This window comes from Pantherophis guttatus, chromosome 3, assembly GCF_059756535.1.
Source record: "Pantherophis guttatus breed Tessera chromosome 3, ASM5975653v1, whole genome shotgun sequence".
Classification (NCBI taxonomy): Eukaryota; Metazoa; Chordata; class Lepidosauria; order Squamata; family Colubridae; genus Pantherophis; species Pantherophis guttatus.
Genome location: NC_142065.1, coordinates 97,461,271 through 97,533,359, shown reverse-complemented (window position 1 = coordinate 97,533,359; position 72,089 = coordinate 97,461,271).

Below are 72,089 nucleotides of genomic sequence, written 5' to 3'. Positions count from 1 at the left end.
TGTGTCCTTTCTCTGGTGCTCCGTTCGGAAGACGTCTTCATCCGACTCGGACTCCGAGCTGGATCCGGCGTCTTCTCTGTGCACCGGGGCAGACTTGGGGTTGTCTTTCCTGGTCAGCGGACGCTGCAGCGTTTCTGCGGCTTTTGTGGAGGCTTCATGAGCCCTGGCCTCGTCTAGGGCTGCAGCAAGCGTTAAATCAGGCTTGGCGAGCAGGCGCCATTGCAGCCTAATGTCCCGGACACCACAGATGAGTTGCTCAAGCAACGCATCGTCCAAGTCTCTATAGTCGCAATCGGTTGCGGCTTTCCTCAGGCTGGCCATGTATGTGCTGACCGGTTCTCCCTCTCGTTGTACGCGCTGTCTGAGTTGGTATCGTTGCACGAACTTGGAGGGCACGGGAGCATAATGAGCCCGGAGTGTGGCCATCAGGGTGTCCCAGGAAACGGTCTGGACCGGCGTTGGCTCGCACAGTGACTCTGCCATCTCGAACACGTCCGGTCCGCAGTGGCTTAGGAAGAGGGCCCTCTTCCGATTAGCGGAGAGCCCTTGCATGTCGCTGGCTTCGAGCGAGCATTCGAACCTCGTCAGGTACGAGACCCATTTTTCGCGGGTCGGATCAAAAGGCTTGGGCGGAACGTAGGCAGACATGTTCGGTATGCCTCCTGTGGTTCGCCTCGTCGCCTAGCTGAAGCTCGTGGTCTCACTGGTTCGCTTTGTTGTGACCTCAATCCCACCTTCGTCGCCAATGAAGTGGTTCGGGAATAACGAGAGGCACAACCAAGCAAGTGACAACAGCTCTTTAATTTACAGTGAGACTTCAGCAAAAACTCAGAGGCTGCAGCCCTCCTTATATACAATCCTGGAGGGACTGTCAGCCAATCAGAAACGTAGACAGGTTTGAAACTCCCGCTCAAAAGTATCAATACATAACATATAGTAGTTAAAAAAAGAATGACAGTTAGGATTATATAAATGTATCAGAAATTAATATAGACCTACTTGAATACAATTTACATTAGAGAATCTTAAGTAGAATTGTAACTGTTAATTTTTATAATAATATACTTATTTTTTTCTTTTTTCTGTTGTAATTTTTTAACTTTTTAAAGTATTTTATGCAGTTTTTCCCTTTGAAAAGGTATGTATTGTATTATAATCATTATAATGTATATAATGTTATAATATATATTATATTATTTAATATTACATTATAATATAGCAATATATTATATATTATAATATATAATATAATGTATATAATGTAATACTATAATCAGAAAATATTTTGTTTCTTTTCTTATTGTTTTGAAAGCAGTTAAAATAAATTTTAAAAAAGCCACGAACAAAGTTTACTAGGTAACTTCAAGGCAATCAGTAACCAGAAGTAAAAATGGATGAAGAAACATTTAACCAAACTGCAATATATTGGGTCAAAAACATCAGATATATTTAGAATGTGAGTTACTAAACTAGCTAAAAGCCAAATGTTTTCCACCAAGCAAGTGTATTGTTAATTCATTTTTTCCCCTGGTTGACAGAGACAGAGAGAGAGGTCATAATGTGGTTCGCCTTTATTGACTTAAAGAATATACAGCTACCCTGTTATAGAATAGAAAGCTATCACTGACAAAGCAACAAAGGTATTTTGAAAGACTGTGCCATGCATTTGCATTTGCTTTTTGTCTCCCTCCTCCTCTGGTTTTCAGTCGAAATTTGTAAAAAGCTGTAGCAAGAAAGCTGCTTAGTCAGGAAATTGAAAGAAAAATTATCTTCAAACTTGTCAGCCATAGGAGAGCTCAATTAAAGTGAATTGATGTGTCTTTGAAATATATACCATTCCCTAGTTATTGCTTCTCTGAGGTTCCTGCTAGGTCAATACAGCAAGTATGAAAAAAACCATGCTGTTTTGCTCCAAACTCCCCAGCCTGAGTCCCAAAACACAAATCCCCTGTATGCTAAATGCATTGATTTATTTTAAATGAAAACAGGGATATAGCATTGCCATCCTCAGATACTCAACTTCATCTCATCCCTGATTAACACGGGTATTGATTCAAACTCTCACACCAAGGAATGAAAACGCAGAACCTTTTATCTTCTCTCTCAAAATCTTCATTACCACAATGCACATTTAATCATCCAAGTTATAGAGGGAGAGGAGTGGGGGGTGGGGGGCAGGTAGAGCCACTAAAGAGGAGGAAGGTGGTTCTTTTATTTCAACCTGTAGATCTCGTGGTTCGGTGAAAACAATTCAGTAGGGCTGCATGTTCCTGCTGAGCTCTGTACAGAAGCATTGTACAAAGAAGTTTCAACCTAACCTGTGGGATGTCTTTGGCAACCTTAACTCAGCAATCAAACAGTCAAGAAGAGAGCCTGGAAATCTATATTACAGTCAATATGGTGCTGTTTCTCTTTCCTGCCCAAAAAGCAACCAGTGCTTTTTTTCCCCACGTGACCTCCATATGTGGCTTGCTCATGGTAGAAACATTGTCAGATTGCAAGCAGCAGAAATCCACACAAAAGCAACCAACCTACCAGCAAGAAGGAAGTATAACATACTATGATGTCAGAAAGCATGAGAGAAACCTACTAATATTAAGTAGAAAATCTAACCCAGTAATACGCTGAAAGCATTCAATCTGCAGGATAATCTTCTCAAGTCAAATTATCTCCCATATAGCAGAAATGAAATATCCCCCAAGATTGCCTATATGAAGTTGTGGTAGGTATCCAAAGTTTTCAGAGGGAAAGAAAATTCTTCCAGCCCTACATGGAGTTTCTGGCAACTACTGTAAAGGTGGAACTTTCCTCAAGTATAATGTATGCTCAACCTCCAGGTGAGAGCCCTTGAGTCATTGTTAGATTCAGCAGAGAGCAAAAAAATAACTGTTATGTGAAATTCCTCACCCTCCTCCTTTGATGTTATTTACAAGCACAATTATTTCAGATTATCCCCAGCTGTTGCACTTCAATAAACATATGGTTAACACAAAAGAGTTTCCTTCTGTGTAATTTCCATAAAACCAGGATCTGCAGTTAGCTTGCACATTCACCCTTTAGACCTGCCATTATCACTCTGACCCCTACAGATCAGAATTAATAGAACCATTACCTCCAGAACTATAGATGGCATTCCCTGTGCCAGCAGGGTTTCGATAATAATAGAAATGTAAGACACAATTATATCACGAAACTACGCGTTACATGCCCCCAGCATCAGTCCTACACAGTTGTAGGCCTTTGACTTATCTTGGTAAAGTTCTGGAACAAACTGTGCTTATTAAAGCCCACCAGGAAAGAAAACTCTATAGTCTAATTAGGTCCCCTGAGCATATTGGATGGCTTTACAGCTGGAGAATTAAAAGAAAATCACTTCAAGTATGATATAGACTACAATTACCTGTAATTACATCTGTTTTGCTGTAATAGATATGGAACAGCATACTGATTATCCTGGAAGCAAAGGTGCAAAACCTGGAAATCTTGGGCCCTCTTCAACTCCTCAAAATTTGTCATCAAATAATATTTTTAATGAGGCACAAGAAGGAATTTACTAAAAGCATTAAATGCTGCATTTACTTGATTGGAATTAAATTGAATTTAAATATAAACTTAATTTTGATCCAGACTGCATTCAAGTTTGGAGTGCAGTCCTCTCCTAACACGTAATTAAAATTCCAAGTGCATCCAAGCCCCCTGCCATGCAAAGCTATACATCTCTGTTGTAAGCAGTTCCAAAAGATGCTCTCCAAACAATGCATTTTCTCCTGTTGGTGGAAAAGAAAATTAGAAGATATGGAATTCATTCCATTTGAGCTTGAATATTTGCTTTGACTGGCAGACTCTATGAAGCCTACGGATTGGGAAGGACCACTTATGTGTACCAAGATCCTAAAGCTATTCCCATCTCAGCAACAGAGAAATTGCTTCTGATTTATAGCTGAAACTTATTTTTCAAAATTGTGGCTCAAATAAGGATGGCAGCTCAGCACAGTTCTGTTCCATGTCAGATAAACATCACATGAATATTCTCTACTCTGTATTTTATTGCTATAGTTTTCAGGAGCCATCCTATGACATTACTGATATTTATTAAGTCAAAGACATTATCTTCTATGCAAGCATCCCATTGTTGATATCCAGAATAACTGCTTTCTTTTATGTGCTTCAAATTCTTTGATTTTTTTAGCCTCCGGACAGTTTTCAGCCCCACGTCCTAGGCAACCCTCTGATGCGGGTTTGGGACTAAAGACTGTCACATATTCCTTTTGTGCAAGCAACATCTTTAGTAATTCTGTATAAAAGCCAGGTATGTCTCTGGGTATATATGTGTATATGTGTAATTCTGAAGTTGGAATAACATTAATTTATCAAAACAAAATTCTTTTAGCCTGGGGGTGGTATTCAATGATAAAATAGGCTCTGTGGAGAAAAATAGGAGGACTGTGTTTGCTGCCTTTAGTTCATGAAGAAAAGAAGGGATTGCAATCTAAACAAACAAACACATTTCAAATTCTGAAATCTGACCAGACAAAAGAATAATCATTTCCTTTAGAAAAAAAGGGCTTCTTTTCTAACTCTAACAACAACATTTTTCTCCATTTCTTTATAGTTGCCTTTGATTTATATCCCTGTCTTTTTAAGGTTATTATGTGGACAATTTTTTATCCATTTGTCAGTGCATATGCATTTTTCAACTGTCCTTCTCATCACTTTCACATCATTTTTCTATTCCAGATTCTACTGTTATATCTGTTATTCCATTTTATGTATAATTCTAATTATTTTTGTCCATATGCCTTTGTGTCACCTCCATTTTTAACTGATAATTTAATGCAATGTTTATTGGGCTTCAATTCCTGCGTTTCTGCTTGAATCTTTGTTCTGTGATTCCATTCTCTTCTTAGTCTACATTACCTCCTTTCTCCAAATTTTACTTTTTCATGAGTATCAGCAGTGCTGTGAGACTTTATCTTTAACAATATTTTTGTTGTTGTTCAATTATATCTGTGCCTCCATATTTAACTGACTTACTTTTTTTAATGGTTTTTTATGGTTGCAAATTGTCATTACTATAAATGGAGAATGTTATCTATGATTTTCTAGCTGACTCCCTTGTTTTGTGCTTTCTTTTTCATCCAGATGTATAGGTTTCTATCTTTAAATATCCTTTTCTTTTGTATGATACCAATACCAAATCAGCTGTAACATTGACATAGATTTAATCCTAAACATCAACAAACTGGAACTCATACATAGCCTTTCCAATTATTGAATTATTAAAGAATGTTCTTTCTGTGCCAACTCAGAAAGCTCAAACTGCCCAAACAGCTGCTGATACAGTTCTACAGAGGAATTATTGAGTCTGTCATCTGCACCTCTATAACTGTCTGGTTGGGTTCTGCAACCCAACAAGGCAGACACAGACTTCAGAGGATAATTAGAACTGCAGAAAAAACAATTGCTACCAACCTGCCTTCCATTAAGGACCTATATATTGCACGAGTTAAAAAGAGGGCTGTGAAAATATTTACAAACCTCTCGCATCCTGGACGTAAACCTCAAAACGACGCTATAGAGCACTGCACACCAGAACAACTAGACACAAGGACAGTTTTTTCCTAAACGCCATCACTCTGCTAAACAAATAATTCCCTCAACACTGTCAAACTAGTTACTAAGTCTGCATTACTATTAATCTTCTCATTGTTCCTATCACACATCTCCTTCCACTTATGACTGTATCAGGAGTGGGTTCTACTTACCTTTACTACCGGTTTGCAATGGGATCATACGTGGTGCTCGCTTCGTTCACACACACGCTTTGCTTCTGCGCATGTGCAGAAGCTTCTGTGCATCCGCAGATCACTTCTCATGATGTCATGGTGAGTGGGCAGAGCCTCCTGCCGGTTCTATAGAACCAGTCCGAACTGGGGGCAACCCACCACTGGACTGTATGACTGTAACCTTGTTGCTGATATCCTTAAGATAGATATTGACTGTTTCCCTATGACTATCATTAAGTGTTGTACCTTATGATTCTTGATAAATGTATCTTTTCTTTTATGTACTCTGAGAGCATATGCACCAAAACAAATTCCTTGTGTGTCCAGTCTCACTTGGCCAATAAAGAATTGAATTCTATTCTATTCTATTCTATTCTATTCTATTCTATTCTATTCTATTCTATTCTATTCTATTCTATTCTATTCTATTCTATTCTAACTTTACTATTCTATTCTATTATTGGTCTTAGAAAACTGGCCTCATTCTCTCCTGCATTGCACAAGCAACTTGCTTTATTCTTCCTAGATTTATAAGCATCTCCCATTCCTAAAGAAAGTTTGAGTAGTTGCAAGATCATCACCATTGTTCAGGATTTGTCCTAATATACATTATAAGTCTTGCTGATCCAGCACCACAATGAAAATAATATTTTGTGGCTCCTTTGTATAATATTTTCAAAATTCAGTCTTCCTTTCCAACCAGCCACATAGCAGCTGATCTTCTTCAAAAATTGAAATACTTTTGCAAACAATCACATACACTCTTCTTCTTAGTGTTTACTGGAGCCCCTTGGATTTGTACTGCACTCATCTAGGTTTTATAATGAAGCTATCAAATCATGAAGTGACCTGCTTTTGATTCTCAACTGACTTGTTGCGGAGCCCATTATTGATTGGGATTGAAAAGATTATCCTGCTGGCTTCCATGCTTAAAAGAATATTGGTGCCCGAGTCTTCCTGTTCTTAATTCAGCACCATAACCACCATACCAACTCTGTGGAAACTACCAGACACATGCATACAGATATATATGGACAAATGTATGAATCTGTTTGGGAAAGCGATACACAATGTTTTTTTTAAAATGATGCAAAGTGAAAGGAATGATATTATTTAATAGAATGTTGGAAGCAGACAGGAAAGAGATGGAATCGGTTTGCAAATCTGAAGCAGAAAGTAAAAGTAAGAATGGCTTTGCTTTCATTCTCTGCACTCAATTTCCTGGTTTACTTTGGCAGAGAAATAATGAGTTGGCTAAATGGTTGTCTGTGAGCTTAAGATTTACAAATGTATACACCAAGTACACCCCCAATTATAGATAGCAATAGGAAAGTAGAGAAAACACAGGTTGAATTTAAACTATCTTGAAAACAGAATGGATGCTGAGGTAGCAGAACTATTAGGAACTTACCCATGTGTTCAGTACCTGATCATACAATGGACATACTCCAACAATCTCTTTTTTCTGGCATGACCTTATGAAGTTGCCTACATCTCATCCACAATTCATACCAAGGTCAACTTAATATTGTTAGAAAATGTTCCCATTGGTGTTATCTGATGTGTCTCACATGGTTTTAGGGGGTGGGATTAGCTTGGCAAATGCAGATCCAAAAGCGGTTCTCTCCCCTCCATCTTTATTTACAAGAGAACTAGGAAGAGTTAAGTCTAAGACATGTTATCAAGTTACATTTCTCCTTTGGAATCAGATTTCCCTTACTTGACCATTGTCTTGGTCTCAGTTCTTCCTCCTGTCCCTCAAGATTATTCCCACAGTGCATTACACTGTAGGATGGTATGAGATGTTTTTTCTTGTCCAGAAGTATGTATACATACACACACATATACACGCATTAATATAGGTAATATAATATTAGAGTCAGTTGGATCTTGAATCCAACTGGTAGAGAACATGAGCAGCAGATTCTATTGTACTAATATACTATTCTCGGCCATTTGTTTTTAAAGGATAAGTGAAAATTCAAATGCTTTTAAAAGCAACAAAAATAAAAATAATCTTTCCAAGGCATATATCAGGACTTGACTACTCTTTATCTCCAGAAACTAAAATAGAGACCCTCTTTATTCCACTTTATGGTGGAATATAGTATTCCATTTTATTCCAAAATATGGTGTCTACGCGCAAATCATTTATTTACTAGTGGGAAAGTATGTTTAAAATTGTTCTATTTTCACCATGATTGGCTTCAGTCAGTACAGTCAGTGACAACTATTCCCATGAAATCTAGTCTGACATGTATAGTTTGCTACTTTTTTATAGGAGGCTCTGGATTTTTTTTTTTAAATGCATAATTCCCCGTATAATGGGATACTGTAAGTAATGGAGAAAAAGATTTCCAGGTTTTTAAAACAAGCAAAAAATGTATTCTATTCTTTAAGAGGTTTTTTTTTTAATGTCCTAATATGAACAGGCAATATTACAGGGTTTACACTAATTAATGAATTGATGAGTGATTCCTTTAACATTATACTGCTAAAATAATAATACAGAGATACCTCATAGAGGTACATTAGCAGTCCATGCACTCTTGCAAATATTTACCCATAAACTGTCCCAGTTCCACATTAAATGGTGAATTTAAAATAAACAGATTAATACTTGCATTTAAATGTCCTTTCAAAATATTTGTGTCAGGGTTAAAATTGCCCTCAGGTTGAACCAGTTTGGGAAAGAAAGTAAATGTTGCCTGATGCCAAAAAGATATGAGAGAAGGAACTTGAGTGATCTTTTTGGGGAAAGGGAAGGCATTTCATAGCCACAATGCCATTATTCAAGAGGCCTCTTTGATCCTAGCCACCTGCGGTACACTTTCCCTTGATGTGACAATGAAGAAAGCTTAGAGTGCAGAGTAGGATGTGTATGTAGCTTAGAGGTTCTTATTCGGTGTAAAGATAATATACATGGAAATATCATCATCAATGATGCAATATCATCATCATCATCATCAATTATGCACAGCCACAACTATGAATATTCCTATTAATTCTCTGAAAATATTGGCAGCTAAGTGCGAGTTGAGATTCAAATTTGTGTACATACTGTAAATAGGGGACACTGTATGCCATTATCTGTTGCCATCTGCAATTTAAAAATAATTATTTTTCCCTACCATTGCTACACGTGCAAGTCTGAAAATGGATTGCTTTGGCCATGTGTGATGAGTTATCTAAATTGCCAAATGAATGTAAAGGAGGAGTATCTCACTTGGCTACATCACAGAGAAAGGACAATATAAATTTACTTACTGAAAAATGAGTACTGTTCTCTCTGTGTTGTTTCCAGTCAAGTTAGTATTGATAAGGATAAGTGCAATCCATTTTCATATAGATTAGTTCATATGTTAGTTGCATTCTGCCATTATTGGGGTTGCATTAATCGTATGGTAATTCATGTTGACAGAAAAGTAAACTTCATAAGAACAGGCTAAAGTGATGATATCTTCCATGTTTGTTCCATAGAAGTTGGAAGTTGTATCCAGAATAGCCATTCCAAGAAAAAGGAGATAGGCAACTAAATTCCAAAAGTATAATATGAATTTACACCAAGTATAAATTCCGAAAGTATAATATGAATAGAATAAAACTTTATTAATATGAATTTACACAATTCATTGGATTTTTTTAAAAAAATACTTCTTATAACAACCAAGGATATATGTTTTAGTTACATTTCACATGACAGTAAACTCATATGAGCCCTGATTTATACTGTTATTAAAAATGAGAGAATTGAGAATCAAAACATCATCCATTGTCCCTGGTCTAAAGTTTCATTTGTTAAATGAATCTTGAATACAAACTCAGCTTTTCTGAACTTGTTGCTCTTCAGGAGTATTAAATATATAAACAGTTTGCATGCCAACATTACATCTGTATAATAAAATAAAATACATTCTATAGGGGAAAAATTTTATCCCCTCTTTTTCTCTCTCTAGAGGAAACCAGGCTATTGTATTTGGCTCTAGAAGTAAACAAGTGTCAGGTTACGATGTCATGTCAAATAAATTGCACTCCCAAACAATTAATCTTTGCTGAAATATTCCATTTATTGAGTACGACAGATCTAACCCTGACTTCATCGTAGCCGATACTAACCCCCTGACCCCCAAACCCTTCCCTTTCTGTTCCCCAATTCTCATCTTCTCATTGGCCATCTTCCAAGTCAGTCTCCCCAGCTTCTGATCTCACCCCACAGGAATGTTCCTCCCACCATTCCATCTCCTAGGGGATATTATCTACAAAGAAATAAGTAGGTGAAAAGTCAAGCCTCGTCTTTTTATGGCAGCATCAGAATGCTGACATCCGGCCCCTCTCCCTTCATTTCTCCAGGGAGGCCTATTTCAGGGGAAAAAAAATTAAGTACCGTTACCCCGTCCGAGGGTGTGTCCCACCTCCTCCCACGATTGCCTTTAAGCATGTCAGCCTTGTGAAGAAGTCCATATTAGAATCATACTTAGAGATACTTAATCTAACTTTATTGTACGGTTACTTTAACAGAATCTTGCAAGTCTGCAAGTACATCTGTTTCCTCCACCACCACCCGTTGCCTTTACAATCCAATCCAAACTAGGAAAGGTTCCTTCTGTGAAGTTTTCCATGTTCCCATTCCTTCTGTGGTCTCAGCTGCCTCTTGTCTTACATTGCCTAGTTTGCAGATCTTTTCATCTGTCTCGCAAGGTCATTCTCTCATTCCGTTACAATCTGAGAGAAACTAAGGACAGATCTATTACTAAGGTTCTTCTGCCTCCCAACATTGCAATGCAGATCTGCTGTCTCGATATGTAGCCAAAGATAATGAAAGTGTGAAATTCGGCTGCCGCCTTGGGAACTTTGAGACAAATGCTGCACTTTGCTCCCTGTCAAGAAAGAAACATGTTTGAATGCACATTTCTTCCTTTCCCCCTAGCAAACTTTTTTTTTTTTTTGAAATTTCAAGTCAGCTTTGCCTTCGCAACCTTGCATTGTTCAGCAAGGAATATTTACATTTTGATTAAGGGTCAAGATGCATCCAAGCTTCCTCGACAATGTTGCCAGATATATGAAACATGGCCCAGCTTTGTGCAGAAGGGAAACATGAAGACAGGATAAAGGAAGATAGCTAATTTGTATATGTCACTGCAGATTAGTGAAGCTAAATTTTTGCTGGGTTTCTTTTCCAGACAGTTGTTTTGGTTTGTAATTTGTCAAGTTTCTTATCAGGTAGATTGACTGTAGTGTAATGTTTCATTATTTTAAAAAAATGTTTCCCGATTGGAATTATGAAATAGTCCTGTCATCTTATCAATGTCATGCTTATTTTTTTTTAAAAAATCTTGCAGTTCAGAAAACTAAATTAGAACTGACAAGCAGGGTAATTCTATTTCTCCAGCTCTGGTTTCTGAAGTTCCAACATTGTCAATGTCCAACTGGCAGAGAAGATTTTCTTCTTTTGCTGATTTCCATCCCACGGGAGGGAAATAATGTAAATCAGTATTTTTTAAACTTGGTGACTTTAAAATATGTGGACTTCAGCTCACAGAATTCCCTAGCCAATAGCTCAAAGGGGATACCATAAATTTTCCTTTTGCATTGCCTGTGGCATAATTTGAAAGCAAGTCCACTGTTTTAATATTTACTAGAAAATAGATGTGAGGACAACCTTATTGGTATTTCCATGGATATTTTTAAAAACTCCATTTTTAAAAGATAGCATTTAACCCTTAACCACATAGAATAATAATGCTGATCAATCTTTGCATTATATTTACAAAAAGCCCATTCATAAACAGAGAGAAAATATCATTAATCCAATATTATAAATATGGGATGGGACTATCTTTCTACCAGGAAATAGTAAATCCATAATTTTTCATATATATAGATATATTCCAAATTTCTGACATTTAATTACAAAACAGATCAACATATTTAAACACTGTTAAACTTCCCAAAACAATATTAACAAACATATGGATATTAAAAACTACTATTGGCTAAATAATATTAGATATGCGAATGTCCCCTACATCATTTTACACTTCTAGCACAATAAAATGGACAACCAACCATTTTTTTTCTCTGACGTATCCAATAAATATGAGTGAGGTGGGATGTTGTTCTAATTTAACAATAAATTTAAATTTATTTAAATTCTTTACTAAAATCAGATATTTCAACCAGTGGTGAAATCTAAATTTTTTATGGGTGTGGCTTGATGGGTGTGGTGGGGCTTGGTGGGCATCGCAGGAGAAGGATATTGCAAAATCTCCATTCCACCGAACTACTCAAAATTTCTGCTACCGGTTCTTCAGAACCTGTCAGAACCCGCTGGATTTCAACCCTGATTTCAACCCTTTATTCCAAATTTCTTGCAAATGATGTGTATTTTAATAGCTTTCTTTAATTGTCTGTAAAATTACAGTAGATGTAGAGCTACAGTAGAATAATCCCAAACACATTTCAGTAGTGATATTAATTTAGGTGTTTCAAATGTTTTTAATAAGTCTGGAATAAATTGAGAAATCAAAAGGTGTTTTTTATTGAATATATTAACATTTTGCAGTTTTAGAGAATCCCATTTGCAACAAATCAGATGTTTTAAAAAACTTGATTGGTGAGAAGGTGATTTAGAATATCAATACCCCTATTATCCAGTATGTTTTATTTTATTAAAAAAAAGTTTTACGTGCAATTTTCAAACAAGAGTTATCCAGTGGTGGGATTCAAATAATTTAACAACGAGTTCTCTGCCCTAATTATTTTTTCCAACAACCAATCCACCAAACTGCTCAGGAAGTTAACAACTGGTTCTCCCGAAGTGGTGCGAACTGGCTGAATCCCACCACTGGAGTTATCCCAAAATGCCATTATCATGCACATAAAGTTTCAGTTTCAGTTTATTACAATCAATGCTCTATTTCCATCTCTCCATCTCTCTTGCAAATATGTCTTGTAGCCTTTAATTTTGGAAATGTAATAAAATTATGAAATAGGGTCCAAACATCTTTCATAATACCAGAGAGGCTGAAATAATAACAACTCCTTTAATCTAGGGTTACCTCCATGTTCCCAGTTCTGAGTCTGTACAAGATTTAAGAGTAGAATCAACCACAGGATCAAGCTACAGAATCTGCTTTCATTAATCTGATTAAAGCAATTTTACAGTGTCATGCCATAAGTTCCAGGCTTGGGTAAGACATCACAAGTCATGTAAAGTGAGGCCAGGTTTGTGTCACAATGCTGTGATACTGCTTTTGCAGATGTTGCTCCTTTTGTGGATCATCCATCTTGTTTATTGACTTATAACAATAGCGCTTAGACTTACATGTTGCTTCACAGTGCTTTACAGTCCTCTCTAAATAGATACTGCTTAGATAGATAGATAGATAGATAGATAGATAGATAGATAGATAGATAGATAGATAGATAGATAGAATAGATAGAATTCTTTATTGGCCAAGTGTGATTGTACACACAAGGAATTTATCTTTGGTGCATATGCTCTCATCTTGTCTCATAAAAAGACAAGATACATTTGTCAAGAATCATAAGGTACAACACTTAATGATAGGCATAGGGTACAAATAAGCAATCAGGAAACAATCAATATCAATATAAATTGTAAGGATACAAGCAACAAAGTTACAGTCATGCCATCATAAGTGGGAGGACATGGGTGATAGGAATGGTGAGAAGATTAATAGTAATAGTAATAGTAATACAGCCTTAGTGAATAGTTTGACAGTTTGAGGGAATTATTTGTTTAGCAGAGTGATGGAGTTCGGGAAAAAACTGTTCTTGTGCCTAGTTGTGTCTAGTCTAGCAATATTACCCCCAACAATCTGGGCCCTCATTTTACTGACCATGGAAGGATGGAAGGCTTAGTCAACCTTGAGCTGGTCAGAATTGAATTCCTGCAAAGCATATTTGGCTGTCATCATAATTAGTCTGCAATACTGCATTCTAACCACTGCACCACTACAGCTTTATATTCAAGAGCCTTATCTTTAATATCAGTTAGATTTGGCAGATGCAAAGTGTACACCCATAAGAGTATATGGCTTTCAGTTTCTCTGATCAAATTCAAGAAGTGTCTAAGAACTAAAAATATTTAAATATGTTTGAGCTGATGAATTAAATAGGTTGGTGCTAAACAATGTTTTGCTATCATTTACTATTAGAAATAAGTTGAAACTGGTATAATTTTATTGTATTCTACTCTATGATTTTTGTTATGTGAATGGTAAATACTATTATGTTCCATTGTACTTTAGTGCAGTTATTACATTTATTATTCTCAAAGGGTTTTAAAAGACCTTTGAGATCATTTAATCCATTTCCCTTCTCGTTGCAATATTATGCATTGAATTAATTTATTAGATTAATTAACTATGATGCTGTGATCCTGTAGCCATTGGGATTTATTCCCAGGGACAGATCTAGAAATGTTCAGACTCAGACAGAAAACACTTTTTCCTCTTTCTTGTTCTAATTTTTTGGTGTACATTATCAGTTGATAAATCATCACATTTGAAAAAAAGTTATAGCTAGTAGATTTCCTATTGAGTTTTACTATTAAAACTCAATGCATATTTATTAAGACAAAGGGTAAGTCAAAACAGACTAGATAAAATTTGGAACTTTCCAAGTTAGCAATTTGCAGATTCACAGAAAATAATAGATACACCTATTTCAGCCAGCTTGAGTTTACCTCAGTATAAAGACATCACCTCACTGTCTAAACTGGAAAAAATCTTTCACACATTCCAGTCACTGGTAATCTCTTCCAGAGGTTAGAATTGCCAGATAAAATCTCAAAGCAGAAACAAAGCAAAGTGTGTGTGGTGAGGTGGAGTTGTGTTCCTTTAATCTGTCTTTGTGAAGTAATCAACTTGGTAATTATAGGAGGAACTGTTGAAGAAACTATCTATGAAACATTTCTAATATTTATAGAATGCATTTCTACCCTCCTTAGCTTCTTGAGTCATTATAATTCCTCTTTGTTGCTCTTATTACAGCACTACAGTTAGAAAAAGAAAACATGGGAATTTACATTGAGTAAAAAAAAAAATATTAAAAAGCACAAATTAGCTCTGTGATTAAGCAGGCATTTGATAAGAAACATTACTTATTCATAACAGTTCTGTCAAAATATTTCCCCTAAAATTCACAGTGATGGCAGATTGAATGATTAAATTGCCACATTGGAAAGAAAGAAAGAAAGAAAGAAAGAAAGAAAGAAAGAAAGAAAGAAAGAAAGAAAGAAAGAAAGAAAGAGGGAGGGAGGGAGGGAGGGAGGGAGGGAGGGAGAGAGAGAGAGAGAAAGAAAGAAAGAAAGAAAGAAAGAAAGAAAGAAAGAAAGAAAGAAAGAAAGAAAGAAAGCAGTATTGAAAGAAGCAAAGTGAAGCTGCAGTTTCAAAACCTTCCCTTAAGTATGTATAAATTAGAAAGGAAAAATATGTATAAATTAGAAAGGAAAAATATGTATAAATTAGAAAGGAAAATATTTGTATCTATTTTTGTATTTGTATTCTTATCACATATAGAAGCTATTCACTTTTATACAGCATTTTGCAATATGTTTTGCAATTTCTTAAAAGTGTTCTTCTCCTGTGAAAGAGGCTTCTGAATTTCTACATTTTTAAGGCATTTCTCTAGTATTTACAGTGTCACGTTTTCTTTTGTCCTACACATCTTTTTTCCTGCACGAATGCTTGTCTGGTTAAACAATAGTTTGCTCTTCTCCTCATCCCTGGGTGATCACATTGTCCAGTTATGACATGTCCCATTGTTATGGGAACAGTACATCTCTTTCTCAAGCATCTGCTGTGGTGACCTTGATGGTTTCCACACTCTCACAATCTCTGCATACAATTTTCAGCATTCTATTTCTCTCTTCCCTCACCCCAGTTCATTGGCAAGTTGAAAAGCATTAGGGTATAAAAGAAGCAAAGTGATTTGATCTTGGAAACAATAGGCTTCAGGTAAACCCTGGCAAAATTGAGTGATTTGTTCTTTTAGGTACTCTGGTTCTAGAACGATACTCTCTGGTGCTGGATGGGATTGCATTGGTGCAATCTGGGGGTTCTCCTGGACTCTCAACTCTTGCTCAATGAACCAGTGGCATTTGTGGCTAATGTGCACAATTTTATATTGTACATAAGTTGTTCCCATTCCTGGTTTGAAAGGCCCTAGTAATGGTCACTTATGCCTCTGGACACCTCCTAGTGAGCTACTCTACTGCAATGAACTCTACATGGGACTGTACTTGAAACACCAAAAACTTCAACTGGGGCAAAATGTGCCCCACTTATGAGCAGGTATTTATGTCTGTGGTAGAACACGTGTTACACCTCTATTTCATGAACTGCACTGGTTACCAGTCTCTTTCCAGATCCAATTTGAGATGCTGATAATGACTTTAAAGCCATTTATACCATAGAAATGAGTTACTTGAAGGAATGTCTTTTCTGGATTTCATCTGCCAGTACCATCAGATCTAGCAGAAAAGGCATATTGCGGTTTCCATTAGTTATATTTGGTAAATTCTAGGCAGCAGGCCTTTTCTATGGTGGCACCTGGATTATGGAATCTCTCCCCATTGAGGTGAAGTTGGCTTCAACTCTTCTGAATTTCCATCAGTCTTTTAAAACCTAGCTGTGCTGGGTTTTTGGACCCCAGACAATAGGTGAACTTGTAAGGAAACATCGTCTCATCTGTTAATTCCTTGTTTGTTTTTTTGTTTTTTATATATATACTAGCTGTACCCGGCCACACGTTGCTGTGGCCCAGTCTTGTGAGTATACAATATTGTTTGAGCGAGTGCCAATAATTTCCCTCTGTAGCTCAGGTCACGGCTACTTTGGCTCCGTCCCAGTTTGCCACGGGTGTAAGAGTTGGGTTCCCGGCTTGCCAGTATAACCGCCTTCACCTTCGCAACTCTCCAAACCACAAGCGGCATCGGGGTCCATGCCAAAGGTACGGCATACTCTGTTAGTGGGAACGACGCTTCGCGGCAGTTGACATTTCCCGCCATCTTGCTTGTGGGTTTGGCGGCAGCAGCACTGAGGGGAAAAGACCTGGCTCGCACCTGCCATTGTGGTGTCCAAAAAGATAGTATAGTGTGTGCTGTTGCTTTTACATCCAACAGATGGCACTGTTTTTCCAAAAAGCATGTTTTTACCTGTCACAGGTGTGACATCTATACAATATAGGTATATAAAAACACGCGCATATTCGAATGCAACGTTGTGTCAACATTTCAAAGCAATCGGTGCAGAACTTTCAGAAATTTATGATTTTGAACAAACGAACATTTACATTTTTATTTATATAGATATATAGTTTTTATTTTTTTATAATTAATTATGATAGTTGCTTTATATATTTATTTATTGTTCTTAGTTATCGCCCAAAGTCACTAATCCCAAATTTTAAAAAGAATTCAAAATACAAATAATTTTCCAGTTTTCCAAATTTGCATGAGCTTATATACACCCAAATTACATTTTTTTAAAGGCTATGGTCTACCTTATCAAATGCCTTTCTGAAATCTAAGTATACTATATGCATAGTTTTCATTTGATCCACTAATGTTATCAAATAAAGCAATAAGATTTGTCTAGTCTTTTCTACATTCGACGAGTCTACTGCTACTTATTTCAATTTTTCTGATAGTATGAATCCAGAATATAAATTAGAAATTTAATATTATTAGATACTTGTTTGACCTTTGATACAGAAACAGATTGTGCAGGATGGATAATTAATACAATCTGTAATCTCCATGCCGAAATTGATGTCAATATTTTTTGCACTGACATTTAACAAGGAAATTGGAAAATAGTATCACACAGTCAGCAGTTGTTTAATATAATAGTAGAAAGAATGTGATATTGTTGGGGTTGGGGACTTTTCATTGACACGGTACTGACTTTATTCCCAATATCATTGCTTTATACTATTCCATAGTTACTTGGTTTCCCTTTAGATGACATTAAAATTTTATGTAATTCTATTTAGGTCAAATTGCGTAACTGCTTAGAAGCCCCCCCCATTTTTATTAAACTTTTCTTTCTTTCTTTTTTCCATGAAGCATAAGACCATTTATATATACATTAATTGCATCACAAACAAAGCATATATTCATAGAATGACCCTGTTTCTTGGCAACATTTTTGGAAGTGGTTTGCCATTGTCTTCTTCCTAGAAGAAAGTGATTGACCCAAAGTCACACAGCTGGCTTTGTGTCCAAAATTCACAGTCTGCCATGTTCTAACATGGAGCCTTTAAGCCTTTAAGCCAAACTGTTTCTGAAGGATCAAGATATTTAAAAATAATCCAATCAAGAAAAACTGCTGGCAAGATAAAAAAACAACCTATATTATTGTTGAGAAGGTTTTAAAAGTCACTATATATCTATAAAATTGAACTCTGATACATAAGCTTTCAGTACTTTCCACATATAAGAATGGTAGAATGATTTAGGTAGAGTAGTACTGCAATCTAATAAAGATCTAAAACTTGATTAAAATCTCCAGCCATAATTATTTGATCTTCAGCCAAAGTAAAAAGATGTTCAAAGCATCGTGAAATATATTTGAAAAGTCCTCAGTAGGGCCATAATAATAAGTGCAGTATGTTTATTAAAATATTTAATTGATTTTAATTACATACACTGGTGGGTTAATTACAACCCACCAGTAGTGGGTTTCAAATCCCTTTGCTACCGGTTCACTCACATGCACACATGCGCGTGCAATGCTTTTGCACATGCACAGAGACGTCTGTGGGTGGAGGGAGCCTCCTGCTGCCGCCACTACCAGTTTACCTGATCCGGGGTGAATTGGTAGCAACCCACCACTGGTGGACACATACACACACACAAGGACTTTTTCTATTTCAGTTATTTCTTGTTATATCACAAATGTTGAGGTCTTAATCAAAATCACTGCAGCTCTAGTTAGGTTTGTATTTTCTATGAATCAATGGTGGGTTCCTCCCGGTTCCGCTGAGCTGGTAGCGGTGACGATATGATGTCACCAAACTAGTTCTGCCCCCCCGCGCCCCCTGCCCCCCATCCCCCCATGTTATTCTTACTTTTTATTTGGCCCCACCCCCAATCTATTGCTGCCTCCTGAGTCCCAGCTGATTGGCTAGAAAGAAAAAAACTGTTTAAACTCTTGCCGTGGGGCTTCAAAGGGCCGCCCTACAGCTGATCAGTGTTAAAAGGCAGTGTGGTGATAGACCGGTGCCTCCAAAAATAAATGGGTAGACCAGTGCCTCCAAAAACTCCAGGTTTTAAGTTGCCCAGTTTAATGAGTTATATAGTTTAGGTAATGAAATGTCTGCAAGAACATAACCAAGCTCAGAAAGCACCAGGGAGCCCTCAAACGTAAGATCTTTTAGATTTCATAAAACTAATATCATATTGTGGCACCCCGTCTCAGGCTGTGCCTACACGCGCATGTGCGCACACACACACACACATTAACAAAAATTAAAATATATAAAAATTCTAAATTCTAAAAAAGAGCCATAGTTTAACTTGGACATACCTGCCTGTCATTAATAAAGCATAGAGACCATAGATAAAGAGCAGCAAAGTGTTACAGGAAAATGACACACTTGGAGAAGAAGATGTGGTCTGTGATACAAAACACCAATATTTTATTCTGAGCCATTGCTTTCATGAGGGCTCATCTTTAACTGGGAGGGACAGAATTGGGAGGATGTATATATTATTTTGTAAAAGGTAAAGTGCTGTCGAGGAATAGTGATATGTACAATGTTTCAGTCACAAGACAAATGATCTGGTACATCTGAATTTTTTAAAAAAACTGTTGGCAGATTGGTAGCCTGCAATGCTATAATATGTTCTACATCTGATGGTGAAGCACATGAATAAGTTAAAAGCCATTTTGCATCTGTTTTTAGACAGTCTGTTCACGCTAGAATGAAACTCACATTATCTGTGCCAGAGCTATTAAAATTAATGATGATTCATGTATATATTTAACTCACACCTGCCATTTATGGTTGCCTTGGGTGAGAAAACACATCACTCAGTCCACCTTATCTGCAATGCCAAAATTCATTCTTTTTTTTTTTAAGAAGGTTCAGATTAGGTTCCTCCCTGCAATGATCTTTTTACTGGAGAAAAGTAACATAAAACATAATGCTTATATTTTCTGAAAGGAGGACATTAGATTATACATTTGGTGTTCTAAGATTTGGGACTCGCCATCTCAATGAAGCCAGTTTTGCATTCACTACATCAGTGTACAGGTAGTCTTTGGTTAACAATTGCCCTGTTTAGTGGCCATTCAAGCTTACAATTGGTACTGAACTTTATGACTGTTCCTTCAACTTACAAACATTGCAGCATCCCCATGTGGTCAACTGATTGCCATTTGTTCACAGCCAGCAGTAGGTTTCAAATTGTGGCCATGTGATGTTTCACTTAATGACCACATCACTTAGCAAAGAGTTGCCAGTCCTGATTGTAATGGTAAAGAGAGGACTGCCTGAATTTCGCCGATAGATTTTGATAAAAGCATAGGCCTCTCATTCCTATACTGCCTCCATTCCAGTCAGAAGGCCAAAACTTGGACTACTGCATCCAGTTTTGTTCACTATGATATGGAAAAGATGTTGAGACTCTAGAAAGAGTGCAGAGAAGAGCAACATCAATGATTAGGGGACTGGAGACTAAAACATATGAAGAATGGTTTCAGGAATTGGGTATGTATAGATTAATAAAAAGAAGGACATGATAGTAGTGTTCCAATGTCTAAGGCAGGGGTCCTCAAACTTTTTATACAGGGGGCCAATTCACAGTCCCTCAAACTGTTGGGGGGGGGCAGATCGGATGGGAGGGCGTGGCTAGGTGGTCATGTGGCTAGGTGGGCGTAGCTAGGTCATGTGACTGGGTGGGCCAATTTAACAGTCCATTTAACACTGCACACAAATTAAACTTTAATTTTTTTGCTTCTGGGGGTGTTTTATTTGCTTTTGTTTGCATGTTGCTCTTTTGGTTGCCTTTTCTTTTTTATAATGTTTTTTCAGTTTTTTAGGAGTCTAGTGGTCCACTTCAGGAAATCTCTCTCTGTCTCTCTCTATCTCTTTGTCTCTCTTTCCTTCTCTCTCTCCCTCTCTTTTTCTTTTCTCTCTCTCTCTCTCTTTCTCCTTCTCTCTCTCTTTCTCCCTGTCTGTCTCTCTTTCTTTGTCTCTCTCTCTCTCCCTCTCTCTCCCTTTCTCTCTCTGTCTCTCTCCCTCTCTCTCTTCCTTTCTCTCCCCCTCTTTCTCTCTCATTTATTCTTTCCCTCTCTCTTTCTGTCTCTCTGTCTGTCCTTTTCTTTGTCTCTCTCCCTTTCTCCTTCTCTCTCTCCCCCTTCTTTCTTTCTTTCATTCTTTCTTTCTTTCTTTCTCTCTCTCTCTTTGTCTCTCTCCCTCTCTCTCTCCTATCTCCCTTTCTCTCTCTTTCTTTGTCTATCTCTTCTCTCTCCCTCTCTGTCTCCCTCTCTTTCAGTCTGTCTGTCTGTCTCTCTCCGTCTCTCTCCCCCCACTCTTTCTCTCCCCCTCTTTCTCTCTTTCATTCTTTCTCTCTTTCTTTCTCTTCTCTATTTCTCTCTCCCTCTTTCTTTCTCTTTCCCTCTCTCTTTCCTTCTCTCCCTCCCTCCCTCTTCTCTTTCTGTCTCCCACTCTCTTTTTTTCTTCTCTCTCTCTCTCCCCCCCTCTCTCTTTTTCTCTATCTTGTGGAGGTGATGAAGGTGAAAAATGGGCATTTTTGCCTGTTTTTTTGCCTTTTCATAACCCCCCCCCCACCTCCACAAGCATTCTGCAGCCTAAAACCAGGCAAAAATGGCTCGGTTTTTGGCCCTGTTTTTTTGCCTCTCCTAACCCCCCCCCACCTCCACAAGCATTCTGCAGGCTATAACCAGGCAAAAATGGCTTGTTTTTTGGCCAAAACCGGGTCATTTTTGCCTGTTTTTTTGCCTCTTCTAACACCCCCCCTCCACAAGCATTCTGCAGGCTAAAATTATTGAGCTTACCTTTTCGTTCCAGCCCACAGGTCTCCCGAAGGCAAGTCCTGCGCTCTGCTGAAGGGTGAGTTGGGTGATGTGGGCGGGGCTACCTCGTGATGCTCCATGGGCTGGATCAATTGGTTCAGCAGGCCGCATGCGGCCCATGGGCCATAGTTTGAGGACCCATAGTCTAAGGTCTGCCACAAATAGAGACAATAGAGGGGTCAACCTATTCTCCAAAGCACCTAAGGCAGGACAAGAAGCAATAGATGGAAACTAATCAAGGAGAGAAGCAACCCAGAACTAAGGATAAATTTCTGGACAATTAGAACAATTAATCAGTGGAATGACTTGCCTCCAGAAGTTTTGGGTGCTCCAACACTGGAGGTTTTTAAGAAGAAATTGAACAGCCATTTGCCTGATATAGTATAGGGTTTCCTGCCCAAGCAGGGAGTTGAACTAGAAGACCTCCATGATTCCTTCCAACGCTTTATTGTGTTATTCTAAATGGCTAGGATTTGTGTTCATGTGTATAACTGTTGGCCCATTTCATACCACTTTGAGAAGAGCCAAAGAACAGCAGCATCTATTTGGATAATGGGACAAGAAAGAAAAAGATTCTGATGAAAGGCACCTCTTTAGGGAAGGAAAAAGAAGGCTTCCATCAAAGGAATAGGAACGAGCAGCAGCTACACAATTTGAGGAATGAGGTGAAGTGTGCAAGTTTATATTCTACCTCCCTATGCTTCAGAAATGTAAATTCAGCCTCATTCCAGGACCTCAATGGATAAAATGCAGGACCAATTAATTTTGGACTGGCTTTGAGCTGGATATTTGGGAGAATGAATTAATTGGAATGGGATTTCTTTATTTAATAATGATTGATCACATGGGTATTAATGATGGATGAGGGTAATTAACTAAAGGGGAATGGATCTCTAATAGGATCAGGATCAGTGGGTGGTAAATTCACGCAGAATAAATGAATGCAAAGGTTGCAACAGATTAAGGCCAGGGGATTGGGTAGAGCAAGGGAAGAAAAGGAAGGTTTCAAATATGGGTTGAAAGACATCTTATCTTCAAGAAATATGGACAGGGGAGACCAGGAATATAAATTTCTCAGACACCAGTTAATCCAGTCTTGTTAAATCTTTTTTTTTTTCAAATTTTCCTCTTTTGTAGTCCTCAAAATTAGCAGAAATGATAGCAGAATTATGGTTAATACTGTTAATTACAGATGTACCTACTGTATGTCAGTGATGGCTAACCTTGTTATCATGTGCCAAAAGCGCATGTGTGTGTATGTGCCTGTACCCATAATGCAATGCATGCACAACTCCCCTGCACTTCACACACATCCCCCACACATGCGTACATGACCCCACAAACTCCCCTGCCCCCCATGCATGCTTGTGCGACCCCCGTGTGCCCCATTTTGGGCCTAGTAGGCCTTCTTGCAGTGTCCTGGGACCAAAAACGGGCCATGGGGGGAGGGGCATGCCACACATACCCATGGGATCTTTTTAAAAAAATATTGTATGGTTTTAGTCTCCTGGATGTGTATCATATGGATTTTATGGACAGAATTTTGGAATTGTCAAGCTTATAAGTAAATGCCTTGTCAGTTTGGGTTAGAACTCTTAGCTGATTAAAGATGATTATAATTATTTGTCACTTTTAGTTTGAGGAAACAATTATTCATAAGCTTCTAATGAAAATATATCATTAGAACAAAACTCATATAATTGAATTAAATTAAATTAAATTATCTTGGCAAATTCTGGTTTAACTATTTTTAGTTAAATTCTGGTTTAACTATTTTTACAGAGGGCATGAATATCCCTACAAATATTTTAAAAATATTTTTATAAACTCAGGCTGATTTTTGTTGGTTTTTTTTTAAAGTCATAGGTGTGTTTCACTTCCTATATATCACGTTCATTGGCTTTTATCCCAGACTTATCAATCATTATCAGGACTTACTCCTTATGACCTGAATGAGAAAAACATATTACCAGACATTTGAAAGACCATATGCTACCACTAAGATTCAAGCCACATCCATCAAAACATCACGGAGGTGAGCAAAAGTGGAAACTAAACTCCTTACATTTTTGAAGAAGTATCCTGGGAAAAGACCAGTTTCCTAAAAATAGAGAAGCAGCAGCAAAAATAAGAAACCAAGGGCAGGTTTAAGCTGGTTTATTACTCATTCTGGTTCCACAGGGAATCCTAGGAGTAGTAATTTTATAAATGGGTTTAGAGTTTCTTAGAGAAAATCCTTAATCCTTCCCAAAGATCATGAAAGTAGATAGTTGTAAACCAACCAAAAATCTCCCCCAAGAAATTGGTTGATTTTCTTTGTGTTCTGGGATTTTTCTTCTTCTTCTTTTTTCCCCAGGATAAATAAGGTCTTATCACAGATATACAGTATAAGAAGAGAGGTAAGTAAAGATAGTGGGTATCACATGATCAAAGCCCCACCCTGTTTTAAACACACATTGTATAGGTCACATACACGAAGAAAGACTGTGTCATGCCCCGTCTGAGTTTGAATCTGAAGGGGAAGATGAACAGCTGACAGAGAGCGAGAGAGTGGCTCCGTTGGTTGAGGAAGAAACTGGGGAAGGGAAAAGTCAGGGTGGGCAGAACAGGGGACAGGTAGAACAAGGGAGAGAAGGTTCAGGTGAAGACCAAGGCCCCCCTCTCCTCATCCTAGGCAGTGCATGGAAGAACAGAGAAGAGAGCAATGTGGGTTGCGTGGCTTACAAGGGAGGCACACCTGGGGATGGAGTTTAAAGGAGAGGCAAATGGGAAGGGCAGTTGTCGGGAACAAACACTGAGTTCATCTTGTGTTCACTGATTATCTAGTTCCTGGCATCCTCTCAACTGATTTGATTTACTGCTGTGCTACTTCACTTCTGGAACTGAACCGTACACTTCTGAACCTTATCTTGCTTGCCCTGCTGGATTAATTACATTATCTTGCCTTATTGGATTTATAGTTGGAAGTTTTCTGCTTACAACTTTTGGGACTGAAGTATTGTTAGCCAAAATCTATTACAGGTTGGTGAAAGAGCTCTCTCCAGGCCGGAGAGTTGAAAAGGACATTGGGGGCACAGTTGGTGTTATAAAGGGACTCATACCAGTTCTTTGGCTGTGTTGCCTTTGTGTCACACCCCGGGTCATCACAGACTGAGGTTTTCATCACATGTTTGTATCTGCCACATTAACCTTTTCTTACTCCATCCCATCTTTATCCCAGACACTCTCATTGGAATGCATGTAGTTTACTTGGCAGCAATATGGAATTGGTTTGCCATTCTGAGGTGCTTTTTGGTTTGTTTGTTTGTTTGTTTGTTTGTTTGTTTGTTTGTTTGTTTGTTTGTTTGAACCTCCCAAAGCCCACAGTCCTGAGATTTGTTGCTGGCTTACATCCAATACAATCCCTAACTTTTTTAATTTAGGCAAGGTTAGCTAGGGCTGCCATTGGGTTAAGCATTTAAATATGAATAATAAATAATGATTGATTAAAGATACCAAGAGATGGCCTGTAGATCTCTTTCAGCAAACCTGGACTATTTAGGATTCATTCACATGGCTTCACATCTCAAAGATGGTCCTCTGTGTGTGTGTGTGTGTGTGTGCAGTGATTCTTTACTTCTTCACTCCAGATGCAATAGTGATATATTGTAGCCTACTTCAAACTGCCGCTGAAAGCATAAAGAACATTTCCTTGTGTGGATGCCCATGAATGCTTGTTATTTTGACATCCCCTGATTATCATCTTATATGTTCCAGTATTAACTTGCTAATTTTATAAACACAGATACATATTTGTATGATATGTATTAGGGAAGTTCAATGCTTCCAAGATGGGAACTCAAGCCTGTCTAAATGTGTTGAATTGAGCTATGAATATCCTTTAAAACTGATTATGCTGAAAGTTATAGCTTGGCAACATCTGGCAGATCAGAGGTTGATCAATGCTATTCTGGCACTCCTTTGCCACTACCTCTTCAGTTCTTCTCTTGTAGAAAGAAGAGTCTTGCATTTCAGATCCAAAGAAAGAAGTGCCATGTTCTTGTCTATCCTAGTATTTCTTAAGCATTATTTCCCCCAGATATCTCATTTAAATATTAAACATCTGGACTGAAATATTAAACATTTTGACTCTTCCATTATTAATGTTATGCTGGACAAAGTGAATACAGAATCAGGGTAAAGTGATAGATGGCTTAATGTAACAGTGTGGTCAACTCAAAGTAATTTTGTAGAAGTAGGGATTACCTCTTCACATAGTAAACAGGATGAGAAATATGAGAATTCAACATGTAACAAAAAATCATTATAGCCAAAGATCAGTATAAAATGATACAAAACCAAAAGAAAAGAATAGGGAGAGGAAGAGCAAGCATATAAATCTTATCAAAACATAGTTAGACTATCACAGAAGATACTACATAGAAGATACTATAAAGCTGGTATATAGGAGCCCGAAGCCCATAAAAATATGTAATACACAAAAACTAAACCTAAATAGAAACATAATAAATAATATGGATAAATCTAGTACCATAATATATTTTTTCTTCTATGCAAGTCCCTGTAGTTTTTGGACAAGTCCCTGTAGTTTTCCTGGCAAGGTTTTTCAGGAGTTGTTTGCGATTAACTCCTTTCTAGGGCTGGGAGGGAGTAACTGGCCCAAGGTCAGTTATTGATTTGCTGGCTTTGTGCCTAAAATGGGACAAGAACTCACAGTCTCCAGGTGTCTATGCTGATGACTTAAGCATTACATCAAACTGGCTCTCATTATAAAATTATTATATATCAAACAAATTAAACAATACATTTAAAACACACAGAAAAAGTTATTGCTAACATTTTGTAGGAACTAACATCTTTCAGATTTTACATGCCATCACATTACAGGTTATAGCAGAACTCTTGGCAGGCAATAGAAAAGATGTATTAGAAAAGGTCTGAAGTGATCATGAACATCTACTAGCAGTTATGTAATATAGATATACACACAGAGACATAGGCACAGGCACACACACAAAAGTACCCAGTGGTGGGATTCAGCTGGTTCACACCGGTTCAGGAGAACCGTTTGTTAACTTTCTGAGCAGTTTGGAGAACCGGTTGTTGGAAGAAATCTCCTTCCAACAGCCTTTTGTTTTTCCAACTTTACAGGGCTAATCCTGTCAGAAGGCAGGAAGGAAACTTTCTGGTGTGCCTCTGTGTTGTTTCTAGCCTAATCCTGTTTATCTTTAAGTGTTTTCAGAAACTGCCTCTCTGGTTAAGCCTTGTTACCAGCTAATAGTTCTTGGCAGTATGCCCAGACTGGAGTTTGGAGCTGGAGCCACTTCTCTGGAGTTTTTGTTTGTTTGTGTGTTTGTTTGTTTGCTGGTACTTTTAGGGGCTTGACTTTTTAAAAAGCTTTTTACACTGCTTGGGGTTTACTTTTGGGGTGTACTTCCAAGAGGCAAGATGCAAGCTTGGCACTCTGACTGATTTTTTACTGCCTTTCTGGGGGCATGTGATCTTTCTTTAAATCTGGATTATTTCTTTAGGATACCTTGTGAGGTGAGTGAGACCAGCTGGTATCTTTAAGTGGTGCAAATGGATCTAAGGATTGCTTCTCCTGGGTGGAAAAGGGTACTTTGTCAGTTCACTGAGCACAGAAGTCGCTTGTCTATAGGGATTCTTCAGCCATCCAGGTCATGGTCATCCCAAAGGTGCTTTTTTCAAGAGTGTTGGAAGAAATATCTGGTTCAGTTCCAAGTGAGGAGAAAGACACTGGAAACATGGAGGCTGATTGGAAAGATGGTTTGTTGGTGAATAGGACCACATGGGTTTGAGGTCCTGGGCAGCTGACCAACTGGTTTGATGTGTACATGGATTTTTATACAGTTTGTTCTACAGCATTTTGTCATTTAGAGGCTTGTTTTGTGTATTTTGTTATTTGATTTTAATTAGTTTGTCTCGTGAATACTGGCAATGAGTTGAAGTTTTTAATCTTGTTTAACAAATGTAATTAATCCTAGATGCTGGCTTCCTTGGGGTTTTAATCCTGTCTTGAATGGATTACCAAATCTGCATTTTTAAAAGGTGACCTCCTCAGTTTCTTTGGGGCTATTAAGAAAGACTGAGTCTGTTTCCTGCCTTTTAAGAGCATGTTTCTCTATTTCTCATTTAGGGAAATTAATTTTCTGCCTTTTTAATATTTCTCAAAATATTGCATTCTTCGGGGGGGGGGGTTTCTAACTTTCTACAAGAGCCAACTGGACTTTCTTGGTTTCCAGAAAGTCCAATTGCGTCTTGCAAAAGCACCTTTGACACAGGAATCTCTTTTATTGCTTCAAAGTGGCTCACAATTGCTCACTGATTGTAAGATTTTTTTAAAAAAGGAGGTAGGGATGTGGATTCTTCAATTCATTTTAGTTTTCTCTCATGATAATAAGGCTTAGTAACATGGCATCAGGCTTGAAGTTTATTTAGATATCTGTGGCATGTACTAATTTTATTGTGATCCTGACAAGCTTGGGAGACTTGAACTTGGGTCTACTATATACTTTGTTAATTTGTCTCTTTAGCTTGGCATTTTGTAGCCCAAATGTGCCCACCCACTTTCTGGAGAGTTTAAATGACCTCTTTGCTAAAGGGTTTCACTTTATGAGCAAGAGTTGGCTGCTGATAGTTATCATTGCATTTTAACTATTTTAATTCCTCAGGGTGTTCTGGCACCCTGCCTGATTTGTAACTCTGGATTGCAGGTATTGCTGATGAAAAGGAAGGTATTCAGACAGAATGGTTTAGGTTTCCTTCAGTATGTATTCACCCATTTCTAATCTAAGAATTTGTATTTAGGGAAGCTTTTTGCAAGCAAAGAAGCTTTTTGAATTTTTGTACAGGTAATCCCTGACTTACAACAGTTCATTTAGTGACCATTCAAGGTTATAATGGCACTGGAAAAAGAAAAAAAAGTGGAAAAAAATTCACACGACCATTGCAGCATCCCACGGTCATGAGATGCCAGGCGAGCCAAAGTGCCCCTCGACATGAGTGATGTCGAGTTGGCCACACCCACCCAGTCACATAACCACCCAGCCATGCCTATCCAGCCGGTCATTAGGGCAGAGAATTGGGTGTTAAATTATTTGAACCCCACCACTGCAAGTACCCTCCCTCTCACAGGTACCCTTCCCCTATCACTCTTACCAGTAGGTTACAGGGTCTCTTCTTTTTTACCTAATCCTAACAATACCATTCTCTGCTTTACTTTACTTTTCCTTTGCTTTGCCCTTATTTTAAATCATTTTCTCTAATACATAACCTCTGAAATGCCATTTTCCTTAGATAGTACATTTTTGTCCTTTTTTTAAAAGAAACCCAGGAAACTGCAGTATAAACTTGGAGAGATTCCAAAATTGGAAGACACACTGCACTTGCATTTCAGCTGGTTAAGCAAAAATAAATAAATAAATAAATCAGTTCATACTAAAGGAACAGTTTTGGAGTTCATCTCTAGTATCATTTTGATATGACCAAGTTCTCTGCTTTATGCTTTAATTTGACCTCTTAAAAAGTTTATATCCAAAAAAACAGGCACAGTAATAATAATAAAAAAGGGATTAGAAATCTCATTTTTTAAAAAGTTTGATGATTATGATGATCTTTTTCTTTTTTTAATATTTTCCATTTTTCCAATTTACATAACAATAAGCATTTTTTAACAGTACTGTGTCATGTGTCTCTTACATTTATTTCTGTACATTTCTCTGTTCTAATCACTTATACCACTTATCCCAAACCTCGTAAAATTCTGTTTCTTCCTTGCCTTTTATTTCTAATGTGAGCTTATACATATGATCTTTTTCTAAGGTATGACCATGGGGAACCTCTAGCACTCTGATCACGCATGGTCCACAGAGACTCTACATCTGAACTGCCACTACCTTAAAAAGCTCATCCCTCTCCAGTGACCTATTTCCTCTTCAAAGCTCCAACTCATCTCTTTTTCTTGATTATGGTTCTCAGAGAACACCTCCCCAGAGTGCTATTAAATGTCACAACAGTGATCCTAAAACAAGGGAAATCATTTGCAGGGGACATTAAGCAAGACTTAAAGCAGTTTTTTATTTTTTAAGTTTCTTAGTATGAAGCTTGTTTGCTCCATCCTCCAGCTTTGCATTTTCATAAGTAATATTTGCTCTTCAAACATTACAATAACATTTCCTGTACAATCAAACTTCATAAAAGCAGCCATCCACATTTTGGCTTCAGTCTGCAATTACTCTTGGCAATTCCAATAATTAAGGTTGATGTTTGCCTTCCTGAATCTTCTGCTAAAGAAATAATTACCACTTAGTTCTTCTAAGCAATGTTTTCTGAAACTAATTTTTTAGGTTCTCTTTAAAGTATCCAGCAAGGAGTGTTTATCTGAATCTCCCTTTCTGCATTCTTTTTATAATTGAAGTGTCATAAAAATATTTTTATTTAAGAAGAATTTCCTTCCTTCCTTAAAATCAACAATTCTCTATTGGGAAGTGGATAGTTCTATTTGACAAGAAATCCCGAGTAAAATGGTCATTCTACTGCCTTTAGCAAGTTCTTAAAAAGATTAAACCAAAAAAAAGTGGCTGGAATTGATAGATTATAAGGTTCCTATTATAAATGCTTTAAGGATGAACTTTTACAGCCTTTGCAAAACACTATAAATTTTATATTATAAAGAGAAAAGGATACTTGGAAAATCACAAATATAGTACCCTGTTTCCCCAAAAATAAGACAACCCCTGATAATAAGCTCAATCGGGCTTTTGAGCGCATGGCAATAAGGCCAAGTGCTTATTTCAGGGTTCAAAAAAATATAAGACAGGGTCTTATTTTCAGGGAAACACGGTACTAATAACTAAGGAAGCACAACATTTGACTTTGACAAGAAATTATAGACCAATATCACTACTTAATATTGGTTATAAATTGTTCACAATGATCCTAGAACAATTGTGAAATAATTGTACAATAATTTATTCATGAAGACTCATGAGGGTTTTTACCCCCCCAAAAAATAAAATAAAATAAAAGTACAGTTGAAAGATAATGTTACAACTGTGTTGGATATTTTAGAATATCTTAAACAACATAATGAAAAACAAGTTGTATTATTTTTGTAGATGGAGAGGATGCTTTTGATAATTTAAATTGCACACTTTTATTTAAAATTTGGAAGATGCAAATTTGGAGAAAATTTTATAAAATGGATAAAGTTGATATATACTTCACAAAAGTCACAGATATTTGTTAATGGAGATATAACTAAACCATGTGAGATACAAAAAGGAACAAGACAGGCTTGTCCACTGTGTCCTCTTCTGATTGTTTTAGTTGTAGAAATGTTGAGTAGCATCATAAGATGACACAAAAAGTTTAGGTCATTAAGATTAAAAAAGAGATTTACAAACTAAAAGCTTTTTCAGATGGACTGGTGTTGGTTTTCGAAGATCCTTTAAAATATTAGTTGAACTATTAATTGGAAAATTAGAAGAATTTGATGCATTAGCAAGTTTTAAGATTAACAATCATGTTTACAAAGATGTTGAGAAAGGTATAAAAGTACAAGTTCAAATAGAATTGATGAATAAAATGAATTGTAAGGTTGAAAACAGATGAAGTACTTGGCTATTCATATGACAAATATGAATTGTATGATATTTCAAAATAATTATGTTAAGACTTGGAATGAAATTAAAAAAGAGGCGTTAAGGTGGAAGAAAACACAATTGTCATTGTTGGGAAGAATTTCTGTGATTAAGACGAATGTTTTGCCTAGAATGTTATTTTTATTTCAGACAATACCCATTTTGACATCTGATGTACTAATTAAACAATGACAGAAAGATACATCTAAATTTGTGTAGGACAGGAAAAAATTAGTTAAAAATAAGGTGTTACAGCATGTAAAAGCAAGAGAAGAATTGAGTTTACTTGATTAGAAATTTACTTTGCAGTTTGCTGTTTTGTCTGGATGAAATAATGGATGTTGATGAAAAACAGAAGGCTTTTGGAGTTAGAAAGACAGAACTTGAGGTTTTGTTTTGTTTTTTGCATGAATATTTATGGTACAAGAATGCTAAAGTTAATGTAGAATTGAACAACCATTCTGTTAAATGTACCATACTTAGTATATGTAACAGATATAAACCTAGCATGTGCCTAAAAATATTTTTTTCTTTCACCATAAGAAGTCTTTTATAGATGAAAAATAATAGGCAAACAAAAATGACAAACTTATTGTGAGATACTAGAATTTTATCAAGACAGAGGTGGGTTTCAGCAGGTTCTGACCAGTTCTGGAGAACCGGTAGTGGAAATTTCGAGTAGTTCGGAGAACTGGTAGTAAAAATTCTGACTGGCCCTGCCCCCATCTATTCTCTGCCTCCCAAGTCCCAGCTGATCAGGAGGAAATGGGGATTTTGCAGTATCCTTCCCCCAGAGTGGGGTGGGAATGGAGATTTTACAGTATCCTTCCCCTGCCACACCCACCAAGCTACACCCACAGAACTGGTAGTAAAAAATTTTGAAACCCACCACTATATTAAGGGTACTGTAAAATAAAATCAAGCAAACAACTGGTGGCAGAGGAATACAGTTGTCAATTGTTCTCTTATTTATAATTATTAGAAAGATTTAAAGCATACAAAAGAGTTTATGGTTTTGAACATTATAAGACTAACTTTGGAATAGAATTGTATAGAAATGATGAACATATCATTGCTATTATTGGCATTTGAAACAGGTGAAAAAATAGGTGATGAATGGGCAAAATATTGATGACAAAATAAATGGAACAATGGGGAATATGTGGTTGAAAGGGTTAAAATTTACATCATAGTCTTAAAAAAAGTGTTTATAAAATGATGTATCATTGGTGCGTGGAAAACTGTCTAGATAATTCAAATTTATGCTGGAAATATAATCAACAAGAAGGAACAATTTACCATGCTTGTTGTAAGTGTAAAAAAGCTGATGTACTAATCAGTTGGACTCAATTACATCTAATAACACAGAAGATTTTAACAATTGATATACAATTGAAAGCAGATATTTTTATTTTGGGTAAAAGGTAAAAAGGTAAAGGTTTCACCTACCCATTTGTGTCCGACTCCAAGAGGGGGTTGTGCTCATCTCTGCTTCACAGCCAAGAGAGCCAGAGTTGTCCAAATATGCTTCCGTAGTCATGTGGCCACATTACTATATGCCAAGGTGCACATATTGTTGTTACCTTCCCCAAAAAATAGTACCTATTTATCTACTTACATTTGTATGCTTTTGAACTGTTTGGTTGGGAGGGACTGGGGCAAGAATGGGAGCTCACTCCATAAATAAATAAATATACGGTACCTGGGTCTCGAACTGTTAACCATCCAATCAACATCCCAGCATCATAATCATTAGTCCATTGCACCTTCTTTTATTTTGGGACTGATGGATAAACAATTGTGTGTGGGGGGAATTGAACTTTGTTTTTGTATATGTCAACTGCATCAAGACTGTCATATGCACAAAGATTTGACTTTCTCTGCAATGGAAAAATTATTGATGAAAGATCATAGAATTTGCTGAGATAGCCAAATCGACAGCTATAATCAGAATTGGAATCAGAATAGAACTGGAAGGGACCTTGGAAGTTTTCTAGTCCAGCCCCTTGCTCAAGCAGGAGATCCTATATCATTTCAGACAACTGGCTGTCCAGTCTCTACTTAAAAACCTTCAGTGATAAAGTGCCCACTTTGTCTAAATTTAATATTGATTGGAAACCCTTATAGACTTTCTGTGTGAAATAGAAAAAAAATGAAATTATGATGGATGGTTTTGATGAATAGGAAAAAATAGATTGTAAGAAAAAAATATTGTAGCCATAGATTAAGAAGCTGATTTACATTCATACTTATAACTGGTGTAAATGTCAATTCTTTATTTTTTTCCCTGCACGTTTGACTTTTTTTCCCCTTGTTTCCTTTTTTCTTTCCTCTTCATTCTAAATATTAGTCCTTGTTAGTCTTTATCTTTCATCTTGAAATTTGAATAAAGTTATATATGTATTAAAAAAAGCAAACACTTCAGATGCTTCAGAGATTCACTAAAATTTCCAAATCATGATTGCCTGAAATATGAAAGCAAACACAAGGGGTTGTACATCATTCAGTGATTCAGTGAACAAAGAATGAAAGCTAGGCAATAGGAGCAGCCTTTCATTCCATTACTTTGGGAATTATGCTTTGATTTTCCTTCTTTCTTTCCTTCCTTTTTGAAGATATTGTGGGACATTTTGATGAAGCTATGCCTACTACAGTCATTGAGCTTCTGCCTAAATACCATCTTCAACACCAATTTTCCTCATGCCTTTCTTCTTGGACTATATTAAAGAAATAAAAAAAAATTGTAAGCTTTTAGTGGAACAATTGTTCACTTTTTCTATTAGAATTTTCAGCATTTCCCAAACCTAAGAGCTAACTTTTACCTAATATTATCAGTATTAAGACTGAAGGAACATTGTATTCTTACATAGAATAAGAATGTGAAAGAGTAGTCAAGTTCCTGATTCATGCAAACAGATCATTTTCCACACTCACTGCAAGACAAAATGGGCAGAGTTGTCAATTTAGATCAGGGGTGTCAAACTGGCAGAGTTGCACGGTCTTGGAGCTGCTTGCCATTCCACAAATCAAGATTTAGGGCAGTCAAAAGCACAGAGATGGTGAGGAGATAGATGAAGGAGTTGGACAGTCCCTTATCTTATTGAGGCTCAGGGCTGGGAGGAACCAAGCGCAGAATGGCTTGGACTGGAACGAGTCATCAGCTAATGACTGGTAAAATTCACTTAGCAATGGCAACATCAATTGCCAGGATTGTGATTGCTAAACAATGCGATCAATTCCAGTCCCAATTGTGGTCATAAGTCAAGGATTACCTGTATATCCCACTTTTCATTTGGGTGTCCAAGTCGGCATACTATAAGCAGTGTGTGCCCAATTTTTTCCCAAAGCAACAAGAAATCTGTAAGATCGGTTGGACTGAGAGGGATTGACTCAGTGACCTGACTATGGACGACCTGGATCTACCCAATTCTATTCCAATCATTTAACCAGTATACCACAATGGTGCTCACAGCTTGGGATAGTGGAGTTGCATTTTGAAAATCTGCATTGGAGAAACTAAATGGTCTCAGTGCATCTAATATCAGACAATAGTAGATTTACCTATTGAAACCATAATGGTAGCAAGTTTAGGGTGAGTAATTCACATAGGCCTTTCATATCTCAACTGCATGTACCATGCTTGTCTATCTAGAGGTGTAGTTTGGAAATTACAGCCTTAATTTATCCATTATATTAATAGAGCTGATGTCTTCCTATTTGGCTTCCCCTATTCACTCTTCTGATTTTAAAAACCACCTTAAACCATATGGAAGATATTCATTGATCTACTGGATACCATATTTTTTGGGATCTAATCTTGAGAAGCTTTCTTCTGCTTCCCTCTCTACTAGTCATCCTGTTTGCTGCTGTTTTTTCTTCAAAATTGCATATAGCAGATAAAGATGAGGAAATTTATATTGCCAGTGCTACGTTCAACCATCCTAAAGCATTCCAGATTAGGTTATCAGGATACCGAGAAGCAAGCAGATCTAGGGAAAGCCCCAACCTTTCTGTCACCAGTACACAACAGATATAGTGTCACTGGTGTCAGCTACCTTAGGCAGCTAGAAACACCTACCCATTTGAAAGCTTTCTCTCTTGCCTGATGCCATGCTCTCCCTTTTGCAATATTGGACGGGAAATATTAAAAAGTTCCTTTGGCTGAAATGTTTTGCCCCTGTGGTTCTGAAGAGGTCGAAATTACATGGCTTCTTTGTGGAGCCATCCAAACCAGATTCATACTTATTCTGATCAGTAGATATCCTGGTTTACTAAATTTGGTCTATGCCCAGATGCTGCTTATACATGAAATATCTCTTATTACAGTGCATGTAACTGGGTTTTGAATAATAACACAGAAGATCCATCTGATAATAAATAGTCTAAAGAGACTCTGATGGGAGAATATCCTGCAATGCATGCCCTATCAGTGTAATTTGCAAGAACAACCTCCCCTATGCCTGAAGAGAAAAGTGTGCGCTACCTGTTCTAACATATGCCAGTGAAATATGGAAACTAACCTCGCAATCAATACAAAAGCTATGATTGGCACACAAAGAGCCATGGAAAGATACATGCTTGGCATTACAAGACAAGATAGAAAGACCTGCACATGGATTAGGGAACAATCGAAAGTATATGATGTCATCAAGAGAGTAAAAGAATTGAAATGAAAATGGGCTGGTCACATAGCAAGAAGAACTGATGGCAGGTGGACCAAGGCAGTCATAGAATCAGGGATGGGTTCTACTTACCTTTACTACCGGTTTGCAACGGGATCGTGTGTGCGCGCTCACTTCGCTTGCACATGTGCCTTGCTTCAGATCACTTCTGATGACATCAGGGTCAGTGGGTGGAGTCTCCCACCGTTCTTACTACCTGTTCTATAAAACCGGTCCAAATCGGGGGCAACCCACCACTGCATAGAATGGATCCCATTTGATAAAAAGTATCCACGAAAGAGACCTAAAACGAGATGGAACAATGACATCAGCAAGTATTGCGGGCCCAATTGGCAAAAGAAAGCTCAAAATCATATTGGTTGGAAATATGCAGAAGAGGCCTTCATCTTGCATTGGATAGACAATGGCTAAAATGATGATGAAGATGATTCCCTATAACTATAATTCATTTAAATTTTAGATATTGCCACTTCATGGATATTAATAGATACCTTTACATGTAATTTTAGCTATCATAATATAATTTTAGTGTTTATCTTATAATTTAATATAGGCTGTATCTGAATTTCATATATTAGATGCTAGCTAGGTTATTTTATAAATGTATTTTAAATCTGTCTTAAATTTTATTTGTTTAGTATCTTTGCTGGTCTTTGACTGCAATAAATTAAACCAATTTATTAATAATATTAGGTTCCACTAACACAAACTGGATGTTCAGCACAAATACGAACTGTACTTCCAAAGTGCTCAGTTTTTTAACTTTTTACAGTTTCCAGCTTTTTCTCCCTTATGTCTGTATTCATTAGCCTATTTATCATTTATCTAGTTCATGCCAGTGGTGAAATCTAAAATTTGTTACTACCGGTTCTGTGGGTGTGGCTTCGTGTGTGGGGGGGTAATGTGACTGGGTGGGCGTGGCCAATTTTTTTTTTTTACTTTTAAAACCATTTTTTCTACAACCTCTTCGGTGAAGAGGTTGTAAAAAATGCTTTCAAAAAGCTCTGATGATCCCAGCTGAGTTGCCTGATTGTCAGAGGGTTTAAAAAGCCTCTGCCGATCAGGCAATTCAGCTTGGATCGTCAGAGGTATTTAAAAGAAAAATAGCCTCTGATGATCGCGCGGCTCAGCTGGACATGGGATGGCGGGCAGAGATTTTTGCTACCAGTTCTCCGAACCACCTGCCTCCATCGCTACCGGATTGGGCAATCCAGTCCAAACCGGGAGCATTTCACCCCTGGTTCATGCCCTACTCAGCCACATGATATATTGGATGACTTTCTCCAAACTTCAAAAAATGTTTCTGAGATATGTTGGTAACTATTACTCTATATTTAAGGACGATACAAAGATTGCAAAGTAATGAATGTTTACAATAAACTAGTAATAAATGCATTATTAATAACTGAAATCATTTTGGCAGTGTTATAGGCATACAAAAAACTAGAGCTTTGGGCACAGAATGTACTTGATTAAATTCTATTTGAGTTTCTTCTCCTTCCCCCAAAATGTCAGCAGCAAAGACCTATTTATCTGCAAAATGGAGATCAAAATACCTTCTTTCCTAGTCTTGCCATATGTTCTCAGTACTAGAAATGACAGCACCTCCAGCATAATGCAATTAAATGCCTTGAAATCAATGCAGTAGACTAATTAAAGCAACTTCACATTGAAAGCTTATCAAGAATCCCAGCCAACATGAGGTCTAGTTTGACATGGAAAAATAGTTGCATCCATCCTGCCTATGCCAGTGGGCTCTGTTTCCTAGTGATACCAATTTCTTTTCTGAAATAAAGTGCATTTGAACTTATTTTCAATTCAGGTCCTCAGTCTTACTTAATTCAGTTGGTCTTGATTTTAGTTAAGATGCATAGGTTGCTGGGCCTTATCTGCCTAATGTTATTAAAAAAATGAAAGGAAGAAAAAAACCTAATACAAACTAATATAAAGTGAAAAATGAAAAGACCTGAGCTATGCCTCTTGCACACTCCCAAGCACCCTGGAAGAGGCACCCTTCCTAACTCATACCACCAACACCCTCTGCACATCAACCCCAAATGGTGGGGCACCTCACCAGTGGTGAAATCCAAATTTTTTTACTACTGGTTCTGTGGGCATGGCTTGGTGGGCATGGTGTGGCTTGGTGGGCATGGCAGGGAAAGGATACTGCAAAATCTCCATTCCCACCCAACTCCAGAGGAATGATAGTGTAAAATCTCCATTCCCACCCCATTCCAGGGGAAGGATATTGCAAAATCCCCATTCCCATCCCACTCTGGGGCCAGCCAGAGGTGGTATTTGCCGGTTCTCTGAACTGCTCAAAATTTCCACTATTGGTTCTCCAGAACCTGTCAGAACCTGCTGGATTTCACCCCTGCACCTCTCTCTCTCTCCCTCTCTCCCTCTCTCCCTCTCTCCCTCTCTCTCTCTCTCCCTCCCTCCCTCCCTCTCTCTCTCTCTCTCTCTCTCTCTCACACACACACACACACACACACACCAGAAACCCCATACATTCTATTTGATTGTATTGCCCCTTAGTATGCCCTACTTGGCTCATGCAGCACTTCTTACACATCTGCCATGCACTCTTCTTGACCTCTACACCCTAATTGACCTGCATAGCACCTCTCATGCACTGTCGGCACCCTTCCCAATCTTTGTCAGCTCTTTGCCAACCATCTCTGGTCCACACCTGCATACCATTCACAACTCAAGCAGCACTACAAGTGCACAACTCAAGTGCACTTGCTCATGCTGTTCCTGACCTGCACCCCTATGTGCCCCTTTCCCACTGGACAGCAGCTACTCTTGCCTGCTGGCCTTGGCCTGGTAACTTCCTGCTGATTTTCTACATGCAAATTTTCCACAAGCAAAGTAAATGGAGAAGCCAGCAGGTATTTGAAGAAGGGAGGGAGGGAGGGAGGGAGGAAGGGAGGGAATTGGACCTATTCCATATTTTCAGTGTGGCACATCTGACATTGCAATCTTTAAATCTGTATATCCTTTTCTGTGCCACCCAAATCTCAGATCATGTCCTTCTAACCTGCAAACGTTTTATTTCTTAGCAACACCCATTCTTCATCCCAAGCAAACAGCAAGCCATGAGTTGTTTCTCTTAAATCTTCCTTTTGTAAAACAAGTTTATGCTGGAGAATAGCCATCTTCATTTTTGCCTGCTTTTAATGATATAGAAAGTGATTAGATTGGAGCACTTTCCCCTTCTATTAAAGAATAATGTCCTCATTTAATACTAGGATACTAAGAAGGAACAAACAAGAATCAGATATATCAGATTCTTAGATGAACTGAAATATTTCTTTGGTCTTATATATGCGATAAATCATTTGACTGCAATAGAATCAAATGTTTTCACTGCCCAATCTAACTATGACAACAATTTACATAATTCTCCCCACCAGCCCTACCCCACCCTCCAAAAAAGAGGAAACAATGTCATTAAAAAAGACAAAAGACAGAGCCTTGCTTGTGTTAATTTAGAAAGGTACATGGACATTAAGAAATAACTGATACAATTCTGTTTGAAATTCATTATGGGAAGACTATTATCAGAAAACAAGCATAGATGGGCAAGTACAAAATTCCTGCTTTCCAATCTTAGACTTTTTATATATAAACTGGACTTAGATTGGAAAGTAGTAAAAGCTTTCAAATAGAAATTAACTGCTATTTGTTTATATTACAATACTGTGCATTTCCTTTCCTAATCCAATCCAATCAAAACAAAACAACATAGAGAAACTCAATTTATTTTCACTTCCTAAGGTGGAAAGAGAATCTTTATCTTTAAAAGAAGTTGGTCGTCAGTAGATAATTAAAAGAACAAAGAAAACATGATAGAAATTCCCTGCTTATATAGCTGTTCCATTAATTAAGAAATTATGAACTAGGAGCCCATCTGTAATTATTTATAAAATAGATTACATCAAGGTCTTGCTTTTTCTAGCTGGATGAATTATTATGAGCTTTAATTATTAGGACCGGCACTGGATCTCAAACTGAAAAATTAATTTTAACCTACTTTTATTATACACCATAATATAAATTAATTACTTGTGTGGCTGGTACATTGTGAAATGAAAAGCACACTTTTCATTAACTGGGTCTAATTTATTATAGTTTTTTGATACTAGGTTGCAGTAAGTGGACATACATTCTAATTAAACAGGTGACAATGAGTTCATTTTAATTTAGACACTTACATGAGTTTCTTTACCAGAACCTAGCAGGAAAATCAAAGAAAACTTGAAGTCAATTTCTCTCAGACCTTTTGCATTTTCTTCAATAGTTGAACAAAAAAGCAAAATAAAAAAAGCATCCCCGCCCAAATGACTGCAGTACCAATTCACATATTTTAAATATTTAAAAAGTCGATGTCTGTTTGTATCTATCTATCTATCTATCTATCTATCTATCTATCTATCTATCTATCATCTATCTACCCATCTACCCACCTACCTACCTACCTACCTATCTAATCTATAAACTACTAGAAACAGCAGAATCAGTTGTTATATATTTATGTTATATATACATACACAGATCTTATGTAGATAAAACTAAATTATTTTGATTTTCTAAGCGTGCTTTCTTTCTCCTTATAGAGGGAAGAGGGGAAAAACACATTCTATATTGCTAGCTCAGCATGTTGATGTACCCATTTCTGCTTTGGGATGGCATTAAAGTGAACATTCAAGTTTAGTAGATGGAGAGACAACTTTTGAAGTTTGAGATCTGGTGATGTTTTATAAAGAGACAGACTTAGGGAACTGAACTTTAGGCTGAAGATGTAAAAATAGATTAAAAACAATTAAGAGTGCTTATATACTCCGTTGACAAACCATATGTGGGTTTTCCAGGTTTGTATTAATTTTAATACAGATGATATTAATTTCTCATTCTCAAGTGCTGTTTTCCCAATATTTCACTAAGTGACCTAATTAAATATACATTAATGGAAATGTGGAGAATTCCATTAATAAGAAACAACATACAACATGAAGGATATTTAACAAAAAAGATAATTAAAAAAAAAAAGTCCACCACTTTTCTTGCCAGTTTTTTTTTTTTATTTATTTATTTATATGCCGCCCTTCTCCGAAGACTCAGGGCGGCTTACAATGTGCTCAGCAATAGCTGAGTTTGATAGCACTCCATCATTTCAAGTGAATAAGTCTCCATTGTTAGCTGTATGGCACCATCCGGTTAAAAGTAGAAGTTGACACATTTTACTTGCTTAAGTAAAAATGGAAAAAGTAACAATCAAAACGTCAATATGAGATTTCTTTTTTGAGATCCTAATGCCAAACTAGATTGACCCAATCTCTAAATGAAGCATGTATTTTCTAGGCAGAATACTTATTTATAGGTCTTTGACTAAATTTGCTGTTGGAAGGTAATTCTTAGTCAGAGAAAAATAGGCCAGCATTTTTAATGCTTTTCAGTCTTTTGACGGAATTCCAAGAAACGTGCTAGTGTTTATGGAAACTGGTGCTGCTTTCTAAACCAATATTTTCTGTTTACAACACTGCCCGTTCCTGCAGTTCAATCTGTAAATAAACTAATCATAGGCAAAAAAAGAAAAAAAAATCTTTTGCCAGTATTTTTTGAAATACAATTCAGTTTAGAAATTATTTCAAAGGAAAAGAACATGTCAGAAAAATTCTTTGGGAAGTGATGCATTTTTTTAAACATATATTTAATTCAGAGGTAAATAGGGAGTACCTGTCATTGTACTCCAGTGTATAGCAATTTCTGAGGAAGCTCTTCCCAGTGGACTTTTTCAGTAGCAGTCATAGAGTGGTGTCTTGCCCTTAAGAAATTGCTAGAAAAAAAAAATCACTTTCCCTCGGAAGTGGGGAATCCACCCAATTTTTCTATTCCTCAAATCTGAATGAAAATTTCAAAAGCTGTGAAGTAAACCAGGTTTATGAAAACACTTTAAGCATACTTTTCTTACAAGGAAATTGTTTTCATCAAAAGCTGCCTTGGAATTTCAAGCAAACTCAAAATATTGAAATCTTTATGAAAATTAATACCCAAAAAATTACTTGTTATTCCCTAAAACTAACAAAAGAGTGTGATTCATTGGGAAATGTTTGATAGATGCAGAATTTAAAGAAAGCATCCTATTGGTGGCCTAGGCTTTGAAGTGAATTAAGGAATACCATATATAGATTATTATTTTTTTTGTTATGTTTAAATAATTTAGTGGTAATTTATCATCACCTGTCCTAGCTTTCCTAGTCATTTCTGTGACTCTCACCAGGACTTGTTTAGCCATTTAAACTTATTGCTGTTTATTAATGGCTAAATCAGACTACAGGGACACTGATCCTCTTAGAAGAGAAAACCAATTATATCCAAAGATTTTGCACTCCGGAATTGAGGCTTCAAGTAATTGAAGCTGGCTATGTCCAAGGTTGATGTATTTGGACAGGAATAAGATATATTGGTTTGTTTAATCATCTGTCACACCTGAACCGTAGCTAGAGGGATCACAAGGCATGATACTTCATTTCCTAGCTCCTTTTTAAAAGACCAAATAAAAGGCCATCTATGAGGATAAATCAATTGAAATTGAATTCAGGTAAAGAAGGGGTGCTGATGGTTGGAGGAGGGAAATTATTTCAGTGATATTGGGAGGAGACTGCCTGCTCTGGAGAGAACTAGGGTTGCACTTTCTGTTTATTTAGATACTAATGTTTTAATGTATAAACATCAGAAAGATCAGTGCACAAAACCAGCATTTGCCAATTCCCCTGAATTCTAAATCCTTTTCTTTTGGAAAAGCTAAATATTATGGTATGCATTATAGGCATGTTAATGCAGCTGTTCTTTTTGAGATGGAAGTTGATGTAGGTATTGGACAAAGCAGACAGGCATGAGGAAATTACAGACTGGTGAATGATTTATTTTTCTTTCCCTTCTTGTTGCTGGCTATCACTTTCCAGAGGCAACAGTGAAGAGATATATAGAATAAGGTGAGGATTTGGGATAAAATGAATATAATGTTAGGAGAATGAAAGCTGACTGAAGGTGACTATTTCTGGTGGCAGCCACAATTTCTTTGCAAAAACCTGTCCAATTTTGCTTGGTTGCTGAAAACATCAACTTTTAGAAAAAAGTTGGGAATCAAAAATTTGTAAATTAATCCATTTCCTAAAATGACAAAATCCTATTAATCTCAGTAAGATGTCTGAGTAATTACATTTTGAAGATGACCCATACAGAATAACATAAATTGTACACATACATTGCCAAAACAGAAGAAATGCTTCCGGAAAAGGTCTCCTCAAATATCAACTAAAGTAGATAGTAGACGAGGTATTTTTAACATAGCTTTACTGTATATGTTGTTGCTTTTAATTTATTTACTTTTAACTGATTGTATTACAGAAGCATTTTGTATTTACATGGACTTTATTGTCTATCAGCTATTAATTATCGGCTGCCTAATGAATTTCATAGATAAATATGTATCCATTATAGTCATAGCTGGAGCAGTGAATTCAGATAGCCTGCTCTAGGTAACAACATTCAACATACCTGTCTATGGAGATTCTTAGTCATCCAGGTCATGGTTGTCCCAAAGGTGCTTTTTCAAAAAGCAGCTGAACTTTGTTTTTCCTTGAAGACATTTCAAGAAGAATTCAACAAGCTTCTTGGATGGCAAACAAAATGTTTTCAAGGAAAAACAAAATCCAGTTGCCTTTTGAAAAAGCATCTTTGGGATTCAACATACCTCTTCTGTTTTTCCTGTTAGGGTTCCTTGTTGGGTTAAAAAGTGCAATTAAACATTTTCCAAGATGGTTAGGAAGATGTTCTCCATCATCCACATTTAGATTTTAAGAGTCACTTCATTTGCTTCATCTTGGCAGGAGCCAGATTGGGAAACAGCAAGACAGAGTTAATGGGCTGCAGTGCAAAATTTGGTTAATGGTCAGAATATTTGTCATTGTTTTTAAGCAATATTGTTCTGCATCTCTTATCAGGTGAAGTGCTGGGAGAAAACAATAACATGATAATATCTCAGCTGTCCATTTTTAGCAAGTTTGCAGAGTCAACAGTAGTTAAGAGGAACATTTAGTCTCTTTCCGGCACCAACATGCCTTTAAGTTTCAAACATTAAAAGAAATGTGGCAACTTCATTGGAAACAGACATAGAAAGACTTAAATGGGGACTATTTCATGTATCCATTATATAATGCTATTAATTCTTCCATTAACATGTTGATGTAGAATAGTTCTAAACCCCTTTTTATCAAATAAATAGAAAATCTGTCATAATATGGAAAATAAAAAAGCAATAGAATCATTTACACATATCTGCAATAAATGTGAGTCTCAAGGCAGAATGATATTATTTTCTGGCAAGATTTTATTCCAAGATCTGTGTTTGCAGAAGTACAGAAATGCAACAACAGAGTTGAGACTTTAAATAAATGGATGAGACTTACATTACATAAGCCACACCTTGGAAATAGTTGAACACCTGAGAGGTATAGGAAAAGAAAGAAAAGATTTTCATGTCACAGCACTATTAGTTAGTAGTTTAGCAGAAAGTTATGAAATGCTTGCGACAGCACTGATGCACATCCAGATTACGAGCTAACATTTGAATATGTTAAGGGCAAGGTTGTAGATGAATATAAGTATAAAACAGAAAGCATTAATAGTGATGGTGCTTCTGTATCAGAGTCTGTTTTAAAGATAAAAATAGGAATAAAAACAGTTACACGAAGCAAGAACCAGATGAATGCTTTGTGTGCAAGAAAAAGGGTCATTTAAAAACAGATTGCAGAATCTGGAAAGCTACAATGCAAAAATGAATTAAACTACAAAAAGTCAAAAGTGTGAAGGAAGAAACTGATTTTTCTTCAGATAATGAAGAAATATTGTTTCAATCCAAAAGTTACACCTCATCTTTGAAAGCATGGTGTGTTGATTCAGGAGCTATGAGTCACATGACAAATGACAGAAAATTCTTTACTCACCTTGACCAGAATAAAACAGAAAAAAAGTCACCACAGCTAATGGACAAATAATAGAATCAGAAGGAATGGGAGATGGCTTTTTTTTTGCTGTTCTATTTCTCAGACTGTCACCAAAAAGATACTTGTGAAAAATGTACTGTATGTCCCTGCTCTTGAAACTAATCTTTTGTCAGTGAAGAAGCTCACAAAACTAGTGACCTTCAAAGGGGATAGTTGTGTCATCACAAAAGGGGATACCTTGCTTGCAGGGGATAAAATTACAAACTAACTTTATCAGCTGAATTGCAATCAGGTGGCTAATACTGCCAAAGAGGAAAAACATTCAAACTGCCTTCACACATGGCACAGACAACTTGGACACAGAAGTACTGATATAATAAAGAAATTAACTGAAAAAGACTATCCAAGAGGAATAAACCAGGCCACAAGAGGCTTTAATCAGGAGACTGACCATAAGCAGTAAAGGCTTCCCAGCCAAACGTCTGTCCTATGTTGCTTGCATAGCATTAAAACCCAGAGACTGAAAGGAGAATCCAAAAATGTCTGTAGCCGCTGCCCTAGTCCCTCAGCCCAGCCCAGCCAGAGCCAGAGCCTCAGCATTTTCATTGCCAGAACTTCTGAGAGCCAAGGCCAAAGCCACAGCAACTCCAGCTCTGTGGACTGCCAGGACAGCAAAAAGAAGAGGAAAAAGTAGGACAAGAAGAATAATAAGAAACAGGAAACAGAACTAAGATCTGAAATGAGGCTATTATAAGTAATAGTTGTTGAGTGGGAGTGTTGGAATACATGTATTTTGTATTGCAACAACTACAGAACTATTCAGACAATAGATGGCAGTGTTTAGTTCGCATCTATGGTTATAACCTATGGTTCCTTTATATTCTGAGGAGAGTTTCCTGTGACCGTTGAAACCATTAAGCAACAAGAACCATGGTTAAGGTGACCAGATTTTAACATTGGTAAAGAGGGACATTGTGGGCGTGGCTTATTTTGTGGGCGTGGCTAGCTGGTCATGTGACTGGGTGGGCGTGGCTATGTGTATAGGGTAAGGTGAACAGATTTTAACATTGGTAACAAGGACACCATTGTGGGTGTGGCTTATTGTGTGGGCGTGGCTAGCTGGTCATGTGACCGGGTGGCCATGGCTATGTGTATAGGGACTACTCAGAGGGCTGAAAATTTGGACTCCCAAATTGGGAGCTCTATCACCAAGCAGCGAACTTGATTTGGGTGAAAGAATGGATGGTCCTACAAAAGAGACGATTTTTGACATTTGAGGGAGCCGGTCTTCAACATGGCTGGCACTATTTTCTATGGCCGGGAGCATCCGGCTGTCCTAGACACTTTGATGATCACTATTTACGTAGGACGCTTGGGTACACTTGGGAAAAGGTTAGAAGAAGAGTATATTCAAAAGTTCCATGTTGGATTTCAGCGCAGGAAGCTCAGGTTTACCCGACATTGTATAAAGGGGAGAAAACCTTGACGTATGAAGGTTTCTTGGATGTTCAGGGTAATCCGAAGTCACGAGAATTATTAACTCTTCAAGGATATAAGATAGACTGGTGGTCTTATTCTCAAGTGCACTCCAGGTATAAAAAAGATTTACATAGTGAAGGAATCTACCGTAAAAGACAAGAATTGGATAAGATCTTATTAAAAGGAGGGAAAGGGATATTATCTAAATGTTATGCATATTTATTGTCTCTGCAGATAGGACAGGATGTAGTGAAGGATTGTATGATAGCATGGGGACGAAATTTTGGATATCCCCTTGACTTCCAGCAATGGGAACAGATTTGGTTGAAAAATATGAAATTAACCATGGCCTCCTCATATAAAGAAAACATATATAAAATGGTCTACCGGTGGCATCTCCCCCCGGCGAGATTAGCTAAAATGTTTCCCGGGACATCTGCCTGCTGTTGGAAGTGCGGTTACAATAATGGAACTTATTTTCACCAATGGTGGACCTGCCCGCAGGCGGTTAAATATTGGAAAAAAATACGGCAATGGATTTTGGAAATTACACAGATTAATTTGGAATTAAGACCTGAGACTTTCCTATTGGGGGCAAAACCTTTGAATGTTAAATCAGATATATGGTTCTTGTTAACTCACATTATCACTGCAGCAAGATTAGCGTATGCGCAGGAGTGGAAAAATCAATACTTACCGATAGATTTGAAAATAATATATAAAATCAATGAGTGTGCGGAATCAGATAGATTAACTAGATTGATCAATGGTAAAAAAGATTCAGAATTTTATAACAGTTGGAAAGTATGGTACGATTGGGTCCAGAAAAGGTGGGATAGAATAGATATATGATGATGTATATATATATGGTGGCAAATATGTATGTATAAAGGAATGATTTTATAATTATGGACAATGTAATCATATTATACCATGGTGGCAGGATTGTATATTTTATTTGTGTATTAGTGTATAGAATATATTAATAAAAATTATTTTAAAAAAAAAAGTCATTTCTGACAGGTCCTCACACTTTTGACTGGTCCTCACACTTATGACCATCCTCACATTTATGCCCGTGCAGCATTCTTAACAACCATGTCACTCATTTCACAACTGCTTCTCTTCACCATGGTGACAAGATAGGGCAAAAACGTAAAATGTGAGGACAGTCGTAGGTTCGAGGACTGGTCAAAAGCGCGAGGACCAGTCAAAAATAACTTTTTCAGCCCTCTGAGTAGTCCATATGCATTAAAGGATACAGCAATAGAGAGGGATGAAGGAATGGAAATTAGAGTAGGAGTGAGGGTAAGAGAGGGAGGAAGAGAGGAGGAGAAGGAGAAAGGAAGAGGAAGTAGGGAGGAGAAAAAGAGGGTGGGGGGAAGAGAAAGTAAGAAGGAAAGAAAAGAGAGAGGTAGTAGGTTTGAGGAGAAAGATTGCTGTACAATAAAAAAGATGAAAGGGAAGAAAGCCAACCCCAAGCAAATATAAAGATATTAAGATAAAGAATGAATTGTTAAACTTTAAAGAATAAAAGAGAACAAATATGAATAAATAGCAATAATTAGAAACACACATACAAACATACAATGTATTTTCTTTGAACAGAATATTTGGCTGGTTCACAAATTTAAACAGCGTTTAGTCATTTCAATTAAATTTATAAGTTCTATATTTCCTTTTTGCCATATTTATTCCTCATCTATTTTTGTAAAAAACCAATATTACCCTTCATCCTCATCTCTAATCTTAATCAAATTCAATTTTTCCCTTCTATTCTATATTATACCCCTTCCCATTGTCATCTATTTTTATATCCATCCTCACATTGGTTAATTATGTAATTATGTAATACAGTTGTTTAATACAAATTCAACATTTTAATATAAATCAATTAGTTATATAACTATCTTTTTTGTATATTAATCAATATGAACATGAATATTCCAATTATTTCCATGCAATCCAATTTCTTACAAATCAATTAATTATATTTACCAATAATAATAAACCAAATAATTTCCCCCATATATTCCTCCAAACCACAACTTAACCATTTCTGCTTTCAACACTATATACAATTATTAATAGTATCTCAATTATTACAATTCCCTAGTTAAATAGAGCTTTTTTTCTTTTGTGTTTTAAAATCTTGAACTTTCCTCTTTTGCCCTAAATTTCCCATTGTTTGCAGTGTTTTGCACCTACCTTTTTTGGTGAAGAAAAAGAAAGAAATCTCTCTCTGCCTCATTTTGTCACGTTGCAGCTTTACTTTCGCTTTCGCCTTTGTTTTCAGCATAGCTAGGGGGAAAAAAATTGCTCCAGGAACTTTTTGCAGCTAATTAACCTAGCGGAAGCTGTAAGGGGCTGTTTTTTCTATTTTTGAAGGCATGGGTCTACTCATTTTTTTTTTTAACACTGATCAGCTGTAGGTCGGCCCTTTGAAGCCCCGCAGCAAGAATTTAAACAGTTTTTTTTCCCTCTAGCCATCAGCGGGGACTCAGGACGCAGAATGAAAAATCGGGACTTTTTTAAAACGCCGCGGGACAAATTGCTCAAAAGAGGGACTGTCCCGCCAAAAGCGGGACGTCTGGTCACCTTAACCATGGTGACTGTACACTGTTCACTTTATTTGATCTAGATAGCTATGCAGCCATCCTCTGCTACCAATACAGTATGTATGGCTATATAATAATCCTTTTCTACCATTTATATATAATAAAGCAGAATTTTCTAACACATAGAAAGATCAGTGGAAGTGCTGGAAGACCAGTTGTGTAGATAAGGGGGGAGGTGATAAGGAAGAGGAAAACAGTTATATCAACAGAAGAGTGGCCATACAATTGCTTTTGCCATGCTTGGATTCAAGAGTGGTTTATTAACAACACTCTGGCAGGTAAGTCAAGGGAAGGAGAAAGAAGGAGCAGCAATATTAGGAGACCATGCAGTGGAGGCGGGAGAGGGAAAATGTACAACAATATTGTAATTCTCACTCCTTGGCATTTACAACCAAAATGTTTTGGGTTTTAGTTTGGCCGGACCACCACCTGCTGAAACGATTCAGATGAACTTCTGAACCACCATGTGTTTATATAAACACTTGCACACAATAATAATCCTTTGTTCAACCCACTGTGTTTTCTTTCCCACTATTATACTTGAGCCAAAAAAGACAAATGTGAACATGTGCCCTTCTTAGAGACTAATAAAAGGAATCAGCAAATTAAAATGGTCTTCATTGCTTTGTCTTTCATTTAAGCAATTTCCATCTGCTGCTAAAGCAGTCAATTTCCAATCCAACTATCTCGGTAATAGGGTGTTTTTCTTTTTTAAGACTGAGGGATCAGCCATTTCACTCCCCCTAGTGACTCACTTCTCCCTTTGTTCCGCCCAAATATCTGGATTATACTAAAGAGGCAGAAAATGTAGGGAAAGCAAGAAGAAATTCAATTTCCATCACAGTATTGAAGGTCAACAGGGCCTTGAAAGATGGGAAAGAGAAGTAACAGAGTTAGGAGTCAGTAAGGCTAAAGGAAATAATTCTTACATCTAGAAATCAGATCCCAGTGATGTCATTTTGCCCCTTGTAGTTTCTCCTATGACTTGAACACATATATTTGAATTAAGAAGCTTCTTTAGCTGTGGCTCCAGTCTTACCCAAAATGCACATTTAAAAAAAATCTTGACTACTTTTATAGCAGTTTTACCTCTGAATGACTCTTCACATTATACCAATCACGATTGCTAAATGTTCTTGTGTTGTAAAGTTCAAATGCTGCCTTATTTTTCTAACTGATGCCCTTTAAACAATTCAAGGGGAAGAAATAATCTCTCGGGACTACTTTAATACTAATGTGGTTTTCTGATGATTGGCAAGCCTTTTAAAAAAAAGGCTAATATCATTACAAATACATTTCATTACGATACTATAAATGATTAAATGATTAGCTCAATATGTCAGCTAACATTCCCCAAAGAGCTATTGAGGTAATAATTTTATGATAGTTTTTTATTCTTTCCATTTCAACAAAATGTTGGAAAGCAATTCGTAAAAACTGTCTGTCCCTTTGTCTGAATGACAGCAAACTAACATTTTGAAAGCAACAGGACCAAATTTGATGCTATGGGAGAAATCAGCAAATAAATGATACAATTTGAAAATGGGTCAGATCCAGCTATTCTGGAAAAATATGGGACAGGCAATTGAGTAGTGAATCAGAATGTTACTGTTCTCTTTTAAACTTCATTTCTTTCTGGTCATGTAATTTACAGTGGAGAGTCTGGAGTTCAGCCTGTGCTTCCCAATATACACAAACACACAAAAACACATAAAGGCAAAACATAAATGTGTGTGCGTGCATGCATGCATCCAGAGACAATTGATATGCATATATCCTGATTAGGATCTGGGGACAAAGTTCACATACGTTATATGGAAGAAAAGACAGACACTTCGAAGGCTATGTCAGGTAAAGAAGTTAAAAAGGCTTCATATATATAACATGTATATCTGGTGAAAAAAAATGTCTGTTCATAGTCTCTTCAAAAAATGGGATATGCAGAAGTTAGCCTACAGAGTCCACTTATTTTGTTCTGCAAGGAATGGTTAAGTTGCTTTTGTTTTGGGTGTTTTGGCCAGATCAAAACACTCAGGCTCTATATCAGGGGTGTCAAACTGGCAGCCCATGGGCCAGATGCGTCACACGCAGGCCACACCCACTCCTGCAAAAAAGTCACAATATGTCACGTGATGTCACATGACACAATCAAGTTTGACACCTGTGCTCTATATCATAAACAGCTAGGTCCAACAGCCTTTTTTTTGTTATTATTATTATTATTGATTTTTCTAAACACTAGGGTCATCTTCAATGATTCTTGTTTTAGCAACATGTATCCAAAGTATCTACATCTTAACTTCATTATTAATGCTTCTAAAGAGCATTCTGTTTTTTCTTTATCTAGTACTGAATCAGTGATTCTTCTTGCCATTTAAGTTATTCATAAATATTTTCTTTAGTACTACAATATTAAGGCATCCATTTTCATTGTTCAGCTAATCCAGTTCAGAGCCTTCTGTTACAGATGGCCATGGCCTTGAAAATGCAAACCTTTGTTGGAATATGTTTCTGCCAGGGGTGAAATGCTCCCGGTTTGGAACGGATCGCCCGATAGCGATGGCGGCAGGTGGTTCAGAGAACCGGTAGCAAAAATCCCTGCCCTCCTCATACCCAGCTGAGCTGCGTAATCATCAGAGGCTTTTTTTAATTTTTAAAAGCATTTTTTCTACAACTGAGTCTTCAGAGAGGGGCGGCATACAAATTGAATTAATAAATTAATAAATAATAAACCTCTTCTGCTGAAAAAATGCTTTTAAAAGTAAAAAAAAAAGCCTCTGATGATCGTGCGGCTCAGCTGGGATAGTCAGAGGCTTTTAAAAGCATTTTTTCTACAACTTCTTCAAAGAGGTTGTAGAAAAAAAATGTTTTTAAAAGAAAAAAAACCTCTGCCGATCAGACAACTCAGCTGACAACTTCAGAGGCTTAAAAAAAAAGAAAAAGCCTCTGACGATTAGGCAAGTCTGCTGGGATCGTTACAGGCTTTTTAAAGCATTTTTTTTACAACTTCTTCGGCCGAAAAGGTTGTAGAAAAAATGGTTTTAAAAGTAAAAAAAAAAAGGGTTGCCACGCCCACTTAGTCATATTACACCCACCCATCCCCCAAGCCATGCCCACAGAGCTGGTAGTAACAAATTTTACATTTCACCACTGGTCTCTGCCCTTTTCATATTGTGTCTGTCTTCATCATACTGCAGTCTTTTTTTTTTTTTTTTCAAATAATAGATCTCTAATTCATGGCTTGGACACATAATACAATAAGCCACATCTTGGTAAATTTTTAAGTCTAAGAAGTCTGTTAATATTCCAACACCTTCTCCACCTATCTGCCTTGGGATGACATTGTATTTTGACATAAACTTAAGAGTTTTGGGGATTTTTTTATTTGTTTATATTGAGTGGCTTTTGTACTTTCTTCTTTCATCTTCAAAAAAAGATTCTTTAGATCTTCCTTGCTTTTAGCCATCAGTGATGTCATATACGTATATGGTCGTCTTTGTATTTTAGTAAATCTCCTACAATTGGCATGATGTGTTTTGGAGCATGTCAAGAAGATATGGCAGATTACTATAGAACTGGCAGCTCTTACTTTGTCAGCCTTTGTGTTTGGAGCATGGACTTCAATCACCATAATACTAACTAAGAATCACCATAATATTAAGAAATTTCCTGACAGAACAATTAATCAGTGGAACAACTTGCCTCCAGAAGTTGTGAATGCTCCAACACTGGACATTTTTAAGAAGAGATTGAACAATTTGTCTGAAATGTAACAGGATTTCCTGCCTGAGGTGAGCAGGGGGTTGGACTAGAAGACCTCCATTCTGTTCTGTTCTGTTCTGTTCTATTCTGTTCTATTCTGTTCTATTCTATTCTATTCTATTCTATTCTATTCTATTCTATTCTATTCTATTCTATTCTACTCTACTCTACTCTACTCTACTCTACTCTACTCTACTCTACTCTATTCTATGTACAGAGTACATACGGTCTGAGTGGCTTTTTTCTGTTCTTTAAAAAAAGTAAAAATAAATCAATGTATTACAGAAAGCTCTGTTGTAAAATCTATATGACAGAAAAATATGCATTAATACCATCCTGGCTGATGGTATTAATGCATATTAATGCATTAATGGGTGGGTATTTCAAATATTGTATTATTTATATTCATGACAACATAGGTTAATGAATTTAGACTAATCTTTCCAATCCTAAGAATAATATATGAAACATTTTGCATGCTACTACCACTATTATTTACTTCTAAGATATGGAACAAATTTTAAAGTGTGCTTTGGAGAATGGCATAGAAATAATATTTCAAGCTGTCTCCTTTCTTCATAAATTCAAACTATTTTTCTATAGAATTGTTCCTTATTTTCTTCTGATTTGGTTTTGTACTGCTCTATTGGTATAATACAAACTAAAAAAAGAAAGAAAGAAAGAAAATAATGACCTAATTTAAAATCCAGGGGGAATATTGCCAAAGAGGGTCCTTTTATACCTTTAATTTTCACATACTGATCTAATTATCCACCCACTAGATTCCAAGGCTCAGCTAAAGAAACCAATTACTGCTTATCATTTTGGAAGCCAGAAAGTGACTTAAAGAATATTTATTTTTTAAAAAATAGTGGCATTGCTGGATTTCAGGATAATAGTGTACTAATAATAAAGAAGAAGAAGTGTAGTAATGTAATTACAGTTAAGTAATTGTTGACTCTCAAGACAGCTCCTGAAAGATTTCATTTCACCATAACTCAGGAAATGCACACAGATAGCCATACTTGGTAGCACATTAAAAATGCTGAGAGAAGAATACTTGGTGCTTTGCTGTTTATGTCTGATAAAAATAACAGATGTCTTAAATATTCTTAACACATCAACAAGTCCTCAAGGAAACGTTGCAAACTTTCAACACCTCCATCATTTTAATGGTCAATTACCAAAGAGGATGCAATTTTTTTGTTTTCAGCTTTTAATGCATAGCTTTGCACAATACTGTTGTAAACAGCAATCACAGCAGCATTAAATTGCCTCTATTTATTTCTTGTAATTCATTGGATATTGCAAGACATTTGGGATTATTATTTTTTTAATAATTGGATTATTGGCCAAGAGGCATAGGATGGTTTGCCATACTGGTTAATTGTTGCCATACTAGTTAATGTAAGAGAAGTTTAGAAGTGATGAGCTACTGGAACCTGAATTGTTTTCTGGGCTGAAATTTCACTTAAATAAATTTTTGAATAAATCAATATACATAGCTTCTCCAGTGAAATCTATCTATCTATCTATCTATCTGTCTGTCTGTCTGTCTGTCTGTCTGTCTGTCTGTCTGTCTGTCTGTCTATCTATCTATCTATTCTGGATGATAAGAGAGTCTGTGGCCAACATTTCATAGAGTGAGGAGACAAGATTAAGTGTTACAGTAAGTATTGACATATGCTTTGGACTGGGTTACATTCTGAATTTTGGCAGCATTTCACGTCTTATAAAATGGCTATTTAAGAACTTATCCAAGTCTTAAAATACTATAAGAAGTAGATATCAACATTTACCAAACAGCCTACTTTTGAAAGTGATTCCCAACAACCTCCCCCACACCCACAACCTTTCTACAACTCCAGCTGATGTATCCATTTAAACTGGGTAGGCAGACATAAATTCAATTTAATAATACACTATTTCTGTTGCTAGTGAAGCACATGGAGCTATATGCAGATATTTTTATAAGAAAGAAAAACTAATACTTTGGTTTGTAGTGTAACTTCTTATTTAGGCTACTTAAAAGAATATGCTTTAAAAAAATAAAATCAGTTCTAGCAGTGGGGCACCGTATTGTCAACAGCTGCTCTTCTGTATTTATAATGATACTTTCCATTCCAAACATAGATGATTTAAAAAAAAAAACCTCTTAACTCTGAGATCAGCTCCTAGCTCTTCCCTTATCATCAGGGCAGAACTGACGTTTATGTTCAAGCTCTCTTGGCATCCTGCTATCTATAGAAGTATTAAAATCGGAGCCGAGGTGGTGCAGTGGTTAGAGTGCAGTACTGCAGCTACTTTAGCTGACTGCTAGTTCAGCAGATCAGCGGATCAAATCTCACCGGCTCAAGGTTGACTCAGCCTTCCATCCTTCTGAGGTGGGTAAAATGAGGACCCAGATTGTTGGGGGCAATATGCTATTTAGTATACTATCTTTGGTGTAAGCCACCCAGAATCCTTGGAGAGTGGGCGGCATAGAAATATGAATAATAAAAAATAAAATAATAAATAATAAAATCAGATCATGCAACTAAAAAGATCCCTTGAAAGTTCTATTGACCAAATAACAACTAAAATCACGCCATTTACTTCCACTATTTTTATGTACTAATACTTTTATTAAATATTATAATTAAAAAGATAAAAACAATTACAAATGGAAAAGATAAAAGAATAAGAAGATTGAAAGTGCAGAAAAGAAAAATAAAAGAAAGAAAAATAGAAAAGAAATAAAAAAGAATGTAGTAAAGAATGTGTGTGTGTGTGTGTGTGTGTGTGTGAGAGAGAGAGAGAGAGAGAGAGAGAGAGACTTTCTCCATCATAAATATAAACAACGTTAGTAATTTATTATCTTTTGTGAATATGCAAGCAAAGATGTCATTTTCCCATATGTCATCTCATATGCAATCTATGGGGTTAAAATCTTTACCATCTTTTTGCTATTGGTCCATAATCTGCATTAAATTGTTTTCTCCAAATTAGCAACATATATTCCTTTTCATTTTTTTCTACAGTAAAGCTTGTAGTTCAAATAACTAAAAACGTCAACATCAAATCCACATTCTATCCCAATATTGTGTTATCATGGTTGCCAATTAGATGCCACATAAAATTCCAGACTTACAAGGTCTGGACTTGTGAATTGATAAATTGAATAAACCTTTCTCATTCTCCTGTGCTTATTTATTTTTTTCCCCTCAACAGAAATGTCTTTCTTTTCACAAAGAAGGGGGGAAAATGAATCTTTCTCATAAGAAATTATCCCTCGACTTTGAACTTTGACATTTGGCTTGTCGTTGTCTTACCCTTTTTCCCTATACAAATTTACATTACAGTTAGAAAGAGGAGACATAAATGCTATTATTTTCAATGGGAGGAAGGCACTTACTTCAAAGTTAGATGTATTAATTTAAGCAGTAGATCTGCCTTTTCATTACTTGTTTGCTTTTAAGTTTTGAAGAGTCCTCAGCACTTACTTCTTAGACTTGTTAGAAAATGAGGTTCTGAGGTTCTTCTAATATTCCCTGGCCTTTATCATTTTTCAAACAGAATAAAGGGCATAAAAGTAATGTTGTACTAGCTTCCTGCAGAGTCTTTATAAGTTTCCCTGTGTAAGAGATTGTGTTGAGGCTTAGAAAGAAAGAAAAGTATCTCTTAACGCAAACAACCAGCAGATGGATGGTCCTGTTATCAAGTATGTATGGAATAAATAAGCTCTTGATCTGTCAGGCAAGCATTCTAGGGAAAAAAAAACATTCAAGAAATTAAAAAAGACCCCACCTTAATGAACTTATAGAGAGGGCTTGAGGGCTCCTATCTCAGTTCTTAAGTTTATTTCTTCTAACTCTTAATTTTTTTTTCCATTACAACTCATTGAAGAAAATATATCTAATTTTCTGCAGCATGTTCCGCAATGAAGGTACTTTACACTTCAGGGTGAAAAGAGATGTTCCCCAAGATCAAATCAATATTTACTCTAGCTGCTCAAACAATATTTTGCAACAATTTGAAAGAGGTAGACAGAGTCTGAGGCAGATTGTATCCAGACAGGCCTGTGCTAGATAGAAATGAACAAGGCTTGTTCAGAAGATGCAATAACTATGGATTTCAGCATCTATTACAATGCCCAATAGAATGTATAGAATGGAGATAGACTGGCTCCAAGCAGAGTTTTAAAATGACAGAAATGCCTTAAACATGCCCCATAGTAGCAGCAAATTAAAAAAAAAAACCCCTTGTTAAACCATTTTACACTGATATTTATATTCAGCCTAAATTACATTAAGCATAAAATTTTTAAAAACTCTTTAGAAGAGAAGGAGAAGAACAATGGTTTCTTTATTTGTCTTAAATTAACTGATATTCTACACATTTTTTTCTTTTTAAATACACATAGTTGACTGATCTGAAGACTACTCTTTATCAGCATGCAAATATTATACTTGGGAGATATTTTCTTGATGTCAGCATATCTATATTACACTTCCCCCAGTGGTCCAATTGCGATATCAAGAGGCAAAAACATGAAATACAAGGATGTGTACAGGACTGAATCAAATCACTTTATATTATAATTGCTTGGAAGTAGCACAGGAAATTACAGTAGTTATCAGCTCCCTACAGTCTGTTCCCTTCTATGGAAGTAATGAACTAATAGTCTTAGTTTTGAAGTGGGAAGGGGTACTGTTTTGTTTTGTTTTGTTTTGTTTTTTTGTTTTTTGTTTTTTATATGCCATCCATTGTGTGGTTCAAGGGAACTCTCAGTGACTGAGTTTTCCTGAAGCAGTAAAATGTTTTGGGTCTTCCTGTAAAAGGACTTACTTAAAAGAAGAATGTTCGACTGGTAGAGCATTGTATGAAATCTCCATTCAAATCAAGCTTACTTTCCTGTGCGTTCATAACCACAATTTTGTAGTTTTCTTTGCAATAATGTAAAAGTGGGTTACCATTGCCTTCTTCCAAAATGGTTTTTCTTTTCCTGACCTTCCAACCTAGCCTGTAAACTGGGATTTTCTAATGATCCCGCATTGAATTTATCAGATCCAATCTAATTAATTTTTCCAAATTAGCCAGGTTTGACAAAATGCTACCACCTGGCTGATCTAATAAATGTATATATGTCTCCTCTTGCCAAAAAAAAAAAAAAGTATCTTGAAGTTTAAAGACAAATTTAGGGAATCTGGGGTTTTTTCCCCCATTCTTATGCTTTTTAAATTTTTAAATTATACTTAGCTTATACAGTTCTTCAAACAAAAGACCATACTTTGGAAAAAGGACACCTAATTGCCCATATATATAAACTTGAAAAATAAATAGCATTCTTGAATCAAATTGACTTGTCTCAAGAAAGTAGTGATATAGCTGTTGTATTTATACACTTGCATTCTTTGTTTTTCTCTAAGAAGCTACATACATCATACATAATTTTCATACAACAGTTTTACCAAGAATTATAGATTGAAAAAAAAAATGATTAACTCATGTCACTTTGGTTTCATCACTTAATAAAGATTGGAACTCAAATCGCTCTAATCAAATATTAAGATTGTACAGATTATATCATAAGCTTCTTCAAGACAGGCCCTCCAGACTTTGGCCACACATTTAGCATGCTAGCAGCACTTCTTCTGTTTAACATTTATATAGAATTTGAGCAAGTGGAAACTCTCTTGCCTCAGCTGACACTTTGATAAATTCCACTGTTGCTGCTCAGTCAGAAATTGTTACTGCTTGGACAGAACACCAAAGTGTTTACAGTTTTTACATGCAATTCAACAGCCATTGTTTTGAGCACAAGGTTATCATTTCACCTTGCATGGAATTATTGGTGAAAAGTTATAGAATCATAAATGGAATGAACAAAGGTCTTAATGCCTCACATATTAGTATTTCAATGAAACACAATTGATTCAAACAGAAATCATATGTCAGAAGATGAAACATTTAGCTTTCAGCTCAAATAGAGTCTATTGTTACTCATTTCAAGCAGCATTCTTGAACTATCCAGTTAAAACAGTCTGGTAATCCAGTTCAATCAACTGACTGGATTAAGTTCATATTGAATGTATTGTATGTTATACATAGGACTGCCTTCAAAAACTGAAAAAATATTACTGGTTCAAAATATACAAATAGTACCAACAACTATTATTTGTTCTTAAATGATTTTTTGTTCTAATTGTTTTTTTTTTATTATATTTTTGGTTTATGATAGAGGGCAAATTGATAAGTGTGCATAGTTTTTAATAAAGATTATTGTTATTGCAATATAAGAGCATGCATTGTTGGTGTTTCCCTCAACACCCGAAGCAGTAAAAGAGGAAGTAAAGATCGTTGATGCTGTTATAGCCAGTTTATCATCCAATGTTGAATAAAAACAAAATATCCAATCAGAGTTAAACTATGATGGATCATTTGGATGACAATAATAAGTGTAAGTATATTGAAGCTTTAGAACCATAAACAGCTTTCACTACAATATATTAGGAGTTAATTTATTTCACAAAACTTCATAGTTCAGAGGGCAATGAAGAGAGAAAAGGAGGGAGAGAAGGAGGGAGGGGGAATGAGGGAAGAGAGAGAGAGGTTTTCTCAATCAATGAAAATTCCTTCGTTCAGGAAAGAGAGTCAACTCTTTTGGATAGACATCCCTGTTTTGCAAAATTCTGTATAGTTCTAAGCCTCTGTCTTTTTCACATAAAAATAGTATTGAAGTTGTGCTACTTGTTTCAATGATTGGTTTTATTTTTATGGCTTAAAACACATTTGAAATGGTTCAAAACTGCTTTAGGTCCCTCTAGGGAAAATATTGCTTTTATGTTCAAATATGAATGAAATATTTGGCCTGGTAGTTAAAGTGAAGACAGACTCATAATTCTTACTATGTAATGGCAGGAGTGGAAGTGCATTAACCCAAAACACTGATGAAGACAATCCATCAAACATTTGTTGCAAGTACATCCTGCTGAAGATAGGAGGGGAGCTCAACCAAAGAAAAGTTGAAGTTCCATTGCTTTTAGTGAAAATAATTGTTTCTTTGAGAGAGATGAATCCATTTTAACACTATTTATATGTGAGAGAAATTATTCTGCTCCAAAGTTTTTCCTAGAATGTCTTTAACTGAATATTCTACTCATATAGGTCAAAGAAGACTTTTAAGTGTGATATTTACACCAAAGCAGATAAGGCAGTGGTGGGATTCAGCCAGTTCGCACCACTTCGGGAGAACCGGTTGTTAACTTTCTGAGCAGTTTGGTAAAGTGGTTGTTGGAAGAAATCATTAGGGCAGAGAACCAATTGTTAAATTACTTGAATTCTACCACTGAGATAAGGGCAAACTTTATGTGATCCCATTCATGCTACTAATAATTAAGCAAAGATAAAGAAATCTCAGCAGGGGCTGGTGTAATGGCCTAGAGATGGAGTGCTTGCCTTATAGTCAGGAGGCTGTGAGTTCACTCCTAGGTAGGGACAGATATTTCTGTCTCTGGGCACAATGAGTAATTGTCTGCTGCAAACTCCACATAGGCATCAGGAAAGGCATCTTGCCGGTAAATGCTCAACTCCAAACAATTACCCTACGCCCACTCCAAAGCAAGGGAGTGCAAGCCATTAAAAGGAAAAAAAAGGAGTTTCTGTGGATTTTACTCTACTAGTAATAAGGATAGGGGGTAGTACTCATCTTTGTTTCAAGAGCCATTGAACTACTGCTCACCAAATGTATTTCTATAGTCATGTGACCAAGATGTATTAATAATTACATGTCTATTTTTAAAAAAGATATTGGCAGCCTGGTATCTATCTGTATTGGAACCCATGACACAGATAGAAGAAAGTATATTTTTATCTCCCATTACAGCTCCAATCTTGATGGGGAAGTTTTGCCATTTGCAAAAGCACCAGAAAAATGCAAATTGCTCAGTGGAAATTTCATCTGAGGAGTGATCCAGATGTACAAATATTTTAAGGACACAAAGGATTAAAGCACCTCATCTCTCTGAATCCCAGTTCTAATTATGGAGTTGTATGCTTTAGTGTTTTGCTTTACAATTCATGGTATTTGAAGTGGAGGGCTATCTTTGACCATTTGGGGCTGAGGCAAATCGCAGACAAGCAACAAGTTGTTTAAATATTTGCTAGCCTACTTTAGATGTGAATAGATTGAGTTCAGCTTGGAAAGTTGTAATTATACAGGTTTCTTCTTGAGTCATCCAAATATATATATTTCTTTTTTATCTTTTTAATCTATCTAGTCATGTTATCGGCTATCACAATAACCATATGAAGCTAAAGCTTTAGTCAATGTGCACAATACAATATAGGTAGGACAAGCCTGTTTCAAAGAGTATTGTGGAATATGCCAACAGGGAAATTGTTGCTATCTCATTTTTCTGTGCCTTCTGGCATGCTTACATAAGACAGGTTAGAAGGATACATGTCTTTCTTCTCTGAATTGCCATGCTGCTATTGTAGTTCCTGAGTGCAGTTGCTTTTATTATACCTGAATGGGGAGAAGGGGCTTAAACTTTAGTTACTTCTTGAACAATTTGGAATTGGACTCCCTTGTTAGCGTTTGCACCATTTGACCTTGCAAATGGTCATCTCCATCCCATTGTGCTTGAATGCAGCAAAGAAAAGTGAGATGTAGTCAAATAGGAGTTAGATTGGTCCCAATGCCATGCACTGGAATATGAAATTAATTCTTGGTTCCCTCTATGACCAGGCAATGTCACTCTACAAGTAATGAAATTTACAAATGAAACTGAATGTGATCTCTCATGCCCAATAATTGGCAACTCAAAGCAGAGTCTTTTCAGGCCTTCACAGTATTCCTGTGCCATGGATACTTGCATAAGAGCAATTGCTATTAATCTCATTATTGTAGATGACATCAGGCACTTTAAATACATCAGGTATTAATGACTTATACATTACCATCCAGGAACATTTTACATCTTGCTACTAGGAAGCTCTTACTCGAGTAGCCTTCTAGAACAATAAAGATACATTAAACAAAGTGCTTGCCTGCAAATGATTATAATAGTGTGCAAAAGTCAGCAATTATATAACTCACCACTTTTCACAATATGTGTGGAACTTGTGTCTTTTTTTGCAGAGAACATTCCTTTCTTTTAAGAACTGTTAATTTATTAAATTTATATGCTCCCCATCTCTCTATTAAGCAACACTGGTGGCTTAAAGGTAAAGGTTCCCCTGGCACATATGTGCTACTCATTCCCGATGCTAGGGGGTGGTGCTCATCTCTGTTTCAAAGCCGAAGAGTCAGTGCTGTCCGAAGACGTCTCCGTGGTCATGTGGCCGGCATGACTAAATGCCAAAGGCGCACGGAATGCTGTTACCTTCCCACCAAAGGTGGTCCCTATTTTCCTATTTGCATTTTTTATGTGCTTTTGAACTGCTAGGTTGGCAGAAGGTGAGACAAGTAATGTGAGCTCACCCCGTTACACGGCACTAGAGATTTGAACCACTGCTGACTTTTTGATCAACAAGCTTAGTGTCTTAGCTACTGAGCCACCACATCCCTTCTGTTGGCTTACAACATCATAAATAATTAAAAGGTTAAAAGTTTTCAAACATTATAGTTGAAATATTACAATTTCAAACATTGATAGTTGAAATATTACAATTGACAATAAGGGGAATAAAAAGACTAATGCAAAAATGGGGTAGAGGTCCAATCTTCTTCTAACCTACTAAAAACCACCAGAATGGGATGCCCCCATAAGGCCCCTCAGCAGTAGATACTGCGAGGCTTTCTGGCCCTTGAAGGCAGATATATATTTGAAGAATTGTCCAATCCACTCATGAGTTAAACCATTTTAAGAGGGAAAGGCAGATATGTCCATTAGCAGCATATGGGCAGCACACAGAACTGCTTCATGGAATATCTGGTCATAATTGTGCTTCATTATTTATTAGACTCAAAATCAAAATAACAAAAGAGTGGTTATTAATATTTTTTCTCTCATCTTGGTGATGATGATGATATATTTTCTTTTTCTTTTTTTTAAAAAAAGCAGCTGCCCAGGGCAAATAGGAAACTTACAAATGTTTCAAATATTAATAACATTTTCTATACCGTTTGTCCTGTGTAAAGCCATCCTTTCAGGAATATCACCCTAACTTTTAATGATATAAGGCATCATACTGAAGATATATTCAGCAGCAGAAAGATCATCCATCTTAAATTCTGGCCTTATGCCCAGAAGGACAGCTTGTGTACCTCTGTGCATATATAGTCCTACAGTAAGTCAGCCCCCTGAGTTCAATATGACCTCTCAAATAAAAGCTTATAAGCTTGCAGGTGTCATCTCTCGCCTCTTTAAAACACATCCAAATAATAGTAAATATGTTTGTGATGCTTCTTTCACTTCCAGAAAAGGAGTCAGACAACTAGAGCTCTGCTGATCCTGATGGGAAAGATTTGCAGCATTCCCAATTACTTTGTACTTCTTCGAAGCTTTCTGCTGCCATTCTTCCGGGACTTCCCGATCATTACAGATGGTGACATTTAGATTGTATCTCTCTGATTTCAGCAATGCCAGGAATGCAAAGTAAAGTGTATATACAGGGAGGCATCAATGACAAAAGAGAGAAGAAGAGGGGAGCCAACAAAATTGCTTGTCTCACCACACCCCATCTGCCTCTCCAGTTCCAAAGCAGGTGGCAAGGCCAGTCGGACAGATTGCATCTCCACGCTAACTCAATCTTACTTATTGCCCTGCTTCAATTAGGTAACAATTCCTTGTCAATCCTGGTAATTAAATCAAAGAAAATCTAACTTTGCATGTCTATTGATCTTTAGGGAGATAACTTTAAGAAGTATTGAATGATCTTTTTTTTTTCAAGCAAAAACCCTTCATTTGATCTTTTGCTTCAGATTCAGTTTGATAGATACATGTATATCTTTGTAATGCATTCTCATTTCCAGAAGCAAAATACAAGGTAGTATGGATTTATTATTTGGGATTTATTTTTATTTTTTTGATATTCCATGAATTTTGCATCTTCATTGCAACAAACGAAGTCAACAAAATGCATCAAGATTTTTCCTAATTAGTGGTATTTGATTTTAATGCTATCTGAAAGCTGCTTTTGAAAAATCAAAGCCAGCTGAGAAAATTAACCAAATCCTTAACACACATCTTTCTTCCTTCCTTCCTTCCTTCCTTCCTTCCTTCCTTCCTTCCTTCCTTCCTTCCTTCCTTCCTCCCTCCCTCCCTCCCTCCCTCCCTTCCTCCCTTCCTTCCTTCTCAAATGGCTTTACAACTTTTTATATCATTTATCTTGCTTAAAAATATATATGTTTGGATTGCAGATGGGAAGGAAGGGAGTGAGGAAGGAAGGAAACCCCCTAAACCAAAATCCAGGGAAAGGAACACCAGGTGACATCTTTACCTGAGATGTCAACTACTGGGAATCTTGCTTGGAAAATATATATTAGATTCTTTCATAAGCATAAATGATTGAGATCTTAAAATATGGGTGCATTATACTTGTACCTCACATAATACAGTCAGCAGTGGTATAAATTTTCAAATAAGTGAGAAGCAGATATGCAGCTCATAAGCATTCTTCAACAATGATAAGACTCGACCAGTCAAAATCACTTTAAAGTTTAAGCACGCTTATATTCACTTTGAATAGGTTTGCTGGCACATCTGTGCCTACCTCAAAACTTGCTTCCAATTGCAACCTCAGTTCCAATTTATGTCTGGAACATTTTGATGCCCTAAGGATGGTAAAGTAGAATCCTTGGGTACAAAGCTCTTCTCTCCTAAGCAGGGTGTAACATCAAGAAAAAGTCAGTATTTTGATGGATATAATTCAGCTCTCCTATATTTTGGAAGGCTGTAGGAGGCCACTTAGTCAACACATCTATTACCAAAATGGGTGTGGCTAAATTTGGAGGGGCTCTTTTTTGGAGGGTTTAAAGAGGCAAACTGCTCTGTAACCAAATTGCACTTATACCAACTTTAATAACAGCAGTCCATGGCACAAAATTACACCATGAAAATGTTGCCATTTTGTAGTGCTGGGAGGAATGAAGGATGCCAGCCACATGCAGCTCTTCAGATGGTGGGTTGTCCATCCAAAACAAAATGAGTGCAAGGTGAAGTTGCTTTCCAAAACAAACCACCTCCTTTTTATACTCTCAACAGTGCTTAAGGATCTCAAACATGATTGTGAAAATCTGGAACAAGCCATGCACTTTCTTTCACATGCTGGACAAAGAAAAGAAAGACCTTACTGCTTCTACCTTCTTCCACTGTAGTTATACCCTGTGATTCAGTTCATTTCCCTTCAGTTCAGGAAAACAATTACTTGGACACTTCTCCACTCTGTATGCATGTGAAGCTAAGGTGTTTGTCATGTGTAATTCTGCAAATTGGTTCTATTAAAAAGGGGAAGTAATGGAAATGCTAAGTGATTTGCACTAATTATTTTTAAATGTGACCATTTTCCCCACAAAAATCTTAGATTGATACAACAGCCAAGGAGCAACAGCTAGGCCTTCTAACTCTTTCAAAATCTAAAAGAAAAATGCAAATATATTATTAAAAGTTCAATGGAATTAACAATCAAAACAAGAAGGGTTGTTCACAAGGTATCTTAAACGGAGTATATTAAAACAGTGAGATAGAATTGCCTGAATCAAACATGCAATAATCTTTTTTTTAAAACCATTTCAGATTAAGCAGGAAAAAAACCTAAATGAATACAAATGAAATGAAACTCTAGGCAGGGTACATTCCAAAGAATAAATACCACAGATTAATCATTTCGTTCAAATTTCATATTTTTGTCACCGCAAACTATAATGTGTGACCTGCAAAACTGCAAAATTATACCAACCCATCATGTAATTCCCTTCCATGTAAACAAGGTTATATAAAACATCCCAAAAAAATTAATAAGCCTCCGAAATGAAAGGCCTGAGATAAGAAAAAATGAAAAGAAAAGAAAAGCAATAGTTACAAATAATTTATATGAACAATTTTCATTATACTTCTCCATATCTTTCTCTCTTGCAAACCATTCTTGCTCGCAATACATTCTTACAGTGTTCTGGATATTGCTTTTATTCTTTAAACATTTGATCTCTCGGGATCTCATCAATTCTATCTCCATACTCTTCATCCATCCATTCTTCTTTCCTATATTTATTTTGCAATTCAATCCTCATTCATTCTTTCATGAGGATACAACTAGCTCAATATACTTTTCATTATGTATACTTTTCTATTCAGTCATCATTCATTTAGCACCTATTCATTCTTAACTCTCTCTCTTCATATTTACCTCCCACACTTCTTAAGTATCAATTCCCACTGTACTGAAATTATTTGTATCTTTCTTTTACATGCTAAACTCCCATTTCCATACAAAATGCAGACATGTTGGCTTCTTTCAACATATATTCTTTGCTTACAGCACATCGGGAGCTGAGACAAGGATGGAAGCTCACCCTACCATCTGGTAATCAGGTCTTGAACCTGGGTTGCTGGCTTTCCAACTGACAAGCCCAGCGTCTTAACCACTGAGCCACCATGCTGCTCCAGAACAGTAAGGACATCCTTCTAATTCATACAATCACTAAACAAGTCCCACAACTTCTCTCTAAGCAAACCACAAATATAATTACTATTTTTCCAATTATTTAACTGTTTAACTGATTATATTTATTATTTGGCTTTCTTCACTAACATTAATAGCATTTGTTTCAAGTATTCCACCTGACATAAGATTTTAAAACCCTGACAAATTTCTAAAGTATTTGTTCCAGGAACCCTCACTTTAATAACATCCTAAATAATTTCAGTACTTTTTTTTTTTAATTTTAGACAATTTACTAGAGGTGTCTTGTTCAGCCTTTCTTTTTCCTTATTTCATTTGATTTATTAACTCATGATTTATTTTATTTCTGTAAAATTCTGAGTCATAATCTGCTATTTGTAATCTTGATAACTAAATGGGCCTATAGAGATTGGCCATCGTCACCCATTATGGCTTTGATTAATAAACATTTTCATTTCATACTTTTTTTTGTAAAACAGGAAGATACATTACCAGGTTTAGTTTAACCCAGATCAAATACATTTTTTCACAATAAAATACATGTTGGTACATTTTGGCCAGGATGCTGAAAATGAAACCAAAGGCCAAGTTTATTCCAAGCTCATTCATGCTATTTTATGGAAGCTAGGCTCTCTATTCTAGATGTTATTTCACAAGACAACAGTTACCTTATCTCACCATCCAGGAGGTGTACACAATATACTGGCATGCACTCAGGATGCTGCAGTGATATAAGATTTAATTAATTACAGTGGGTATATATTAGAGATTAGATGATAGTTAAATAAAGATAGAGACAGAGACAGAGAAACAGAGATAACAAAAATTTCAAAATCTGGCAGAGGTATTTTTTAAACAAAATATTGAATTAAAGTGATAAAATGCCTCAAATTGAATTAAGGTAATTGGAGCAAAGTTTAAGGGATCCAAAGATATAGTGTTGCCTGCTGACCTTCCAAAGAACCACAAATGATCATCTAGCACAGGGGTCAGCAACCTGAAGCTCTGGAGCCATATGTGGCTCTTTCACCCCTCTGCTGTGGGGTGTCCCTGTCACTCAAAATATGTGTCACAACCACCAATGTGCAACACCCACTGGCACACGATTTATTGAGCTTTTCAAGCCCCTGGTAGGCCAACCATGGAAAGAAAAGAAAAGTTTCAGAAGAAAACAATGTTTAACAAGATATGCTAGTTTTGTAGCTGCTGAAGAAATTGTCAGGCAGGGAAGGGTTTTGTGGCTCCTGGTGTTTTCTTTTCTGTGGGAAACAAGTCCAAATGGCTCTTTGAGTGTTTAAGGTTGCAGACCCCTGACCTAGCATAATGATGGTTTCATTCTTAACTACCAAATTCAGGAACATTTACACAAATCTCATGAACTTTAGGCTGTTTCCAGAGAGGTTATTATGATTTTTTTTATTTGATTTATATGCTGCCCTTCTCCGAAGACTCAGGGCGGCTTACAATGCGTTAAGCAATAGCCTTCATACTTTTGTATATTTATACAAAGTCAGCTTATTGCCCCCACAATCTGGGTCCTCATTTTACCTACCTTAGAAAGGATGGAAGGCTGAGTCAACCTTGAGCCTGGTGAGATGGTTAGGGGAGGGGAGCAGCTTGTCTGCAAAGGTGTTGTAATTCCATTCCACCTTCAGTTTTGAAACCAAACAAAAATCATGCCAAAATTACAAATAGTACTATATGTTTGAGATTCTAATAACACAGGTGACTTGCTGACCTCTAAATTAAAACAAAAAGAATACCTTTAAATCTTCCCAAACACTCTTCTCTCTTTTGTTACAGGTTTAGGAAAAACAAATCTGTGCATGCTGAATAGCAAAACGATAGCACCAGAATTGTAAACTACCTTCATGCCCCAACCAATCAACATGGACTTAAATCACATAGAGAAGAAGAGTGATGGGCATTGTAGAGGCAACAAGTAACAACTAATCTGCATTCTGCTTTCTGAAGGAAAAAAACCAGCAATTTCCATCAGAAGGAAATGCATAGGTTGGCTTTCTTTTAATAACCATTCAATTAGACAGTAAGATAAGTCAAATTTCATTGTCTCAAAAAGAGAGGGTTAGGGTTAGGGTTAGGGTTAGAGGACTATATGAATAACATATATCTGAATTCTTATTTATGTAGCAAATATAGGAACATTATTTCTAAAGTCACAAAATAGTGTCCTCTCCAGCTGCAGTAGTATTAATTGTCAATGGAAAAAGTAATGGAAAAAGCAGAATTCATTTCACTAAATGTTTAACAATTATTGTCTTTAATATACTGTAGACCAGCGGTTCTCAACCTGGGGGTCGCGACCCCTTTGGGGGTCGAACGGCCATTTCACAGGGGTCGCCAAAGCCCTGTCTCGCCCCCCCCCCATGCCTTCACTCACCCTCACTCTCTGCTTTGTTGGATCGCCGGCCGTTCACTTACCCCGCCCACTCCCAATCTATTGCTGCCTCCTGAGTCCCAGCTGATGGCTAGAGGGAAAAAAACTGTTTAAATTCTTGCCGCGGGGCTTCAAAGGGCCATCCTACAGCTGATCAGTGTTAAAAGCAAACAAATGAGAAGACCGGTGCCTGCAAAAATAGAAAAAAACAGCCTCTTTCAGCTTCAGCATAGGTTAATTAGCATGATTAGATCGGCCTCCGACTCTCAGCTGATTCGCTCTCAGCTGTTTTGCGCAGGCTCTTTTGCAAGCTCTTGTTTGCAAGCTGCTGGAGTAGATTTTTTTTTCCCTAGCTAAAAGGAAACTGAAAGTAAAGCAGGCTCTGCTGCAACGTGACAAAATGAGGCACGGAGAGAGATTTCTTTTTCTTTTTCTTTCTCCTCACCAAAAAAGGTAGGTGCAAACAATGGGAAATTTAGGGCAAAAGAGGAGAGTTCAAGATTTTAAAACAAAAGAAAAAAAGCTCTATTTAACTAGGGAATTGTAATAATTGAGATATTATTAATTGTATATTGTGTTGAAAGCAGAAATTGTTAAGTTGTGGTTTGGAGGAATATATGGGGGAAATTATTTGATTTATTATTATTGGTAAATATAATTAATTGATCTGTAAGAAATTGGATTGCATGGAAATAATTGGAATATTCATGTTCATATTGATTGATATACAAAAAAGATAGTTATATAACTAATTGATTTATATTAAAATGTTGAATTTGTATTAAACAACTGTATTACATAATTACATAATTAACCAATGTGAGGATGGATATAAAAATAGATGACAATGGGAAGGGGTAATTTAAAATTTTAAACACTGTTTAAATTTGTGAACCGGCCAAATACTCTGTTCAAAGAAAATACATTGTATGTATGTGTGTTTCTAATTATTGCTATTTATTCATATTTGTTCTCTTTTATTCTTTAAAGTTTAACAATTCATTCTTTATCTTAATATCTTTATATTTGTTTGGGGTTGGTTTTCTTCCCTTTCATCTTTTTTATTGTACAGCAATCTTTCTCCTCAAACCTACCACCTCTCTTTTTTCTTTCCTTCTTACTTTCTCTTCCCCCACTCTTCTTCTCCTTCCTACTTCCTCTTCCTTTCTCCTTCTCCTCCTCTCTTCCTCCCTCTCTTACCCTCACTCCTACTCTAATTTCCCTTCCCTTCCTTCATCCCTCTCTATTGCTGTATCCTTTTATGCATATGGACTACTCAGAGAGCTGAAAAAGTTATTTTTGACTGGTCCTCGCACTTTTGACCAGTCCTCGAATTTACAACTGTCCTCACATTTTAATTTTTTGCCCTATCTTGTCACCATGGTGGAGAGAAGCAGTTGTGAAATGAGTGACACGGTTGTTAAGAATGCTACAATGGGCATGATGACCAGTCATAAGTGCGAAGACCGGTCAAAAGTGCGAGGACTTATCAGAAATCACTTTTTTCAGCCCTCTGGGTAGTCCTTTTGTGCACATGGATTACTCAGAGGGCTGAAAAAGTTATTTTTGACTGGTCCTCGCACTTTTGACCAGTCCTTGAATTTACGACTGTCCTCACATTTTACGTTTTTTGCCCTATCTTATCACCATGATGAAGAGAAGCAGTTGTGAAATGAGTGACATGGTTGTTAAGAATGATGCACGGGCATAAATGTGAGGATGGTCATAAGTGTGAGGACCAGTCAAAAGTGCGAGGATCTGTCAGAAATGACTTTTTTCAGCCCTCTGAGTAGTCCCTATATACATAGCCATGGCCACCTGGTCACATGACCAGCTAGCCACGCCCACCCAGTCACATGACCTCCAAGCCACGCCCACAAAATAAGCCACGCTCACAGAACCGATAGTAAAAATTTTTAGAACCCACCCCTTGTTGGGGGTCACCACAACATGAGGAACTGTATTAATGGGTCGCAGCATTAGGAAGGTTGAGAACCACTGCTGTAGACGAACTGAACTTCAAATATATTCAGCAATATTCAGCAACGTTTCTTCTAGAGACTAGGGATATCAGATCTGGGCTGAACAAATTTGGATAACCATTATATGGAAGCAAAATTGGGAGATTCAATAGTCCCCTGTTATCATCTAGTGATCATCCAGATTTTTTAGCCCATTAATGTAATATAAGCAGATAGGAGGTATTCTGGAAGGGAGCCAGTACACAACATCATTGAATGTCCATGTTTAAAAAAGATCCCCAACATTTCCCTGAATAGCAGCTAACTAAAAAATCAAGGCTGTCTCCAGGGTATTAAGCTAGTTGGAACATATACGAAAGCTACAATTCATATGATCCTTCAGCGTCTTTCAGAGAGCCAAGCCATCCAATCTGCAAACATTAATAAGTTATTTGTATATTATATTCCATTTTATTTCCAGTCCCTTATAAGCACAATATGCTGTCTTCCCCAGCTACACAGCTAAAAATAGTTGACATTTCACAGAGTTTCTATAGTAACAAAGATAATAGTATCACATAATAGTCATATTCCAGCAGAGCTGAATGTTGTCTTTCAATTGCCTACACAACTCTGTCTCAACCATAATAATATAGTTGATGCTATTTCCAAAGAAGAATAGGCTTGCTGAAGGATGCTCTTGTTTTGAAGATTTAAAAATATCTAAAAAAAATCCCTATCTTATTATTATTTAATCTATCAAACATATACAAGGTCACATTAGAGAAGACTCTGTAAGAAATTGATCGCAAGTTCCATAACTATATGGAACTATACCACAACTATTAGTTTTTCAAAATCCTAAAGCCAATGTGTCAACCCTTTGAAATAGAGCAAGCACAAACACCAAAGCCATTAATAGTAAAACCACTTTCATTTTAGGGTTACAGAAACAGAATCTTGTAACTCTGAATTTGCCTCTCCTCTTCTTCCTGCCTTTATTCTAAAGAGGACATGGAGGATAAAGCTTGAAACACTTTCTCAAATTCCAT